General features: G+C 44.7%; 3 protein-coding genes and 1 pseudogene across 3 annotated transcripts; 1 reads left to right on the top strand and 3 right to left on the bottom strand.

The window, feature by feature from the left end:
• Positions 1–19,033: 19,033 nt before the first annotated feature.
• On the bottom strand, positions 19,034–21,247 carry LOC125511028 (non-specific lipid transfer protein GPI-anchored 14-like). Its single transcript, XM_048676311.1, has 3 exons — positions 20,753–21,247; positions 20,555–20,662; positions 19,034–19,538 (listed from the first exon to the last, which is right to left on the bottom strand). Exons 1-3 carry the CDS (start codon positions 21,087–21,089, stop codon positions 19,426–19,428), a joined length of 558 nt encoding a protein of 185 aa, XP_048532268.1. The 5' UTR covers positions 21,090–21,247; the 3' UTR covers positions 19,034–19,425.
• A 6,616-nt stretch (positions 21,248–27,863) lies between these two features.
• On the bottom strand, positions 27,864–29,798 carry LOC125511027 (non-specific lipid transfer protein GPI-anchored 14-like). The gene is made up of 3 exons (XM_048676310.1): positions 29,361–29,798; positions 29,124–29,243; positions 27,864–28,147 (listed from the first exon to the last, which is right to left on the bottom strand). The coding sequence occupies exons 1-3, from the start codon at positions 29,704–29,706 to the stop codon at positions 28,038–28,040; spliced, it is 576 nt and encodes a 191-aa protein (XP_048532267.1). The 5' UTR covers positions 29,707–29,798; the 3' UTR covers positions 27,864–28,037.
• Positions 29,799–48,112: 18,314 nt separating this feature from the next.
• On the bottom strand, positions 48,113–51,101 carry LOC125511026 (annotated as a pseudogene).
• A 126-nt stretch (positions 51,102–51,227) lies between these two features.
• LOC125511025 (60S ribosomal protein L7-2-like) lies at positions 51,228–53,587 on the top strand. The gene is made up of 7 exons (XM_048676308.1): positions 51,228–51,386; positions 51,474–51,653; positions 52,257–52,354; positions 52,452–52,509; positions 52,623–52,702; positions 52,978–53,080; positions 53,185–53,587. The coding sequence occupies exons 2-7, from the start codon at positions 51,474–51,476 to the stop codon at positions 53,398–53,400; spliced, it is 735 nt and encodes a 244-aa protein (XP_048532265.1). The 5' UTR covers positions 51,228–51,386; the 3' UTR covers positions 53,401–53,587.
• The last annotated feature ends 18,502 nt before the right edge of the window (positions 53,588–72,089 follow it).

Genomic DNA, 72,089 nt, shown 5'->3' with positions numbered 1-72,089 from the left:
AGTAATTTCAAAGAATTTCCTACCCACACGCAAGATCATGTGATGCATAGCAATGAGACGGGAGAGTGTTGTCTATGTACCCAACGCAGACCGACTGCGGAAGCGCTGACACGACGTAGAGGAAGTAGTCGTACGTCTTCACGATCCAACCGATCAAGCACCGAAACTACGGCACCTCTGAGTTCGAGCACACGTTCAGCTCGATGACGATCCCCGGACTCCGATCCAGCAAAGTGTCGGGGAAGAGTTCCGTCAGCACGACGGCGTGGTGACGATCTTGATGCACTACAGCAGCAGGGCTTCGCCTAAACTCCGCTACAGTATTATCGAGGAATATGGTGACTGGGGGCACCACACACGGCTAAGGAATAGATCACGTGGATCAACTTGTGTGTCTAGAGGTGCCCCCTGCCCCCGTATATAAAGGATCCAAGGGGGAGGGCTGGCCGGCCAAGGAGGAGGGCGCAGGAGGAGTCCTACTCCTCCCGGGAGTAGGACTCCCCCCCCAATCCTATTCTAACTAGGATTCCCCGAGGGGGAAAGAGGGAGAGGGGGGCCGGCCACCTTCTCCTAGTCCTAATAGGACTAGGGGAGGGGGAAGGTGCGCAGCCACCTTGGGCTGCCCCTTTCTCCTTTCCACTAAAGCCCATTAAGGCCCATATGGCTCCCGGGGGGTTCCAGTAACCTCCCGATACTCCGGTAAAATCCCGATTTCACCCGGAACACTTCCGATGTCCAAACATAGGCTTCCAATATATCAATCTTTACGTCTCGACCATTTCGAGACTCCTCATTATGTCCGTGATCACATCCGGGACTCCGAACAACCTTCGGTACACCAAAATGCATAAACTCATGGTATAACTGTCATCGTAACCTTAAGCGTGCGGACCCTACGGGTTCGAGAACAATGTAGACATGACCGAGACACGTCTCTGGTCAATAATCAATAGCGGGACCTGGATGCCCATATTGGCTCCTACATATTCTACGAAGATCTTTATCGGTCAGACCGCATAACAACATACGTTGTTCCCTTTGTCATCGGTATGTTACTTGCCCGAGATTCGATCGTCGGTATCCAATACCTAGTTCAATCTCGTTACCGGCATGTCTCTTTACTCGTTCCGTAATACATCATCTCACAACTAACATATTAGTTGTAATGCTTGCAAGGCTTATGTGATGTGCATTACCGAGAGGGCCCAGAGATACCTCTCCGACAATCGGAGTGACAAATCCTAATCTCGAAATACGCCAACCCAACATCTCCCTTTGGAGACACCTGTAATGCTCCTTTATAATCACCCAGTTATGCTGTGACGTTTGGTAGCACCCAAAGTGTTCCTTCGGCAAACGGGAGTTGCATAATCTCATAGTCATAGGAACATGTATAAGTCATGAAGAAAGCAATAGCAACATACTAAACGATCGGGTGCTAAGCTAATGGAATGGGTCATGTCAATCAGATCATTCAACTAATGATGTGACCTCGTTAATCAAATAACAACACTTTGTTCATGGTTAGGAAACATAACCATCTTTGATTTACGAGCTAGTCAAGTAGAGGCATACTAGTGACACTCTGGTTTGTCTATGTATTCACACAAGTATTATGTTTCCGGTTAATACAATTCTAGCATGAATAATAAACATTTATCATGATATAAGGAAATAAATAATAACTTTATTATTGCCTCTAGGGCATATTTCCTTCACTACTTTCCAATAAGGGAGCAGGTACAGTTACCTCATTAAGTTCTACTTTCCTCCCACTCACTTCTTTCAAGAGAAACTCCTTCTCTGGAAAGGATCCATCCTCAGCAATGAATATCTTGCCTTCGGATCTGTGATAGAAGGTGTACCCAACATTTTCTTTTGGGTATCCTATGAAGACGCACTTCTCCGATTTGGGTTTGAGCTTATCTGGATGAAACTTTTTCATATAAGCATCGCAACCCCAAACTTTAAGAAACGACAACTTTGGTTTCTTGCCAAACCACAGTTCATACGGTGTCATCTCAACGGATTTAGATGGTGCCCTTTTTTAACGTGAATGCAGTTGTCTCTAATGCATAACCCCATAACTTTAGTGGTAAATCGGTAAGAAACATCATAGATTGCACTATATCCAATAAAGTACGTTTATGACGTTCGGACACACCATTATGCTGTGGTGTTCCAGGTGGCATGAATTTGTGAAACTATTCTACATTGTTTTAATTGAAGACCAAACTCGTAACTCAAATATTCATCTCCGCGATCAGATCGTGGAAACCTTATCTTCTTGTCATGGTGATTTTCCACTTCACTCTGAAATTCTTTGAACTGTTCAAATGTTTCAGACTTATGTTTCATCAAGTAGATATACCCATATCTACTTAAATCATCTGTGAAGGTCAGAAAATAACGATACCCGCCCCGAGCTTCAACATTCTTCGGACCACATACATCTGTATGTATGATTTCCAACAAATCTGTTGCTCTCTCCATAGTACCGGAGAACGGTGTTTTTAGTCATCTTGCCCATAAGACATGGTTCGCAAGCACCAAGTGATTCATAATCAAGTGATTCCAAAATCCCATCAGCATGGAGTTTCTTCATGCGCTTTACACCAATATGACCTAAACGGCAGTGCCACAAATAAGTTGCACTATCATTATTAACTTTGCATCTTTTGGTTTCAATATTATGAATATGTGTATCACTACGATCGAGATCCAATGAACCATTTTCATTGGGTGTGTAACCATATAAGGTTTTATTCATGTAAACAAAACAACAATTTATTCTCTTACTTAAATGAATAACTGTATTACAATAAACATGATCAAATCATATTCATGCTCAACGCAAACACCAAATAACACTTATTTAGGTTCAACACTAATCCCGAAAGCAATGTTCAAGAAATCGTTAACTGGTAGCTGCTCGGTCAGTTTAGGAGTAGCGATTAATCGGTGAATCGGCCTATTAACTGGATTAATCGGTCGACCATTATTCGGTAGATTGAATAGAAACTTGCCAACATATATCTAGATTTTTTTAATGTATTATACCATACTCTCATACTCCCAGCTATGTAGTATACCAAAAAATGCTGCCATACACATATGAAAAGCATAGAGAGGAGGTAAAATTATTAATCCTATCTATTAAGGAGCAGCATGGTGCCGGAAGGGGCTATGGGCCAAAATTTTGGGCTTTGTTTGCCCAGCCGTTAACGGGCCAACAGGGATTAATCGGCATGACAACTGATTAATCGGTCTAACTGGCCAATTAATCGGCCTGACAAGTTAACACGACGAATAGGTGTTATTCGATTCGGCCATGCTTTGAGTAGCGATTAACTGGCCCGTTAACTGATTAATCGGGTGAATTCTTGAACAGTGCCCGAAAGTATAGGGAGTGTGCGATGATGATCATATAAATCTTGGAACCACTTCCAACACACATCGTCACTTCACCCTTAACTAGTCTCTGTTTATTCTGCAACTCCCGTTTCGAGTTACTAATCTTAGCAACTGAACTAGTATCAAATACTGAGGGGTTGCTATAAACACTAGTAAAGTATACATCAATAACATGTATATCAAATATACTTATGTTCACTTTGCCATCCTTCTTATCCGCCAATCACTTGGGGTAGTTCCGCTTCCAATGACCAGTCCCTTTGCAGTAGAACCACTTAGTCTCAGGCTTAGGACCAGACTTGGGCTTCTTCACTTGAGCAGCAACTTGCTTGCTGTTCTTCTTGAAGTTCCCCTTTTTTTTCCTTTGCCCTTTTTCTTGAAACTAGTGGTCTTGTCTATCATCAACACTTGATGTTTTTCTCGATTTCTACCTTCGTCAATTTCATCATTACAAAGAGCTTGGGAATCGTTTCCGTTATCCCTTGCATATCATAGTTCATCACGAAGTTCTACTAACTTGGTGATGGTGACTGGAGAATTCTGTCAATCACTATCTTATCTGGAAGATTAACTCCCACTTGATTCAAGCGATTGTAGTACTCAGACAATCTGACCACATGCTCACTAGTTGAGCGATTCTCCTCCATCTTTTAGCTATAGAACTTGTTGGAGACTTCATATCTCTCAACTCGGGTATTTGCTTGAAATATTAACTTCAACTCCTGGAACATCTCATATGGTCCATGACGTTCAAAACGTCTTTGAAGTCCCGATTCTAAGCCGTTAAGCATGGTGCACTAAACTATCAAGTAGTCATCATATGGAGCTAGCCAAACGTTCATAATGTCTGCATCTGCTCCTGCAATAGGTCCGTCACCTAGCGGTGCATCAAGGACATAATTCTTCTGTGCAGCAATGAGGATAAACCTCAGATCACGGATCCAATCCGCATCATTGCTACTAACATCTTTCAACACAATTTTCTCTAGGAACATATCAAAATAAACATATGAAAGCAACAACGCGAGCTATTGATCTACAACATAGATATGCTAATACTACCAGGACTAAGTTCATGATAAATTAAAGTTAAATTAATCATATTACTTAAGAATCCCACTTAGATAGACACCCCTCTAATCATGTAAGTGATCACGTGATCCAAATCAACTAAACCATGTCCGATCATCACGTGAGATGGAGTAGTTTCATTGGTGAACATCACTATGTTGATCATATCTACTATATGATTCACGCTCGACCTTTCGGTCTCCGTGTTCTGACGCCATATCTGTATATGCTTGGCTCGTCAAGTATAACCTGAGTATTCTGCGTGTGCAACTGTTTTACACCCGTTGTATTTGAACGTAGAGCCTATCACACCCGATCATCATGTGGTGTCTCAGCACGAAGAACTTTCACAACGGTGCATACTCAGGGAGAACACTTCTTGATAATTAGTGAGAGATCATCTTAAAATGCTACCGTCAATCAAAGCAAGATAAGATGCATAAAAGATAAACATCACATGCAATCAATATAAGTGATATGATATGGCCATCATCATCTTGTGCTTGTGATCTTCATCTTCAAAGCACCGTCATGATCACCATTGTCACCGGCGCGACACCTTGATCACCATCGTAGCATCGTTGTCGTCTCGCCAATCTTATGCTTCCACGACTATCGCTACCGCTTAGTGATAAAGTAAAGCATTACAGCGCAATTGCATTGCATACAATAAAACGACAACCATATGGCTCCTGCCAGTTTCCGATAACTCGGTTACAAAACATGATCATCTCATACAATAAAATTTAGCATCATGTCTTGACCATATCACATCACAACATGCCCTGCAAAAACAAGTTAGACGTCCTCTACTTTGTTGTTGCAAGTTTTACGTGGCTGCTACGGGCTTAAGCAAGAACCAATCTTACCTACGCATCAAAACCACAACGATAGTTTGTCAAGTTGGTGTTGTTTTAACCTTCGCAAGGACCGGGCGTAGCCACACTCGGTTCAACTAAAGTTGGAGAAACTGACACCTGCCAGCCACCTATGTGCAAAGCACGTCGGTAGAACCAGTCTCGCGTAAGCGTACGCGTAATGTCGGTCCGGGCCGCTTCATCCAACAATACCGCCGAACCAAAGTATGACATGTTGGTAAGCAGTATGACTTATATCGCCCACAACTCACTTATGTTCTACTCATGCATATAACATCAACACATAAAACCAGGCTCTGATACCACTGTTGGGGAACGTAGTAATTTCAAAAATTTCCTACGCACACGCAAGATCATGGTGATGCATAGCAACGAGAGGGGAGGGTGTTGTCTACGTACCCTCGTAGACCGACAGCGGAAGCGTTATGACAACGCGGTTGATGTAGTCGTATGTCTTCACGGCCCGACCGATCAAGCACCGAAACTACGGCACCTCCGAGTTCTAGCACACGTTCAGCTCGATGACGATCCCCGAACTCCGATCCAGCAAAGTGTCGGGGAAGAGTTCCATCAGCACGACGGTGTGGTGACGATCTTGATGTTCTACTGTCGCAGGGCTTCGCCTAAGCACCACTACAATATTATCGAGGACTATGGTGGAAGGGGGCACCGCACACGGCTAAGAAAACGATCACGAGGATCAACTTGTGTGTCTATGGGTGCCCCCTGCCCCCGTATATAAAGGAGTGGAGGAGGGGAGGGCCGGCCCTCTCTATGGCGCGCCCTAGGGGAGTCCTACTCCCACCGGGAGTAGGATTCCCCCTTTCCTAGTCCAACTAGGAGTCCTTCCATGTAGTAGGAGTAGGAGACAAGGAAGGGGAAGAGGGAAGAGAAGGAAGGAGGGGGCGCCGCCCCTCCCCCTAGTCCAATTCGGACTAGTCAATGGGGGGCGCGCGGCCTACCTCTCCCTCTCCCCTAAAGCCCAATAAGGCCCATATACTTCTTCCCCCGTATTCCCGTAACTCCCGGGTACTCCGAAAAATACCCGAACCACTCGGAACCTTTCCGATGTCCGAATATAGTCGTCCAATATATCGATCTTTACGTCTCGACCATTTCGAGACTCCTCATCATGTCCCCGATCTCATCCGGGACTCCGAACTCCTTCGGTACATCAAAACTCATAAACTCATAATATAACTGTCATCGAAACCTTAAGCGTGCGGACCCTACGGGTTCGAGAACAATGTAGACATGACCAAGACACGTCTCCGGTCAATAACCAATTGCAGAACCTGGATGCTCATATTGGCTCCTACATATTCTATGAAGATCTTTATCGGTCAGACCGCATAACAACATACGTTGTTCCCTTTGTCATCGGTATGTTACTTGCCTGAGATTCGATCGTCGGTATCTCAATACCTAGTTCAATCTCGTTACCGGCAAGTCTCTTTACTCGTTCCGTAATACATCATCTCGCAACTAACTCATTAGATGCAATGCTTGCAAGGCTTATGTGATGTGCATTACCGAGAGGGCCCAGAGATACCTCTCCGACAATCGGAGTGACAAATCCTAATCTCAAAATACGCCAACCCAACATGTACCTTTGGAGACACCTGTAGAGCTCCTTTATAATCACCCAGTTACGTTGTGACGTTTGGTAGCACACAAAGTGTTCCTCCGGTAAACGGGAGTTGCATAATCTCATAGTCATAGGAACATGTATAAGTCATGAAGAAAGCAATAGCAACATACTAAACGATCGAGTGCTAAGCTAACGGAATGGGTCAAGTCAATCACATCATTCTCCTAATGATGTGATCCCGTTAATCAAACAACAACTCTTTGTCTATGGTTAGGAAACATAACCATCTTTGATTAACGAGCTAGTCAAGTAGAGGCATACTAGTGACACTCTGTTTGTCTATGTATTCACACATGTATTATGTTTCCGGTTAATACAATTCTAGCATGAATAATAAACATTTATCATGAAATAAGGAAATAAATAATAACTTTATTATTGCCTCTAGGGCATATTTCCTTCAACTGAAGCATCACAAGGTACCAATTCACACTTCTGTATGTGAGGCTACCCAGTTTAAATGCATGGGTATCCTATGAAATGCAACGTAAAACATTTTGTATATGTGCATACGAGATGGAGTGTTGAAAATATTTGTATGTGATGTTCTATTGTGTTTTGTATTGTTGTGAAGTTGGGGTTGCACTGCTACTAGCAGTACAGCCCATAGCTTGCAGCCAGATTTATGCATCACTGACCGACTGATGACCCACAAGTATAGGGGTCAATCTTAGCCCTTTCGATAAGTAAGAGTTCTGAAACCAACAAGGAACAAAAGGAATTGACAAGCGGTCGATACGTCTTTGATATATCTATATTTTTTTATTGTTTCATGCTATTATATTATCAATCTTACATACTTTAGCCATCATTTTGCATCATATTATATTATTTTTCTAGACTAACATATTAATCCATTGCCCAATGCTACTTGTTGTTTTCTACTTGTTTTTGGTTTTACAGAAAATCGATACCTACAAAGGTCCAAACATGATGAAATTTTGATGATAATAAACCCTAGAAGCTTCAGGAGGAGACTAGAAGATGGACCAGGTGCCCACAAGCCCAAGGGACACTACCTGGGGGTAGGTCATACCCTGCAGGCTTGTGGGGCCTCAGCTTCTCTGTTTGCCCTAATTCCTAGCCTATAAATTCACATATGTTCCAAAACCCTCAGAGTGAGACCAGCAACATTTTTATCACTGCCGCAAGCCTCTATTCTAAAGTGATCTCATCTAGAGCCTTGTTCTGGAGCTCTGCCGGAGGGGAAGCCGTTAGGGTGGCCATCTTCAACAACCTTGCTACCCCCATGATGATGTTTGAGTAGTTCCTTCAGGTCCTACAGGACTATAGTAGTAGTTAAATGGCTTTCTCTCTCTTTTTTGGATCTTCCATATCTTGTTCTCGATTGAAATCAATTTGATGTAGTTCATGTGGTGTGTTTGTTAGGATCCAATGAATTGAGGATTTATGATCACATTTTTCATTGATTTATACTAAATCCCTTGAAGTTTCTTTGCTGCATAATTAAATAGCTTTGTATTTCTCTACGGTCTATCCATCTACTTTGGCCAAGTATGATTGATTTATCTTTAGTGGCAGAGGTGCTTTGTAGTGGGATCAATGTGGCAGTAATTCCTGTATACCAGAGACAAAAAGGGATAAGACACGACTTTGTATTATTTCCACTAAGGATAAAATGATGGGGCTCAATATTATTAATAGATTTGATCTTGTCTACATTATGTCATCTTGCTTATTGCATTACTCTATTTCTTGTAAAATTAATACTTCGAGATGCATGATAGATAGCGTTCTTGGAATGGAGAAATAGTAGTAGACATCAGTAAGATGAATGGTCAACTTATCATGGACGTAATGCATATAGGACATTATGCCATCAATGATCATAGTTATAATTTGTGCTATTCAGTAAATTGCCCAACATTAGTTTATCTACCATGCCACTCCCTGCTTTCGAGAGAGATGCCACTAGTGAACCTATGGCTTCCAAGTCCATTCTCCATTAATACAAAGCCCTTGCAATTTACTCTTATTTTCCTTCTCCTTTTTGTTGTTCACCATTATCACTGTAAATTTGCTTTTAATCCTGTAACTGGCAAGACAAGGGGACTGACAACTGCTACCTCTTGAGCACTGCGTTGGTTTTCCCTTGAAGAGGAAAGGTGATGCAGTAAAGCAACGTAAGTATTTCCCTCAGTTTTTGAGAACCAAGGTATCAACCCAGTAGGAGACCACGCGCGAGTCACCTCGTACCTACACAAACAAATAAGAACCTTGCAACCAACGTGATAAAGGGGTTGTCAATATCTTCAAGGCCACTTGCAAGAGTGAGATCTGATAGAGATGATAATAATAAGATAAATATTTTTGGTATTTTTATGATATAGATTGAAAGTAAAGATTGCAAAATAAAATAGATTGGAAACTTGTATGATGGAGAATAGACCCAGGGGCCATAGGTTTCACTAGTGGCTTCTTTCAAGATAGCATAAGTATTACGGTGGGTGAACAAATTACTGTCGAGCAATTGATAGAAAAGTGAATAATTATGAGAATATCTAGGTATGATCATGTATATAGGCATCACGTCCGTGACAAGTAGACCGACTCCTGCCTGCATCTACTACTATTACTCCACACATCGACCGCTATCCAGCATGCATCTAGAGTATTAAGTTCATAAGAACAGAGTAACGCCTTAAGCAAGATGACATGATGTAGAGGGATAAACTCATGCAATATGATATAAACCCCATATTTTTATCCTCGATGGCAACAATACAATACGTGTCGTTTCCCTTTCTGTCACTGGGATCGAGCACCGCAAGATTGAACCCAAATCTAAGCACTTCTCCCATTGCAAGAAAGATCAATCTAGTAAGCCAAACCAAACTGATAATTCGAAGAGACTTGCAAAGATAAACCAATCATACATAAAAGAATTCAGAGAAGATTCAAATGTTGCTCATAGATAATCTGGATCATAAACCCACAATTCATCGGATCTCGACAAACACACCGCAAAAAGAGTTACATCGAATAGATCTCCAAGAAGATCGAGGAGAACTTTGTATTGAGATCCAAAGAGAGAGAGAAGAAGCCATCTAGCTACTAGCTATGGACCCGAAGGTCTGAGGTAAACTACTCACACATCACCGGAGAGGCCATGGAGTTGATGTAGAGGCCCTCTGTGATCGTTTCCCCCTCCGACGGAGCTCCGGAAAAGGCCCCAAGATGGGATCTCTTGGGTACAGAAGGTTGCGGCGGTGGAAATAGGGTTTCGTGGTGCTCCTGGATGTTTTCGGGGTATGTAGGTATATATATAGGAGGAAGAAGTAGGTCGGTGGAGCAACGAGGGGCCCACGAGGGTGGAGCGCGCGCCCAGGGGGGTAGGCGCGCCACCTGCCTCATGGCCTCCTCGATTGTTTCTTGACGTCCACTCCAAGTCCACTGGATCACGTTTGTTGAGAAAATCATGTTCCCGAAGGTTTCATTCCGTTTGGACTCCGTTTGATATTCTTTTTCTATGAAACATTGAAATAGGCAAAAAAATAGCAATTTGGGCTGGGCCTCCGGTTAATAGGTTAGTCCCAAAAATAATATAAAAGTGCATAAATAAGCCCAATAAACATCCAAAACAGATTATATAATAGCATGGAGCAATCAAAAATTATAGATACGTTGGAGACGTATCAAGCATCCCCAAGCTTAATTCCTGCTCGTCCTCGAGTAGGTAAATGATAAAAACAGAATTTTTGATGTGGAATGCTTCCTAACATATTTCTCAATGTAATTTTCTTTATTGTGGCATGAATGTTCAGATCCGAAAGATTCAAGATAAAAATTTAATATTGACATAAAAATAATAATACTTCAAGCATACTAACTAAGCAATCATGTCTTCTCAAAATAACATGGCTAAAGAAAGTTCATCCCTGCAAAATCGTATAGTTTGGCCATGCTCCATTTTCGTCACACAAGAATGCTCTCATCATGCACAACCCTGATGACAAGCCAAGGAGTTGTTTCATACTTTAGTAATCTCAAACTTTTTTCAACTTTCACGTAATACATGAGCGTGAGCCATGGATATAGCACTATGGGTGGAATAGAATATAATGAAGGGGGTTATGTGGAGAAGACAAAAAAGGAGAAAGTCTCACATCGACGCGGCTAATCAATGGGCTGGGGAGATGCCCATCAATTGATGTCAATGCAAGGAGTAGGGATTGACATGCAACAGATGCACTAGAGTTATAAATGTATGAAAGCTCAACAAAAGAAACTAAGTGGGTGTGCATCCAACTTGCTTGCTCACAAAGACCTAGGGCACTTGAGGAGGCCCATTGTTGCAATATACAAGCCAAGTTCTATAATGAAAAAATCCCACTAGTATATGGAAGTGACAAAACAAGAGACTCTCTATCATAAAGATCATGGTGCTACTTTGAAGCACAAGTGTGGAAAAAAGGATAGTAGCATTGCCCCTTTTTATTTTTATTTTTATTTTGGGCCTTCCTTTTTTTGGCCTTTCTCTTCTTTTTTTCCTTTTTTATGGGACAATGCTCTATTAATGATGATCATCACACTTCTATTTATTTACAACTCGATACTAGAACAAGATATGACTCTATATGAATGCCTCCGGCGGTATACCGGGATGTGCAATAACTCATGAGTGACATGTATGAAGGAATTATGAACAGTGGCTTTGCCACAAATACAATGTTAACTACATGATCATGCAAGGCAATATGACAATGATGATGTGTGTCATAATAAACGGAACGGTGGAAAGTTGCATGGCAATATATCTCGGAATGGCTATGGAAATGCCATAATAGGTAGGTATGGTGGCTGTTTTGAGGAAGATATAAGGAGGTTTATGCATGATAGAGCGTATCATATCACGGGGTTTGGATGCACCGGCGAAGTTTGCACCAACTCTCAATGTGAGAAAGGGCAATGCACGGTACCGAAGAGGCTAGCAATGATGGAAGGGTGAGAGTGCGTATAATCCATGGACTCAACATTAGTCATAAAGAACTCACATACTTATTGCAAAAATCTACAAGTCATCAAAAACCAAGTACTACGCGCATGCTCCTAGGGGGATAGATTGGTAGGAAAAGACCATCGCTCGTCCCCGACCGCCACTCATAAGGAAGACAATCAAATAACACCTCATGTTTCAAATTTGTTACACAACGTTCACCATACGTGCATGCTACGGGACTTGCAAACTTCAACACAAGTATTTCTAAAATTCACAACTACTCAACTAGCACAACTTTAATATCACTATCTCCATATCTCAAAACAATCATCAAGTATCAAACTTCTTTTAGTATTCAATGCACTTATATGAAAGTTTTTATTATTCCTAAAAGAAAATTTCCATGTTGTTCTAAAGGACTCTCAAAATAATATAAGTGAAGCATGAGAGATCAATTATTTCTATAAAATGAAACCACCACCGTGCTCTAAAAGATATAAGTGAAGCATTAGAGCAAAAACTATATAGCTCAAAAGATATAAGTGAAGCACATAGAGTATTCTAATAAATTCCAATTCATGTGTGTCTCTCCCAAAAGGTGTGTACAGCAAGGATTATTGTGGTAAACTAAAAGGCAAAGACTCAAATCATACAAGACGCTCCAAGCAAAACACATATCATGTGGTGAATAAAAATATAGATCCAAGTAAAGTTACCGATAGACGAAGACAAAAGAGGGGATACCTTCCGGGGCATCCCCAAGCTTAGGCTTTTTGGTGTCCTTGTATTTACCTTGGGGTGCCTTGGGCATCCCCAAGCTTAGTCTCTTGCCACTCCTTGTTCCATAATCCGTCAAATCTTTACCCCAAACTTGAAAACTTCACAACACAAAACTCAAATAGAAAATCTTGTGAGCTCCGTTAGCGAAAGAAAAGATTGTGAGCTCCGTTAGCGAAAGAAAAGAAAACACCACTTCAAGGTACTATATTGAACTCATTCGTTATATATATTGGTGTTAAACCTACTGTATTCCAACTTCTCTATGGTTTATAAACTCTATTACTAGCCATAGATTCATCAAAATAAGCAAACAACACACGAAAAACAGAACAGTCTGTAGTAATCTGTAACTAACGCAAACTTATAGAACCCCAAAAATTCTAAAATAAATTGCTGGATGTGAGGAATTTATCTATTAATAATCTTCAAAAAGAATTAACTAAATATCACTCTCTAATAAAAAATGGCAGCAATTCTCGTGAGCGCTAAAGTTTCTGTTTTTTACAGCAAGATCGCATGGACTTTCCCTAAGTCTTCCGAACGGTTCTACTTGGCACAAACACTAATTAAACACAAAAAACACAACCAAAACAAAGGCTAGATAAATTATTTATTACTAAACAGGAATAAAAATAAAATTGGGTTGCCTCCCAACAAGCGCTATCGTTTAACGCCCCTAGGCATAAAAGCGAGGATAGATCTAGGTATTGCCATCTTTGGTAGGCAATTCTTCAATAAGACACCTATAAATCCTAGGAGTTTCTTTATTTTTATTGATTATCAAACTCCTAGGCACGAAATTAAGAAAATCATTTGTAGCAAAAGGTTCCTTAAGGATAGTGACAAAGTTGGGGTGAACACTTACGGATTTGAGGTCCGCATTTCCCTTACTAGTACTTTCACCCTTATTTTTAGGAACATACATCAATTTGGCAATCTTAGCATTAGAAGGAGTGTTTTTCACAGAAGAAAAGGCAGACCCTAGGTTGGTAATAATATCCTCAATTTTATCAATTCTAGTGGAATCTTGATCTATCTTTTCATTAACCAAAGGTCCCTTTTCTTTAAAAAAATTAAGAGCAACTCCTACCTTAGATCCGTATTGGGTAATTTGGTTATGGATATTTTTATCCAAATTTTCAATTAACTCTATGGTGGCAACTTTATTTTCAATAATTTCAAGCCGTTTCATCACATGTTCCAAAGTTAAAATAGTTCCATTAACCAAAAGAGGTGGTGGGCCAAACAAATCTATCATAGCATTATAAGAATCAAAAGTATGGCTACCCAAGAAATTTCCTCTGGTAATGGTTTCAAGAATATATCTATTCCAAGGAGTGATGCCTACATAAAAATTGCGAAGAAGAACGGAAGTAGATTGCTTCCTAGTAGATTTATTTTGTGCATTGCAAATTCTGAACCAAGCATCTTTTAGATTTTCTCCCTCCCTTTGTTCAAAATTAAGGACCTCATTCTCGGGAGATAAAGGAATATATAAAGGACTAGCCATAACGACGAAGCAAGCGATCTAACACACAAGCAAACAAGCAAAGATAAAGCGAACGGAAAAGAGAGGGCGAATAAAATGGCAAGGGTGAAGTGGGGGAGAGGAAAACGAGAGGCAAATGGCAAATAATGTAATGCGGAGGATAAGAGTTGTGATGGGTACTTGGTATGTCTTGACTTGGCATAGATCTCCCCGGCAACGGCGCCAGAAATCCTTATTGCTACCTCTTGAGCACTGCGTTGGTTTTACCTTGAAGAGGAAAGGGTGATGCAGTAAAGCAACGTAAGTATATCCCTCAGTTTTTGAAAACCAAGGTATCAATCCAGTAGGAGACCATGCGCGAGTCACCTCGTACCTACACAAACAAATAAGAACCTCGCAACCAACGCAATAAAGGGGTTGTCAATCCATTCACGGGCACTTGCAAGAGTGAGATCTGATAGAGATGATAATAATAAGATAAATATTTTTGGTATTTTTATGATATAGATTGAAAGTAAAGATTGCAAAATAAAATAGATTGGAAACTTGTATGATGGAGAATAGACCCGGGGGCCATAGGTTTCACTAGTGGCTTCTCTCAAGATAGCATAAGTATTACGGTGGGTGAACAAATTACTGTCGAGCAATTGATAGAAAAGCAAATAATTATGAGAATATCTAGCTATGATCATGTATATAGGCATCACGTCCGTGACAAGTAGACCAACTCCTGCCTGCATCTACTACTATTACTCCACACATCGACCGCTATCTAGCATGCATCTAGAGTATTAAGTTCATAAGAACAGAGTAACGCCTTAAGCAAGATGAGATGATGTAGAGGGATAAACTCATGCAATATGATATAAACCCCATCTTTTTATCCTCGATGGCAACAATACAATACGTGCCTTGCTGCCCCTAATGTCACTGGGAAAGGACACCACAAGATTGAACCCAAAGCTAAGCACTTATCCCATTGCAAGAAAGATCAATCTAGTAGGCCAAACCAAACTGATAATTCGAAGAGACTTGCAAAGATAAACCAACCATACATAAAAGAATTCAGAGAAGATTCAAATATTGCTCATAGATAATCTGGATCATAAACCCACAATTCATCGGATCTCGACAAACACACCGCAAAAAGAGTTACACCGAATAGATCTCCAAGAAGATCGAGGAGAACTTTGTATTGAGATCCAAAGAGAGAAAATAAGCCATCTAGCTACTAGCTATGGACCCGAAGGTCTGAGGTAAACTACTCACACATCACCGGAGAGGCCATGGAGTTGATGTAGAGGCCCTCCGTGATCGTTTCCCCCTCCGACGGAGCTCCGGAAAAGGCCCCAAGATGGGATCTCTTGGGTACAGAAGGTTGCGGCGGTGGAAATAGGGTTTCATGGTGCTCCTGGATGTTTTCGGGGTATGTAGGTATATATATAGGAGGAAGAAGTAGGTCGGTGGAGCAACGAGGGGCCCACGAGGGTGGAGCGTGCGCCCAGGGGGTAGGCGCGCCACCTGCCTCATGGCCTCATCGATTGTTTCTTGACGTCCACTCCAAGTCCACTGGATCACGTTTGTTGAGAAAATCATGTTCCCGAAGGTTTCATTCCGTTTGGACTCCGTTTGATATTCTTTTTCTATGAAACATTGAAATAGGCAAAAAATAGCAATTTGGGCTGGGCCTCCGGTTAATAGGTTAGTCCCAAAAATAATATAAAAGTGCATAAATAAGCCCAATAAACATCCAAAACAGATTATATAATAGCATGGAGCAATCAAAAATTATAGATACGTTGGAGACGTATCAACAACCCACTTGCCAAGCTGGGTGCAATAATTTGTTTGTGTTTGTGTGCAGCTGTTGTTTACATTGTTAGCTTCGTGAATCCTACTGGTTCGATAAACATTGATTCTTAACTGAGAGAAATACTTTATGTTGTTGTGCTACGTCACCTTTCCTCTTCGAAGAATCCAACAACTCCTACGTGAGTAGCATAAGAATTTTTAGCGTCGTTGCCGGAGAGTCAACAACTGCCAAATCAGGTGCCTGCACACAAAATTCTTATTTGTTTGTTTTATTTCTTGCCTAGTTATATATGTTATCCTTCTCCACTAGTTGGACTTTTGAAATATCCTAATTATGGTAAACCAATTGCTAGTCATGAAAATTTTATTTCTATAAACTCTCTGAAAGAAAAAATGGAGGGAATAATTCTCAAAATAGTGTTGCATGATAGAAAAAAGAAGGGACATTTACATTTATGCCTCTAATTTGCACACACTCTCATATTTACTCCTAACTTTTTGATGTGCTCAAATTTTCCCCTAAAAAGCATTTTAGGTCATGAGGATGCCCATCCAGCTGGTCAAAGTTGTTTGACCGAAACTTTGAAAATTCATAACAAATTCATATGAACTCGGACGAATGCAAATAAGATATGAAAATGTTCATAAATATCACCTGTACGCATGTCATTTACGTTCATCACCTACACATACATTTATTTGAATTCTCCTAAATAGTTTTTAATGTTATGAACCCTAAAAAGCTTTAAAGAGTGCTTTTGGCATGAACGTAAATGACATGTGCATATAGGCGTTGTTTTTTATGAACATTTTGATATCTTATTTTGGATTATTCTGAGTTTATATAAATTTGTTATGAATTTACAAAGTTTTGGTCAACCAACTTTGACCAGATGGAAGGGCATTCTTGCGACCTAAAATGCTTTTTAGGGGAAATTTGAGCACATCAAAAATTTAGAGGTAAATTTGAGAAGTGGGCTCGAGTTAGGGGCACAATTGTGAATGTCCCAAAAAAGCATGAGGACAAAAGTATGGTATCGACTATATGTAAGTCACCTGAATTCTAATTCCATGTGAGTTGAATTTGTGACAAACGAGTGGAGCAGAACTAAAATCTACTTGCACCAAAATTTGTCTTATTAGATACTTTTACACATCCACTGAGCCCTTTGCAACCACAAAACAAAAGCCCACCAAATGCCTACATTGCTTGGTCTAGAACGTATCAAAAACTGACCTCGTAAGACTCACGTAAAAAAATAAAGAAAAAATTTTAAGCTTTGTAAAGAAGAATTAATTACTGAAATTGGTATTTCTCAGCATGAAGAAAGAAAATAAAACAAATAATGACAAATTTCCACACAGTTTACACATAAATTGTGTTTTTGTATAATATTAAATAATAAGCATATAATATTGGATTTTTTGCAAAAAACAATTCTCTAAGAAGGAATGAATTAATGATCCTTTAAAATGAGAGAAAAATAAATAAAACCAAAATAACAAAGTTTTCCAAGGAAAAATGAATTAGTGTCATTGGCATCACCTTTAAGCAAAAAGAAAATGGACAAAAAACACTTGCACCAACTTTGCAGTGAAATTGCACTTTTTCCAATATGCAAAGTATAATCATATAATAGTGCAATTTTCACACTAGTATAACTTACACATAATTTTTAAGTACTTCCATGTATACTTCGAGACACAAATATAAAAATATTATTTTCCAAAGAAACAATGAATTAATGGCATTGATATATGCTTTAAAAAGACAAAATAAAATCAAAAATATATTAAAAAATAAAGAAATAATTTGCACATAATTTGCACACAATTTAATTTTAAATTGTATATGCAAGAATAAACATATAATAGTGTACTTTTCGCCTAAAAGTTTAGTAAGGAAATAAAAGAATTAGTGGCATTAGTATTAGCCTTAAAGAAGGAAGGAAAACCAATAAAAGTAATTTAATATAAATAATCTAAGAAATAATTAATTAGTGGGATTGGTATTTACCCTTTTCGAAGATATATAAAAAATTGAACGCAACTTCGCGCTGAAATTTCACTCTTTGTAATATGCAAAGAATAAGTGTACAATAGTGCAATTATCGTGCTCTAGTATATTCTACACACATATTTTATATAGTACTAACGTGTATACATTTACACTCATCAAACATCCCAAAAATACCAATAAAGAAAATGAAAAAATAACTAACAACAAAAGAAAATACAGAAGAAATAATGCATAAAAATAGGCTATGGGTAACAGGCTTCAAGCCCAACAAGAAGATCAGCGGCAAGTGAAAAATTAAGCCCAAAATTTTACTAAAGAACACAAGGGGAAAGAGGATGCGAATCAACCTGTGATTGAGTTGGTTAGGTGGACAGTGATATCCCCAACCCACCAAGGTTCAAATCCTGGTGCTCGCATTATTCCTGGATTTATTTCAGGATTTCCGGCGATACGCTTTCATAGGGGTAGGGTGTGCGTGTGTGCGTTCATAGGGATGAGTGTATGCGTGTGTATATGAGCGCTTGTGTCTGTTCTGATGCTCAAGAAAAGAAGGGGAAAGAGGACAATACAAATCTTGCTAAATGAATCAACGGTCACAAAATTGACTTACACAAATTTAAAAAACGTGCAACTTACATACAATTACAGTGGAAAGTGTCCTCTAAACACGACGGGTAGGCAAATATGATTAGGTGTCGTCTAGTTACCTCCACCATAAGAATCTACGATCTTATTAATGTGTTAATAGTTTATTATGATGACATAATTTAGTCTTGATGGAACAATGGTTTGGACCCTACACGCACTCAATGATCATTCTCCAAACTTTGGTCATAGATCTACGACCTATTTGACTGCAGTCATTAACGGGCATTTCTTGTAATGAGAAATAAAAGAGTTGACATTCTTCCAGATTCGAGCATGTAACAGCACATCACTGTAAAATACACATATCATCTAAAAATATATGAAGTACTCATATTAATTACACACTCTTGCTCCAGAAAATGGAAGGGCAAGGGAGAGAAATTTCGGTAGGACAAATGTAAGCTTCCAACACCAACTGATCCGGCGGTCAACTCACTATTCGGAAAAATAAAAGAGACCAAGAAAGGGATTAAACAGGAACCGGGGAGGCAGGCAACTCACTCACTGCAATACACTTCTACTTGTCTTAGAATTCACTCACTCACTCACTCGCTACACGGCAATCAATGGGCCCTCTGCTTGACCAAACTTAAGGCCCAGGCTGAAAATTGGGCAGCCAGGCCCAATCATACAGACACCTCTGGGTGTCCCGACTTCTGATCTCCCTCCCTGCTGACTGTCTCGCCTCACTGCAGCCTGTCATCATGCGAGAACAAGGACGGAGGCGAGCAGCGCCGAGACGACGACGGCGAAGACCACCGCCGTGTGCCTCCCTGCGCCGGCCGCTGCGTCGGCGCTCTTCCCGCCGGAGGTACCTGCAACCAGCGAATGCCAAGGGCGTACGAGAAAGTTAGTTGTACAGTTCTGAACTGACATGCTAATTAACCATGCAGAAGGAAGATTTACGTACAGTTTAGAACTGGATACTACGGTCTAGTACTGAAAAGCACCACAGATTTAGGTACAGATTCCCTTTTTCTCAAACGGAGATTTAGGTACAGTTATGGTTAGTGGTTACCCACAAAGTTCAGTTAAGACCAGGCACCGAACACCGGCCGGAGGGTACACGACTGTCAGGACACGTACGGTGTTAGGCGGGCCATGCATACCATGCAGGGCATTGACTGATCCCGCCACCACTAACCTCCGGCTAGAAATGAATGCGCACTGTTGCCAGTATCTTTCTCAGCATAACTGCAGAGTTGCGTGGGCGCTCGCGGTCACATTCGTACACGTCGCGCTCGCGCAAGGAGGCTGCTGCTCATGCCCATGCCATGTGTGGTGCGTATAGTGTGTGCCGTGTAGTGTGCACGTTCTTCCGGCGTGTATAATTAACACGGTTTGCATGAAAATGTTCACTTCAGTCTGTCCATTTTGGCACGAGGAAGCACAGTCCTGAGTCAGAGATGGCCGCGTGTCGCCCGCGGAGCCGATCGAGGCAGAGATTGACACGTTTGGGTACGGCTGCAGGGTTAGAAGGATGGTCTAAGCGGCAGCTCGATCGGCGAAGGAGGCGACACGGCGGACAGGGAGGGGCGGCGGCGGCGGCAGCGTGGCAGATGGTTATTAGGCCAGCGTCGGAGGCGTGGGTAGATGTCGACGACAGCGGTGGCGAGATGAAGACAAGGGGGGAAGAATAGAATATGGCTGTTTCACAAGGGAGAGGAAGATTAGGCGCTCCTTAAAAAGTAACAGAGATGATTTTGCTCACCGTAAAAAAAAAAGATGATTTTGCTAGTATTTGATCCCAAGAAATGATGATTTGCTAGTATTCGATCCGAGAATATACTCATGTGCTAGTTAAGTGGCTAGAGGAGTATGTATAATATACCGGTGACGGCGGCGCTGCCGCCGGCGGTGGCGTTCTTGCCCTCGTGCTCGATCCCGTACTGCTTGAAGATCTCGGCCTCCTTGGAGTCCGGCGACATGTTGAGGATCTCTGCACCCAAAAGCAACTTGTTTAGTGTGCACGGCGGCGGCGCAGCAGCACCGGCCGATCGATGGGACATGCCACATGAGTAGTACGTACTGGGGCAGTCGGAGAAGGTGGCCGGGATGTTGCAGGCGGAGGGGAGGTTCATGGCGCGGGTGACGTTGAACTTGATCCCGAGGGTGGGCTCGTCGCGGTCCTTGACCAGCACGCACAGGCACTTCTTGCTGACGCCCAGCACCTGCCGGAACCCGGAGCAGCAGTCCGGCGTGGGCGAGCGCGCCGTCGCCGCCAGCTGCACGTACGTCAGGCACGTCGCCAGCCCCATGAGCTTGTCCGCGCACTCCGCCCGGTCCGCCGCGAAGTCCGCGCCCGCGAGCCCGACCAGCAGGGCCATCAACGCCGCCACCACCGCGCCACTACGCCGAGCCGCCATGGCTACCTGCTAACTAGCTAGCTTGCTGGTCGACCGATCGCGACCGCACTGCCACAGTTGGCTGGTGAATTTTGTGTGTTCCTCTTGAGTGCGTGCGTGCGTGCGACGCCCGACGCCTTCGACTCGAGCTAAGCGATGACTGACGTGGTGTGGTGTGGCTGGGTTCTTGGGTATATATAGAAGAAGATACGTACGCGCATGGAGAAGTAGCGTAGTACATGTGGTGACTGGTGAGGCGGTGAAATGTGTGTTGGATCATCATCAGTGGATCGATCGGACAAGTGAGAGTGGTGTGTGGTACTGCGAGGCTGTGGCGATGTGATTAGCAGAGCTAGCTAGGGTGATTGATTGGAGTAATGGAGTTAGTTGGGGAGGTGGCTTGGCTGGCGAGATTGCGTGCGTGCGCGTTTTCGCTTGCTAGCTCGTGGTCGTGGCCTCGTGGGGCACGTACCGTGGAACTGTGCTGTACATGCATGGGTGGTGGGCCGGTGCGTATCGATCTGCTTAACATGATACGTATGTGCGTCTGTATACTTACTATACTATAAACATCTCTGGCTTGTTTTTTTCATGATATACGTGTCTTATTTATATCGTAAAAATCAAAGTACAAATCACATAAGATCGACATGACAAAAACCGAAAAGACAACAAAAAGTTTCTGAGCCTGACACCAAAGTCCATCTTCTCTGGACGTTGGCTAGTACACATCTGGTTAAAACATGCAAGAATATGCATGATGTACGTATGTGTGCGTATACTGAGCAGGGTGCTGCTGTGGCGCTTCATATGCACGTGGACGTGGGTAAGCATGCATGGATAACCATAGTGCACACTCCCCCGCAACAACAACAAAAGTGCACGCAAAGCATGTACAGGTACGCATATGTATGGCTAGATATTAATTAAAACAGAGTAATGTGACAATTGTACACTATTCTTCTCAGAATGCCCTGTTTCTTTTTTCTTTTTCTTTCAAACGGAGCCCCGTTCAATTAACGTTTGGATCTGGGTCTGTCTAGGACACATCTATGTTTGTGGTCTGTTTTTTTATCCCAGCTTTTTTTTCGTTCCTTGTTGCTACGTTATTTATGGAAGATTAGATGTGACATACTTAGAAAACATCTAGATATGAATTAGACAAACTCTTTGGTTAAACTGTCCAAGTTAGCTACTTCCTCAGTTCCAAAATAGATGACCCAATTTAAAGTTAGTACAAAATTAAGTCTATCTATTTTGAAACAGATGGGGTACTAGCTAGCGTCATGCCCGCGGTGCGTACACGCCGGAGCTGGAATTGCAAGGTTGTTGAGCCTGCAGTAATGGGACAGTACAGCATAGGCCCGGCCAGCGGTTTCTGCACGAACTTAACTGTAAGCATGCTTACAAGACAAGCGATAAGCAGATATGTTGAAGAGCCCTCCATGCAGCATGCATGACTTTTAGTAAGTACTTCCTCTGTTTCTAAATATTTATCTTTCTAAACATTTTGAATAACTACTACATACGGATGTATGTAGACATGTTTTAGAGTGTAGATTCACTCATTTTGCTCTGTATGTAGTCACTTGTTTCTAGACAAGTATTTAGAAACGGAGGGAGTAGAATTCAGCACCACTTTTGTATATTAACGAACTGTACTCCTCCAAAACAAAAAACAAAACAAAACGAACTGTACGTGTCTGAAGTCTGAACGTAGTGCAAGAGTACAGCACTACAGCCGGCGATTCCTGTGTGTTATTCATGCCTAACCGAAGTACTATAACCAAAGGAAAAAAGAATAGTTGGCCATACAAAATAGGACCGCCCCTTAAATTACGCTATTAGCATATGTCATAGCGCTCACACCAATTTATTTAGCAAGATAATTTTTTACACGTTATAGCGTGTTATTAGCGCGCTATTTTTTTCAATGACTATAACCAACCCTTAGGGATGGCAACAGAGGGAGCGTCCAATCAACGAGCGCTCCCTCTTGATATTTTTTTATTTTTTCGCACGCGTTTTTCGTTTTTAGATAGTTTTTCTAGATATTTTTTTTGGCTTTTCTGTTTTCTCCCCCAAAAAATTAGGTTTTGGACAAAACAATCAAAAATATGATATGTGCAAAAAACGTGTTTCTTTTTTTCTCTCACAAGAGGCACGAATTTGCTTCCGCGAGAGGCATGGATTTGCTCCCGCGAGAGGCATAGTCGTGCCTCTCGGAAAGAAAAAAAATATATTTTCTTTTTTATTTTCCTTCCATGAGAGGCACAATCATGACTCTTGAAAACGAAAAAAACGTGTTTTCTTCTTTTTTTCTTCCACGGGAGGTACAGATTTGCTTCTCTTGTAGTCACAGATTTGCTTTCGTGAGAGCCTCTTGAAAACAGGAAAAATGTGTTTTATTTTTTTTCCTCCCGCGAGAAGCACAAACACGTTTCTTTTTTATTTTCCTTCTGTGTTAGGCATGAATTTGCTTCAACGAGAGTCGCAAATTTACTTCTCATGGATGCACGAATTTGCTTCTGCGAGAGGCACTGTCGTGCCTCGAAATTCGTCAAATTCTATCAACATGGGATCTAATTTTGAAGATCTTGACGTGAGGAATCCAACGGTGAAAACAGTTTAAGATTTGTACGGACGGTTAAGGAAATAAAACGTTTTGAATAAACAGATCGACAAAAAAAAACTCGCAGGTTACGACAAATGGCATACATGCAGTGCGCCACTTATCGCAGTCTCAAAAGATGGAAGTGATCTTTGTAAAGAGTACTTCCTAATTAGACATTTCTAACAACGGATGAGTTCAGATGCATAGAGTTCATTCAGATGCATACACATGTGACCTCAATGGTGTCCCCGGGATCTTGGAGCATGGTGGGAATACTTAATTTTCATACGAATTTTGGGCTAAGGTGGGCCAGTGGCGGCGCCAGGGGTCTTCGCTGGACTTTCATGGAATACCAAAGAAATGCTAATCCATTGGTATAATGATGCTACCTTGCTGTATATTTGTTGTTGTATTGACATAAAATTGCACAAATGAATACCAATGAATACCAAGGAAGAAATTCCTGGCGCCACCTGGTGGGCTCAACTCTCTTTTACCTTCTTTATTTATTAAACTTTTTTGTGTATACATAGTGTTTGGGAAAATCTAAGGGTGAGTCATGGCCAACACATCCACCCCTTAGGGATTTTTTAAGATAAAGATCATCACCCCCTAGATTCATCCATGTCGTTACCCATAGTGGCGTATCCAGTTTTGGGCATCTTCAAAGGAGACCCTCAAAACTTCAGTATATGTTTGATTAGACATTTTTGTTCATTTTTAAAATCCAACGCGGTCCTGCATCGGTCTGAAAAGTGGTTCGGACGTCCGTTTTCCAGCAAAATGAAGACAAACATGGAGGAATATACCGGAGTTCGGACGTCCACTTAACCAACCAAAAGCCTCCGCGTGGTCCTACTCTTTTTTCTCTCTCTTCACATGCATGCCCCCCCCCACCTATCTCTCCTCTTAAACGGACACACCACAAATAGCCCACCACATGCATGGTCCCTACCTAAATTTCTCCTTCCAACCGGATACTTTGTGATTAGAATTAGATGTCTCACTCCAGCATCATGTCTGCGGACCATGTCCGGACATAAAAACAGACAAATATCGGAGACTTTTGCGGGCCAGTGTTGGAGATGCCCTTAGTGCGCCATGGTGGTCCAGTATTAGAAATGTTTATATAATTTTATTTATATTCAAAGAAATATTTTTTACTACACTATTTACAAGCTATTGGAAAATTCCAGGGCGGTACATGGACCACCCTGTCCATCCCCTAGCTACGCCACTTGTCCACCCGCAAAGTATCCATGGGCCACATGTGTTGTCCATGCCTAAACCCAATGGATATCCAACTATCTACGGGCGTTGAGATCATGTGTTAGTGGCTGCTCAGTCACATGACTTAGGTAAAAGGTTATGTGTTCATCTATGGAGCAAACAAAGCAACAACCATAATGATGCGTACATGGCAAAAACAATTGTAACAACAAAATGTCGCATAACACAATAGGCAGTACAAGTATTCAGTTTTCCACGCATCATGAGAAATAAACACAACACAATATAGCCAATACTTAATGGTCAATACAAAATTGCAAGCTTGCGACATCAAATAAAAGGTCTCGCATAGTAACAAGTTTCTTATTGCAAATCATTAACAGATGCATGCAAGTAAGATAGTAATCTGGCATATCACTGCAGCATAGAAGATTTGTTGAGTTGAATGCTTGAGCTTGGAACAACCTTCTTAGTCTTCGGTGGTAATTGATTTGGTGGCATCCTACAATGGGGAAAACACAAATTACAATAACTTAAGCATGATTGAATATCACCATCAATCCTCTTCAAAAGATGAATGTTTAGCCAACAGTTAGTTTTTGTAGATTGATTTGGTGATATCATCTTCAATAGTTGAGTGTTCTGAGAAGCAAGTTGTCGAGCTTGGCCTTAAATGATAAGTGTGTTATTTTGAAGTGGAGTAGGATAAATTTAGCTCAAAATCAAGTCACTTTATCTACTACTAACCAGAAAGGACCTGATAGGTCATTCAGAAATACGTGGGGGAGTGAAAATATGCCTTCAAAATCTAATTTTGGCTCTTGGTTATATAACACAACATCGTTGCTACCAAAGTCAATATGAAGATGTGGAATTGGGAGGGTAATACCACCTATCGCTTTTGTGCAGAAGAAATGTTTTTTTGTCCAAAAAAGGGTTAGAAGAACATGTCCTCATATGGTCCTTTGGTTGAGGAGATCAAGACGCCGCTCCCTCCATTGAGGAGACCAAGGTAAAATGGGTTAAATGTTCTTCCAATGAGGCGACGTGTGGTCTAGCGAAGGAAGGTTGTTGACATGAACTTATTAAGACGTGGTTTACTTTACCTCTAGGTTGTATTTTTTATGCACTGGACTCGGATATTTCCGTGATCGTTGAATAAAGCGCAACAATTCCAACTAAAAAAATCATCTCTTTTTTAGATTTGTGGTGAATGGTGATACATCCTAAACGCATTTACTTTTTCCAACACTCTTGCTTAGGTTTTGCACTCTAAAATTACTAAGGTGAACAGAAACATTCAAGGCTAACATTTTTTCAGCCTAAATGCAAATATGTATTTGTGAGTGTGTAGGTACAAAAGTCCAGGAAAATCCAACAAAGATAATTCCACGCAAGATATCAGAGGAGAAGACAACTTGCTAGATGAGGGCACCTAGGGAGTCCCAAGGGGGGCACGCACACCTGCCATGGGGCTGGGGAGGATGCCACATTGGAGATCCACATGGGTGCCATAGGAACCCACCCCCCCACCCCCCGACCCATCCCGCACGCGTGCATGCTCCTATCCTTCCTCCGACTATAAGTGATTGTTGCCGTCTTGAACCATAGATGATTTCCCACATATTTTCCTGACCACCCTCGTCGATGCTATTCATTCAGGGGGGCTGTTTGGAGGTTGATTCTCCTCCTAAGAGTGGGATTCCTCGCCATTGACTCCATCAACTCATTCTTCACCCATCTCCATCATGTATTTCCCATCCATGTGTGAATAATTAAATGTAGGAACATGTGATGGATGGGGATTGGGTGATGCCAATCATGTAATAGTGCTAAAATCTTTAGGGTTTTGATCTATTGCATGATTATTGTTATTAAACTACTACTGCTATGATTTTGTTAAGCTTAATGCACATTATTAGGGTGTGAGTAGTATGATCTCATATTTGAACCATGTTTTTTTATAATACCTATGTGTTTGGGTTGTACTTGCAAGTTGTATGCATCTTTATTGTCTCAATTGGCGACCCTGAGAGTGACTGGTCATGGTATCATAGAGGAGGCTTTAATTTGAGAATTTCATGTATTCACACCCAAAAAATGTGTTGATGTATTTGCCTTGTGAAAAAGACATCATAACTACCTTTAGTTTCAATTGTGATGCCTCGTGACATGAAATGTTAGGGAAATGCACGCTGGGCAAGTTCTGAAAATAACTAAATAAGCATGTTCAACTATAGACGGACTACATGCTCTAGAGTAAGAGAATATGAGCTACGACTCATGTCCCTTGTTATTTGAATTATGCTATGATTCTGCCATCCGTGTAACGTCGCATTATCCATCCATGTTCTCCATAACGGTTAGCACCCTCTAATAGATGATACCCACCAACTGTTGGGTATTTTCTAGTTGTGTTTACTTTTTTGCAACCTACAACAACCAAATCACTCTGTTGTCATCACTAGTATTTTTTTTTGGCCGAAGTATTTGACACAGGTGTAGTTGAATTGACACATCGACCACCAAAGTCTTATCAATATTCTTTCGCTCCCATAGTCGTCATTGGCCCCCATCCGGGCGGGGCTAGCTCTGAGAATGAGAAAGGCACATGGAGCTCGATGGGGGTAGTTTTGTTTCGGCGATCTTTTCTCCCCACTTAATGAGAAGACACACAATTCTTGTGCTCGTTCTTCAAAGAACATCAAGGCATACCCTTATCATCTAAGAAATCAGTTACCCATATTGATTGCACACCCTCTTTCTCCATAAAAGAAAACAAAGGGGGAAACTCTTGATATCGTAATCAACCCGCGACATGAAATTTCGATAGGACAGTTGCAACTTGCAACTTCAACTAATTAATCAGGGAGGCAATGCAACTAACTATTTGCAACAAGGAGAGAAAGAGAGGGGGAGAGGGAGTGGTTGGGGAGGGGGAAGAGAAAGACTTGCAACTCACGCACTGCACAACAATTTATTTTTTCTGTGATGAGGATTCACTCGCTACACACAGCAAACTGAAAGCCGAACTGAAGGCCGAAGGCTGCAAACTACACAGCCCAGCCCAACACAATCATGAAAATGCCTTGGTCTCTTTCCTACAGCCGCAGCCAAGCCTATCATCACGCAAGAACAAAGGCGGAGGCGAGCACCGCCGAGACGACGACGGCGAAGACCACCGTGTGCCTCCCTGCACCGGACGTCGCGTCCACGCTCTTCCCGGTGGCGGTACCTGCAACCAGCCACGGCCAAGGCGTACAAGAAAGTTATACAGAAATTCTTGCACAGTTGTGGGCTGATATACTAATTTATTCTGCAGAAAAGAAAGATTTATGTACAGTTTTAAACTGTATATAGGCCTGATTCAATGCAAAGTGCTTAGGAAAAATGCTTAGTAAAATAAACCGAATTCTTCTCTAGCATCTGTGTTTATCTGTTTATACGGGGTACTTAATTAAGCGTCTAACTCACACAAAATAAACACCAATATTTAAAAAATTAATTCGTTTTTCTAAACACATTCTTTAAGCATCTTGCATTGTACAAGGCTTAAATTTCATTGCAAAACTAAAACATCGTAACTGATCAGGTGTCCAAGAAAGAGCAGGCGCTTTTCCGTGCGGAATGATGCATGATGCCGGTGCAGTTGCGTAAAGTCGTTACTGCCGGTGCAACGCAACAATCAGCAGCGTGCCAAGTTACTTACTCTCCCTCTTTCGCAAAAAAATAAAAGTTACTTACTCTCCCTCCATTTCCTAATCAACAATCAACGCAACAATGTATCTGAACACATTTTAGTATATGTAGGCGGAGTACTTAGAGAAACAGTTCAGTTAAGACGGTCCAAATACCGGCTGACGGGTACACGACACGTGCACAGTTGGGTGGGCCATACATGCATGCAATGCATGGCTTGTGAAATGAATGCGTACTGTTGCCCGTATCTTTCTGGGCATGATAAGTGTGGTCGCTCCCGGTCACGCTCGTCCACGTCGGCCCGTCACCCGTTCATGTCGCGCTCGTGCAAGCAAGCAGCGGGAACCCAGGAAGCCCATGCCCCCAACCCATGTGCGTTGCGTAGAGTGTACCATGCATGTCGTACGGCACGTTCTTCCAGTCTCATGTTAGTAGTAGTATGTTACGCCCGTGTATGATCCGAACAAAATGATGGTTAAGGAGTACTACTGGTTAACTGGCTAGAGGAGTACCGGTGGCGGTGGCGGCGGCGGCGGTGGGCGAAGTGGTGGCGGCGTTCTTGCCCTCGTGCTCACGCGCATACTGCTTAAAGATCTCCGTCTCCTTGGAGTCCGGCGACATGTTAAGGATCTCTGCGTCCAAAACCACTCAAATATTCAGCATGCATGCATGCACGCACGGTGGCGCAGCACCACCACCGGCAAACCGGCCGATCGGATGGGACTATGAGTTAGTAGTGCGTTACGTACTGGGGCAGTCGGAGAAGGTGGCGGCGATGTTGCAAACAGAGGGGAGGTTCATGGAGCGGGTGATGTTGACCTTGATGCCCAGCGCCGGCTCGTCGCGGTCCTTGACCAGGATGCACATGCACCGCTTGCTGGTGCCCAGCACCTGCCGGAACCCGGTGCAGCAGTCCGGCGTGGGCGCCCGCGCCGTCGCCGTCAGCTGCACGTACGTCAGGCACGTCGCCAGCCCCATCAGCTTGTCCGCACACTCCGCCTTGTCCGCCGCGAAGTCCGCGCCGGCCAGCCCCACAGCCGCCGCCACGACCAGCGTCATCAACAGTGCACCGCTACGGCGAGCCGCGAAAGCCATGGCTTGATCGCGAGCGAAGTGCACTCGTGTGGCGACTCTTTCGTTTCGGTCGTGTCGTCGTCGCGGTGGTTTGCGTGTGACGACGTGGTGTGGCTGGGCTTGGCTATATATAGATGTTACGCACGCAGAGGGCCAAGTGTACATGTGGTACCTGCTGATCAAGTGATCATTCACTGGTCAGGTGGTGAAATGTACGCCGGATCGATCGAGAAGGCCAGGGTGGTGCGTACGGCGGTCGTGGCAACGTGATGGATCGAGGGTGATTAATGTGAGTTAGTTGGGGAGGTGGCTGCCTAGATTGCGCGTGCGTCGGCGTTTGCTCGTGGGGCACGGACCGTGAACTGTGCACGTATGGGTCGACCTAGCTAGAGATCGAGGAGCTACGTGCGTCTAAGTGTCTAACTAAACTTAGAAAGTTAAGTTAGCAAGTTCCAAGCAGAGAAGCCATGCATGTCAAAAAAATATGCGAATTTGCTAATTGTATCTAAAACGTCTTACATTATACTTCCTCTGTCCCAAAATTCTTATCTTAGATTTGTCTACATACTGTATCAAATCACGTTTTAGTATTAGGTACATCTGTATCTAGACAAATTTAAGACAAGAATTTTCAGACGAATAGGATAGAATGGATGGAGTAGATGATAGTACCTCCGTCATGGTAGTAATTGACAAATCCTCATCCAACACCTAAACTACTTATTTAACCAAACAAAAAATATTAAAAACCTACAAATCTCAATATAAAATCCAACGGTATACTATACATTTAGATGAGACATAGTGACATATCCAAATATATGCCCCCCGTGTTCAAAAATATAGTAGTACTCGTCTACTCCAGAATGAGTAGGCATTGATTAATAAAAGCTACTACCTCCATTTCAAATTATAAGATGTACTTCACCATCCATTTTCTTCTCATCTAAGAGCATCTACAGTCAGGCGCCTCAAACTCTCCTTAAACGTCTGGAAGGATGGCCAAGTCACTAACCAGACAAATAAACTCAATCCAGGCGGGCGCTTCAAATCAGACTCAAACCCCCGAAATAACCGGCACCTCTAATATCCAGCCTAAATATGGGGCATATACGGGGTGACCCGGGCGTGGCCCATGCTGGCCCACTCAACGCACATATATTTGTCCCTATCAGCTCTCCGAACCAAACCCTAGCCACTTCACTCCACTCAGCTCCCCGACATGGCGGGCAGCGGATCTGACTACGATCACTCTGGATCTGTCAACTGGGGTGTCATCCCATGCAGTTGGAGGAGGCAATGGCCGTCCGCATTGCCCTCCGCCACTCCCAGGAGGGTTGCGTCCAACCACGACGGGATTTGTCTGACACAAATCCATTGGATCGGTGCAACAGGCGCTCGGATCCTCCAGGGCTAGATCATCGCGGTCTCTTAACTTTCCCATCTCGCAGGCGGGGGGAGGTGGGAGGGTGGGAGTATGAGAGCTATCGGGGCCGGTGTGCCCGTTGTGGGAAGGAGAGGATGAGAATGGCCGAGGCCCGCCTCACTGCCGACATGGCGGCGCGCGCTACCGCGCAGGAGGAAGCCATCCGCGCCCGCATTGTAAAGAAGCGACAACGGAGGAACACACACACCCTCACCCGAGAACAGAATCAGACAGTCTATGCCATGGTCGAACTGCCCTCCAAAGAGAAGGAGGACAACGACGGGCCGGACAACACCGCGAAGAGCAGATCCGGCTTGATCAATATTGTGTTTTTTGATCACTACTTCTGCGAGAAGGACGACAAGGACGTCTGGAACGGCAAATATGTAGGTAGAATATGGCAAATTTTGGTAGTCCAATGACATGTTCTGATGTAGTAGCCGAACGATGTGTGTTACATCGTTTACGCAACGTTGTATGGATTTGTATGAATTTGAGGTGCTAATTGAGATGTTCGGTTGTATGAAGAAAAATTTAAAATGTGTCCGATTAATGCCTGCGGACGCGCCGATGCACGTCCACGAGCATTTAGGGTGCAAATTAGCAAGTTATGGCTGTAGAGGCTCTAATTTCGACCCTAAGATGTACTCCATCCTAACATTTGATTCGGAAGAAAATACTCTCTCCGTTTTATAATATAAAAATGTTTTTGACACGACACCAATGTAAAAAACGTTTTTATATTATGGGACGGGAGGAGTAACTGAGAACCGGGCATTACCTGTACGGGCATTAATTTCGGTCTTCAGAATGCTCTGTTCTTTTGTCCTTTTCCAAATGGAGCCCTGCTCTCTCTCTCCCTTGCGGGTGCAAATGGAGCCCTTCACAATCATGATTTGTTTAAACCGTCCAAGCTTATCTAAGCCAGCGCTATGCCTGCGTTGCGTACACGCTGGAGCTGGCCTGTAACCGTAAGGCTGTCGAGTTTTGCAGTAACGGGACAGGACACGTATAGGCCCGGCCAGCGGGGTCATTGTACAGAGAGGTTTTGGCAGCATGACTTCTTTTCAAGAAACACATGCACCACTCCGATTATAGTACTGCTTCTGTATAGTACTTTCTCCGTAAACTAATATAAAAGCATTTAGATCACTATTTTAGTGATCTAAATGCTCTTACATTAGTTTACAGAGGGAGTAGCCATTAATTATATATGCAGGAACTATATCTGTTGAACTCTGTGATCCAATAGTACGCACGGCACTGCCAGCCGGTGATCCCTGTGCGGCATTCATGCACAACCGAGTGTACTATGCTTCCTCCCCCTCGATCACTCCACGAGTTGTAGGTTTGCTTGCCGTGCGTGGATGCATCCATGCATGCGAAATTGTGTGGGTTGGCTGCGAAATATTGTACTGTTGCATACCATCTTCGCCGCAACTATCAAGCACCCATAATTTTCGTCGTTGCGGGAGAAGAAGAGCACTAGAAGCTCCAGATCTTACCGCTGAAGAAACCCCTAGCCAGAGGCATCAACGAGCCGCGATGGATTCTCAAAAAGAAAAATTAACGAGCCACGATAGCCACCAACCCTGGAAGGCTGGATCTAGCCTGATAAGCAACATCGGCCTTAGGAGCCCTCCTAGCCTCTTCAACGCCGGATCCGGAACCAACACCAACCCGCGTTTCAACAAGCGGCCAGATCCTCCATCGCCTTCCACAAATCCACATTAGTCATCATTGCCACACTCCAAGAGCAGCTCTTCCCCGCCATCACGCCAAGATGCAACGTCAGATGGAAACCGCTCGAACAGCTTGGACTCCACAAGCCTCTCGCCGGCGCCAGCAACACCTTCGACGAGTGGAAGCACAGGCTGAAAGACCATTATGCCTAAGAGCACCATTGGCATCAGCCCCCACCATAATACCAACGGAGGAAACTCGAAAAAAAAAACAAAAAAAACCTAGGGCTGCTACATGCCCGAACGGAAACTGGGGCTTCCCTCCTCCTCGCGGCACCAAGATGATGGTCGAAGAGGGGGAGCAGCGGAGTACCCGGAGGGCGACCTGGATCTAAAGCCGCCGCTGCCTCCGCTTACTTGATTGAGACTTGGTTAAGTCGACGGCACACCTCTTTTTAAACAGAGGGCATACGCCACACGGTTTTGTCGTCGGATCCTACACAAGCCATTACAACGAGGTGGCACCATTATCACTGCTGCCAGTGCCACTGACCGCTCCGTCACTTCATCCTAACTACTCCGGCGAGGTCTCCTCCCCCCTCGCTTTCGTGTGGCGCGATCTCCTCCCACAGGGAAATAGTAGCTCCGCTACTAGTTTCCTTGCCTGTGGGTCCGACACGCGCCAGCAAGGTTAACACCAACGGCACACATTGTAGAGAGAAATCGGACGGTCGACTGCCCAATAGCAAAATCGTGGAGACAGACACTGCACTAGAACCAAAAGACAAGCCACACTCATGGACTCCATCCATACAGGCCGACGTGCAAACAGTGTCGCTTTGCTTAATCACGTACGGGTCGCTAGTGAATCTTCTAGCCAATACACGCGCTCCATCACCCGCCGTGGGTGAACAGTGCTGATTAGCGGCAGGCAGCAGCAGCTCAACAGAGTAGAGCGCACGACACTGACCGCATTAAGGGCTGATCAAGTGAGCTCTCTTAGCATCTCGGACGTTAATGGCGTCCGCCGCTCCGCTCCCGCACCCGTTTGGCCGGCCGGCCTTAATTGGCTCCGACGACGACGTTCCAGTTAGCAGTAGCAGCTTGGATAGGGTATGTTGCGCGCGTGCTCGGCATGCAACTCGTGGCGTGCAACTGGGAGTAGCTCTTACAGTAACTGCGGCTATGCTAGCTCAGGCCATAGCCACCTTTCCACGAACTTCAATTCGGTTTCAACCAGCAGGACCGCGCGCCGTTAAGCCGGCCAGCACGTACGAGATCCTTTTAGTCTGTTGCATTGACAACGATGCTGCAGCGAGAAACCTAGCCTTGAGCAGCTGAGCTCTTGTGACCGAGATAGCAGTAGCAGAGATTTGCCCGGTCGAAAACAGAGGGTGCTTCGAGAAGCTGCTTTTGGTGATGGACCGGACTGAATTGATCCGCGGCGTTCGCCGGTTCGTCTTAGGGAGTGAACGCCTCCTTGCCTATTTCCTTTTTCTTTTCTCCTCTTATATTTCGCGCTCAACCAGTTCCCTCTTGTTGTCGATACTGTCCCATTCTTTTGTTTGTCACCGTGTGCTCCACACCAACCCTATCTCTTTCGTTTACACCTCATTGCCTCAACTTATCGTCGCTATTCGCTAGACATACAAATGACTGCCACGATAATGGGTTTGGTGAGACTCGACAAAGGCCGACACTGGCACCCCCATCCAGCGACGCGGCTGAACCTCCTGCCCGATGGAAAAAAGCCAGTCAAAGAAACGGAAAACATGTCGCACAGGTGTGCTTCACGCTTTGTCGAGTGCCACATATCTGGCCCTCGACAAACACATGGACACGTGGCACCCTTTGTCCCGTCTCCATGATTCCGTGCCATATGTTGCTTTTTTTCCGAGCGACCAATTTTTACACTCGGCAAAGGTTTGTCAACTGCTTGATGGAAAAAGACTCGCAAAGAGTGCTCTGTTGCCCAACGCTGGGCAAAGCCTTTGCTGAGATGTGCCCCCTCTACCTTTGCTCGGTAAAGAGCTCGATTTCGGTAGTGCCGAGCTCTATTTAAATTAGGCAGCGAACGGTTGCACGTTAGATTTCTTCTAGTTCGCCAAAATAGCCATCTAGCTAAGCTAGACAACTGATGTTTGATGGACATATATATCCAGCTACGTACCAATCTAGCTGCGCGTAACAATGACCAATGATGATCGGCGTTGGAGACCGACCAGTTTGTTTGGGCAGGAACATCACGGGGTACGCGCGGTGTTCGTACGTACGTTTTGGAAGGGAAGAGCCTGATTAAACACCGGTGGTTGCATCGTTTAGGACAGGTGGTCACGGTACCACTACTAGTATTACTATCAATCATTACTTCAACAATCAACACATGTGACCCTAATAAACAACAAAAAACAATCAACACATGTGCATTTCTCTGAGGGCCCCAGTGATCTGTACGTACTAACTTATCCCGGCGCCGAACCGGCCTTAACAAAGCCACCAGTTCCAAATCACCGATCGCAACCGTTCATAGTTTATGGCCATATTGCGCGTCTCGAGCAGCTAGCGATGGAGAAACTCGAGTTGCAGATGGCAACGGTGCTCCGTTTTGTGAACCGATCGGACGGACATACTGGCACTGGTGGGTTGTAGCCCAATGCATCGACCTAATGCTACTCCGTCCGTCCCATAATATAAGAACATTTTTTAGACTTACGCACTTGTCGGGTGATCAAGGTGTTGGTTATGTGGGTCGATCAAAACGGACGACGACGGAGGCAGCTAGATAGAGGCGTCCCGGCCCGGTGTCTCAACCTCCTCCATCATTCCGCGTCTAACAGCAGCATGATCGATCGAGCACTGAATAGCAACGCGGGAGGGCACTGAAAGCGAGCGAGCGAGAGTTAACGCCGTTCTTGAATGTGCGCTGCCTGCTTGCTGCTTGATGCTAAGCTAGCTGTCGCTGTGACCCGCGCAGCACGTTGTGTTCTTTGCATCTCTACGGGTGAATGATACGCTTGTGGGCGGGAGCGGCTCCACGACGCATCGTCGTCGGCGCGCGTGGGAGATTACGGGCGAGTCGACGTTCGGCGGCGTCGGCATCACGGCGGTGGGATTGCGACCGGGGTTACTCGGCGTCGCTGTACGGGTGGTTGGTTCGTGGTTGGCGCGGCGCGGGGCCTCCATTACTGTTTACTGACGGAGAAGGACTTCGATACAACCCCCCAATAAACGTATAAGGGGTAGTATTGTCCATACTAAATTATGTATTAGTGTACCCGCCGTCCGTCGTAGGGCCGGCCGCCCGTGTACGTCGCGCCCCGTACTCCCGCGTCGTACGCGTGCGGTTCGATAGTGCGATCGGGAAAGGAAAAAAAAAGTACGCCCCACCCCGACACCCCATCTTCGCGTACGAAACCCTAGCGGCATCAACGCCGCCGTGGTCCACCGCCGTCACGACGTCGGGCGGCATCCATAGTCACCCACGCGCCGTGAAACCGACACCCCATCCCCGCCTAGGAAACCCTAGCGGCATCGCCGCCGTGGTCCACCGCCGTCACGACGTCGACCCCGACGTGCCCGTCTAGTCGCGAGCACCGACAGCGTCCGTAGTCACCCACACGCCGTGTCACCGGTGAAACGCCCAGCGCTCCCGTGAACGTTCTGTCCTGGTACGCGCCCTCCACGACATGGGTGACAGCAACGCATCGGCGTCGACCCCAGGCGAGGACCCCTCGACGGCGCATAGTAGGTTAGGATGGCTCTTTTTGTTCTTTTTTTGATTTGTCCATTGCATTTTTGTGCATTTTTTTAATGCAAAATGATTCCCTACTTAGGTAAATAAGAGAGGAGAGTAGTGACCTCTTAATGACCTCATAATGATTTTGTATGTTCAAATTTGTATGCATGCCACATAGTCATGTCACTGTTGACGAATTTACTGTATTCGCGATGATGTTTTGTGGAATGTTGGCATTGATCTCACACCTTATTTGTATGTGCATAGATGGAGCAAGTAACCGGATACGCCAGTGATGATTCCGATAGCGATAATGGATCCTCGTCATTGAATGCGAACCAACCTCTCGGAGACAACTATATGAGTCAGGATGAATCGTACAGTGGTAACGTAAGTGCCTTCAATGTTGACCAAAACATATTGAATACAAACTAGTTATCTGACACTAACATGTCCTTTTAAATTTGTACAGCTACATGGCAATGCTGACGATGAGGAATATGATATAGATGAACAATTTTATGCAGATAGTGTGAGCCAGGTATGTTGAAAAAATTGTAGAGAAATGATTGACATTAAAATTGTATGACCACTTATGTTACTTCGGTATGGCCGGAGGGGACCCTCGGTCGCACGTCTTCGCTTCGCATCCGCCAAACGGGCACGCACGCAAAAATTTGTCCCGTTTCGAGTCCGTATGGATTTTCTACGATTTTCCGGGCCGAAAACCCAGAAAATACTGCCCGGACGTGACGCAATGTGCGTTCGTTGTCGGATTTCGTTCATTTTGGCCGTGGGGTGCCCAGGGGGGCCCCACACGCGCTGGCAAAAGTTGGGTGCGATCCGTCAAACCGCTCAGGTACTTGCTGTGGAAGGGGGTGGTTTCGGTATGGCCGGAGGGGACCCTCGGTCGCACGTCTCCGCTTCGCATCCGCCAAACGTGCCCAATTTTTTTCCACGTGCTACTGTGCCCTAGCAGGGCACGCACGCAAAAAATTGTCCCGTTTCGAGTCCGTATGGAGTTTCTACGATTTTCCGGAAAATATTTAAAAAGTTGGGTTTACAAATATTTAAAAATATTCCAGAAAATTCATAAATGTTAATGAATTTAAAACTATTTCAGATAATGTTAATGAATTCAAAAATTCTCGGATTCATAAATATTAATGAATTATAAATATTCTCTGGTTCATAAATTTAAAGAATTTAAAAATATTTATGAATCTTTTTAATTTAACAAATTCTTGTATTCATATATAACAAATTCATATATGTTAACAAATTCTTGTATTCATATATGTTAATGAATTCTTGTATTTTATTTGTTATATCTCACCTTTTTAATTCTTGTATTTTATTCGTATATGTTAAAAAAATAAAAAATAAATTATTGTATTCATATATTTTAATTTTGTTATTCATATATAAAACAAAAAATATAACAAATTCTTGTATTCATATATGTTAATGAATTTAAAAATATTCTCTGATTCATAAATGTTAATGAATTTAATAATATTTCAGAAAATGTTAATGAATTAAAATATCTCACCTTTTTAATTTTTTTTGTTTTTTATTTGTTGTATTTTTTATTTCAAAATTTCAATTTTTTCATCCACCGGCTTTACTATATGGACATATTTAAACAAAATCTGAACATTTCTAAAACACTTTATAAACATTTAGATACACTTTTTATTTTTTATTTTATGTGTTTTCATGATTTTTTTTATTCTACAATTTTTCGATAATTGCATACCTTATTCTGTGCTATGTATATTTGATGCAATTTTTTTAAATATATTGTGAACATTTTTATGCATGGGTTGGAAAATTTTCAATTTTTCTCAAAATAAGCGTTCAATATTTAGCTAATTTTTTGAACAAACTTTGAAGACAAATTTAAACAAGACTCGAACAAACTAGATTGAACATAGAGATATTTTACATAGTCCATTCAACAATACCGAAACTAAATGAGTTTTTTCGAACCTAAACGATACATAGTTCATACTTAGAACATTTTAAAAAAAACTACTACTCCTCCTCGTCGCTAGCCAACACATCGATGACCTCCGCGCCGTCACCGCCGTCACCCCCGCCGTCGTCGTCATCGTCGTCGCTGACCTGGGCTAACCGCTCCCAGTCGATGACGTCGTCGTCCAACGACTCCGACACCTCCGCCTCCGCCTCCGCCTGCGGGACCACTGGCGGAATCGCCGCCGCCGCCTGGATCGCTGCCGCCTGCTCGGCGGCCTCCCTTGCAGCCGCCGCCGCCTCTGCAGCCGCCGCTGCAGCCGCCGACGCGCGCAGGGCGACGAGGTAACCCGGCGTATCGTCGGGATCGCCGTCCTCCCGAAGAACCAACTGCGCCGGCGACAGTTCCACCTCCGGCTGGGCGGGGGCATCGGCGGGCGCCGGCGCAGGTGGTGGAGGAGCCCGACGGCCGCGCGCTGCTGGACGGGGGCGCGGGACAAGAAGGCGGCGACGGTCGCCGATGAGGTCAGGCGTGACGCCGGACTCCGCCAGCCGGTACGCGCCGATGACGGCGGCGTAGTCTTTGCCGTCCCAGAACGCATGACGGCCGGCGATGTTGTTGCGGCCGCCGGTCCGCTTCTCCTCCGCGGTGGCGCCGGGCCCGCGCCTCGGGTAGCCGTCCTTGTCGAGTTTCCAGTCGTGCGGAAGACGGCAACCCGACGGCACGAGGATCCCGAACCGGTAAAGCTCCTCCGTCTCTGGCATGCTCAGGCTCGACGGCCACGCGTTGGGTCCGTCGTCGCCGCCGGTGCCGGAGCTGCTGCCGCCGTGGAACGACATGTCGCCGGCGGCCTTTTGGGAGGTGGAGACGGGAGAGGAGCGGTGTTTGCGGCGACGGGCGGGGAGGAGCGGTGTTTGCGGCGACGGGCGGACGGGGGTGAGATTTATAGGAAGACGGCGGGGCAGCGGGTGGACGGGTGGTTGGGCTATCAATTCGACGGCAGTCGAGGGCAGCGGCGCGGCAGACGGGGGACGGGGCGGCGGGGCGGCAGATGAGGGGACGGACGGGACGGGGCGGCGGGCCACAGTTCACGCGCCATGACGCGCTTTCACCGGGCGACGCGCGGTTTGACCACCGACGCGGTAAAAATAACGTACGTCACCACAGTAAAAAAAAGCGTACACGTACGTACGTCGACGGGCCGCGTGGGTACGTCGCGGGGGTGGGACTGGGGGAGGGGCAGGGGCAATGACCATCCTACCCTTTTTTAAGTTTTCAGATGAAGGGGTATAGAACGATCTGGACCGTTGATGTTTCCTGACGAAGAATGAAGGATATGGTGTCTGTGCACACGCAGCAGAATGAACCTTCAGAGGCGTCGGGACTGTTGAAAGGAAAGCTCACAAACGTCTATTTCCCAAAACATGCATGAAAATGGAGATTCGTATAGGATCCAAAGAGAGCGTCCAGTTTATTTTTGCCGCGCTCGTGAGCAAGACAAAAAAAAAATACATTATTACCAGCGTTCATTCACGTTCATGGCTGTGCTGTGCATGGGGCTTCTTCTCCCCGCCTGAGGCACGACACGGCGGCCGGTAGGGGTCCTTTTCGCCTTCATTTCGCGGCACCACACCACGAGCCATGAAGACGACGACGACGGATATACGGGAGATCACGCTCTTGTCTCTGCTTGGTCGTCCCGTCTCGTCGCTGGCTGCGACACCACACAAGAGTCGGCATCAGCATCTTAACTGAAAAAGGATCATTATTCATAGCCGATGCTAGTCAATTTCTTCAGTACTAGTAGTATCTTCTCTTCTCATCAGAGTGTGACAGCACAAGCTCAACTGCTTTGCGTTCTACTACTATCATCTTCTCGACGGGCCGAGCACCGATCGACCGCACAATCTTCTTTGTCGCTTTTGTTCCGGTTACATCGATCCTTAACTTTGATGGGGCAGTTAACTGAACATGGACGATGCATACTCCATTTGGTAATTTTGTTGCGTGCCCGTCAACCTCTGCCACAAGATGAGATGATACGGGACCCGTAACCAGTGCCCCGTTTCAATCACAAACAAGAGGAGAGGAATAAAATGGGCACGGCAAGGGTCAGCATCATCTGAAATTCATTCATGGGGAATCCGTGGTCCGTTCTCGCGCAACTTTTTTTTTTTTATAAAAGAAGGATGACTCCCAGCCTCTACATCTCGCGCAACTAGCAAAACATTAATAATTCAAGAAAACCATGGGAGTGTTTCAATTTCAATCCACTGATGAGGCGGGTACACGACCGAGCGGCATATCTAGCATTAAACACTGGGGCAGAGTCACCATCAGATGCTTGTACAGTTGCGTCCGGCACAAGGCGATGCATGTGCACTATGGAAAACTGAACTGAACTGAACTGAACTTTGTTGTTTGACAGCCAAAGCTGAAGACTAATACAGCGTGTTTTTGCGGTCGATCATGAGAGCTTGGCTGCATCGATGTCGCTCGATCGACTTTGCAGCCTCGTGGTTGAGTAGCTTGTGGATCGGGAGGAAATACCAAGCTAGCGACGATGCCAACATGATGCAGATTACTGCTGCAGTTCCAACCCACCAGGCAAAGTGAGGGACCCCCAGCAAAAGCTCAGCACACACTGCACAGCAAGGGAAATCAGAGAGAACAATTGGGATGAGAAACAATATTTAGTTTAGATGCTCAAATCAATATGCAGAAGGGCCATGCACTGATAACAGCTGACAATGTAAGGGAAAAAAACTAGATGCAGCTACTTTCATATAATCAAAAGTGTGAGCCAAACTATTTCAAAGGAAGCTCTGCACACTACCTGTTTCCATAAACTCCTTCATAATGGCAAAAAACATTTTTTTGTAATAAAAATTAAAAACTACTAAGAGATTATATGGATTAATTTTTTTTGTTTGCTCATTTAAGCTACTCCTAATTTACATGGCCTTGCAAAAATCAAGCTTACTTCTGTGTAAAAGTTCACTAGGAACCTACAACCTGTGTGCAGTACCACTGTGCAAGACCATGCTCCAGATATTTCAGATTGAGTACAGCTTCTTTACAAATATACAGCCACAGAAGCAAATTGGAACCAATGTGTAAATAAAAGCTTTAGAATCCAAGTACTAAAATAACAAGTAACTACAAAAGCATACTATAGTGACTCAGAAACCAGGGGTCAGAGGTGCAAGGCTGCTGCTGCAGGTAGGAGTAGCAGCTGATGCCTTCAGTAGAAGGAAAGGGTGGGCGCCAATGATCTTGCGGGTTGCTGGCTGAGGGCAAAAGCTGCCGAAGATGAATTGACGCTGCCCACTTTAAAAGCTCAGCTCCGAGGGTGCAGGTTTTTGGTTGCTGTAGTTGTCGTAGTGTGTTTCAGTTTTTGTATTGTCAGGTTATCTGATGGTTTGAGATACTTGGTCTGCAGATGCTAGAATTTTGGGTTCAGATACCCTGGAAGTAGTTGCTGTAGTTCTGTTCCTGTTTTAAATTTTGATCTGCAGCCGAAATGCTAATCAATTTATTCGGTAATTCTTCTCATGAGAGTGTGACAGCACAAGCCCAACTGCTTTTGGTTCTATCATCTTCTCGACCGATCGACCACACAATCTTCTTTGTCGCTTTTGTTCCAGTTACAGCCTTAATTTTGATAAGGCAGTTAACTGAACATGGATGATGCATATCCATTGAGTTATTTTGTTGCGTGCCCGTCAACCCACGCCGTGTTAATAAGAGTGAATTCTGGTTTTTACCCTCTATTTTGATGTTTTTGACACTAATTATTCTATTTAGCAGGATTTCATCCATTTTACCCCATTTAGCAAAAGTTTTGCCACAATTTACCCATTTTAAAATTTTGCGAGCATTCTGATGAGCAGGTCCCAATTGTTAGGTCCATCTAGCATGCCCTATCAACAGTTTTTACCTACCTATTTTTCTCCACGTTGAACCAGTCCTCGCAGCTTCGCTCGACTGGGCTGGCCTGATATGATCGCCAGAGCAGGTCGCTCGCGTCCAACGCACAAGGCGTAAGTTGGGCCGCACCACTCTGGCCTCCAATATTCATAGCACACATTGTTCGCCTTCCTTCGAATCACACACACGCTGCAAACAAAGAAAAAAAAGGATTTCAACAATATTCAAAATGGTGAAAAAACTTTAAATCAATGTACGTCAGTTATAGATGGGTGATATGTATACACGTGATCTTCTAATAAGCATTTTAATTCTGTCTGAATCAAACGCCTCACCGGCCAATGCATGAGTCAGGAAAACTTAATAATACACATATGATGGAGATGGTCAAAATCATGTGGAATGGGGTACGACGTGAGGGCTTGCTTGTTCACCAACCTCGCTGATTTGTTGGACGAGCGGCCCCCATAGATCTGCAACCGAGCACAACCTGATGGGGGCATGTACATGGACGCGCCCACGCCGACGTCGGCGAGCTTGATGGAGCCGGATTACATGGGGTCATTTCTTGCCTTGATGTCGCGCCCAGACGTCGGCGAGATTGACGGAGCCGGATTCCACGGGGTCATTTCTTGCCTTGATGTCACGACCATATATAACGCCGCTCGAGGAGGTATGAAATCACGCCACTGCCGTTGCCTGACAATCCCTAACCATAAGTTCGAGCGAGCCTGACGGGTACGTGTGGGCAGAAGTCTGGACGGGCGATGCAATCTATTAGGCGTGAGTAAGGAGCGTGGTCGACTCAGGCATTATGCGTTGGACGAGACGCAAGTGACCTCCATCGGGCCGGTCCGGTCGGGAGAAGCCGTGAGGACTGGTTCACGAGAGAGAAAAATAAGCAGGAAAAAACCATCGATGTGGCATGCCAGCTAGACTTCACAATTGGGACCTGTCTGCCAGAACACTGATGAAATTTTAAATAGGATAAATCGTGGTAGAACTTTTATTAAATGGGTAAAATGGATGAAATTTCGCTAAATGGGGTAAGTAGTGTCAAAAATGTCAAAATAGGGGGTAAAAACCGAAATTCACTCTAATGTTAACTAGTACTATACTACTGAGTCTGAGTGACCACTGCCAAAAGTTGGGATGATACTAGGGGACCTGTAATGACTGTCCTGTTTCAATCACAAACAACAGGAGAGGAATAAAATGGGCACGGGAAGAGTTGGCATCTGAAATTCATGGGGAAACCGTGGTCCGTTCTCGCGCAACTGCCAAAACATTCAATAAAACCGTAGTATTTCAACTTGAACTCTACTAGCATTCATGAGGCAACCGTACACGATCGACCGGCATATCTAGCATTGAACTCCAGCTAGCTGGGGCGCCGTCGCCATCAGACGCTTGCACAACTGCGTGTGATGCAAGGCAGGAAGGAAGGAGAGAAGAAACATCACGCTAGTTCATTTGTACACCAAGCCTGCTATGCAAAACTCAACTGAACTGAACTGAACTTTGTTGTTTGACAGCCGAAACTGAAGATTAATACAGCGTGTTCCTGTCGATCACGAGAGCTTGCTGCCTTGTAGTTGAGTAGCTTGTGGATCGGGAGGAAATGCGGTGCCAATGAGACTACTGCTGCAATTCCAACCCACCAGGCAAAGTGAGGGGTCGCCAACAAAAGTTCATCACACACTGCAGAGCATTGGAAATCAGAAAGGAGAATTTGGATGAGAAGCGCTATTCAGGTGCTCAAAGCAACACATAAAATAAAAGGGCCTGGTGATGGTTACCAGAGGCAAATGGAAGGGAAAACTAGATGCAACTAATTTCACATAATCAAAAGTGCCAATCGAACTATCGCAAAAGTCCTAATCGAACTATTGGTTTCCATGAATTCCTTCATAATGGCAATGACAACCACTTAATTTGTACTCCATATGCAACCATCGGTGCAGCAGACAGGGTTGCGCCTACTGATTGATGCTAACCAGATGGTCTTGGAGTAACTACTCTTCCCTTTACCGCTTTGCAGATATGATAGCTCGGTACTTAGTTATTGGTGCCTGTGTGTACATTGTGCTTGCTGATTTAAGCTTAATTCACATTTCCTTGGAAAAACCAAGCTTACTTGTGTGTAAAAGTTCACTAGGAACCTACAACTTTTTTTTTGAGGGCTACTAGGAACCTACAACTAATGTCCTACTTTGTGGAACGGTGGAACCGTATCCGACATGTGGTCCATAACTTTTGTGTTACCAGTTTCAGAAATGAAATTGGGGGAAACCCTGAATTCGAAAAAAAAAAAAACCACGGATCCGTACTAGGCCAACTTTCTCAAGATCACTTTTAATTTTTGATCTACAGCCCAAATGTTAATCAATTTATTTAGTATCTTCTCAGCACAAGCCCAACTGCTTTTGGTTCTATCATCTTCTCGACCGATCGACCACACAATCTTCTTGTCGCTTTTGTTCCAGTTACAGCCTTAATTTTTATGGGGCAGTTAACTGAACATGGATGATGCATATCCATTGAGTTATTTTGTTGCGTGCCCGTCAACCCATGCAGTGTTAATGTTAACTACTAATATATACTCCCTCCGTTCCAAATTACTCGTCGTGGTTTTAGTTCAACTAAAACCACGACGAGTAATTTGGAACGAAACCACGACGAGTAATTTGGAACGGAGGGAGTACTACTGAGTGACCACTGCCAAAAGGATACTATGGGACCTGTAATGAGTGTCCTGTTTCAATCACAAACAACAGGAGAGGAATAAAATGGGCACGGGAAGAGTCGGCATCTGAAATTCATTCATGGGGAATCTGTGGTCTGTTCTCGCGCAACTGGCAAAACATTCAATAAAACCATGGGAGCGTTTCGATTTCAATTCATTCATGAGGCGACCGTACACGATCGAGCACCGTCGCCATCAGACGCTTGCATCGATGTTGCTCGACTTTGTAGCTTCGTAGTTGCTTCTCGGGCGGGAGGAAATACGGCGAAGGCGATGCCAACACGATGCAGACTACTGCTGCAATTCCAACCCACCAGGCAAAGTGAGGGATCCCCAGCAAAAGTTCATCAGACACTGCAGTGCAAAGGGAAATCATAGAAAACAATATGGATGAGAACCACTATTTAGGTGCTCAAAGCAGTATACTGCATACAGAAGGGCTGGGCAGTGACAGCTATACTGTAAAAAAAGGACAGACCCAGTGCCAGAAAATCCCACACCAGGTTGGGTCCGTGAAAGGATTATACGAGGCAAGCCTAACCCCTGCACAATGCAATGCAGAAGGCCGCGTCGAACCCATAACCTCTTGGCACAAAGTGACAGCTAAAGTGTGAATCAAACTATTTCAAAGGAAGCTCTGCGCACTATCTGTTTTTATAAATTCCTTCATAATGGCAACGACAACCACTTAATTTGTACTCCCTTCGTTCCAAGTTAGTACAAAGTTGGATCATCTATTTTGGAACGGAGGTAGTAGTAACAAACAGCGACTAAGTGACCCTATATGCAACCATCGGCGTAGCAGACAGGGTTGCACCTACTTATCGATGCTAATCCGATGGTTTGGATTAGCTACGCTTCCCTTTACTGCTTTGCTGATATGATAGTTCACTGCTATAGTTATTGATGCCTGTGTACACTGTAGAGTAAAACCACCGTGCTTACTCATTTATGCTAATTAACATGTCCTCAGAAAAACCAAGCTTAGAGCAACTCTAGCAGACCCCGTATATCTCGCGAACCCGCAAAATTCCGCCAAGTATACGGGCTCGGCCCAATTTTCTGGCCAGAACAGAGCCCGTATACTTGTCCACCCCGTACAAAAAAATTACCGCAGCCCGCAAACCGCCCCCCCTCCCGAAGCAGTATATCTATGGGTTTGCGGGGCAGATACGGGTCGAAACCCTATCCCCCCGCCACCGCGTTTCGCCGCAATTCCCCACTCCCTCCCTCGCATTTCTCGCCGCCGGTGAGCCCGCTTCCGCCTCCAGTCGCCATGTGGGGCCGTATGTGGAGCTCCGGCCGCAGCTCCGGCGGGGGCGGTGACCCCGAGCGCGAGCGGTGTGTCCGCGCGAGGAAGCGCGCGGCCAAGAAGTGAACCAACCAAGGCCTTGAGCCGCCGGCGTCGCTCCTCCGCCGCGAGACGGAGGAGTAAGACCGCCGGCACGGGCTCCTTCGGTCGCTCTCCTCGGCCGCGGGCTCTTCCTCCGCCGCGAGGGGCCGTTTCGGCACGGCGCTTCTCCCCGTGAAGAGGGAGTGGTCGGAGGAGCCGGAGGAGATCGAGCTCGTCGCCGTCAAGCAGGAGCCGGAGGAGATCAAGCGTCGAGGCGTCGTCAGGCCCGAAGATTTTGTGGCTGATGTCGACGCGGTCGCGGCCGCCATTGCTGAACGGAGCTTGCGCGAGGAGGCGGAGCGCTGGCGCCACGACGAGGAGCTCGAAGACCTCATCCTCAAGCAGGCGGTCGCGGCCAACCTTGACGCGAAGGACAAGTACGACGAGTGGCGCCGCATCCGCGAGGAGCAGAGGTAGAAGTTCATCGACCTCGTCAGCTCCGACGAGGAGGACTGAGCTCCTCCACCGCGTCGTCCTCGACCGCGAGCTCGTCCATTTTGGTACATCGACCTCGGCCTCGCCGCCGTGAGATCCCCCACCCCCTCTAGTAGTAGAAGAAGAATGTAGATTGTATAATCTTGTAGTATATGATGAACTAGTGTATGATCATGTAGTATGTGAAGAACTAGTGTGGTTGCAATTTCTCCCGTGAAAGTTTTTTTTAAATTATACAGTTTCATATACGGGGTCTACTCTGCCGCGCACGATTTCGACCAGCAAAACAGTTTGACGTCGAACTGTGTCAAACTGTAAACGCCATATGCGGGTCGGCTTTTTACAGGGTCTGCCAGAGTTGCCCTTACTTGTATGTAAAAGTTCACCAGAAACCTACAAATAATGTCTGTGTATAGTACCACTGTCATTGTGCAAGAACATGCTTCAGATATTTTAGATTGAGTAGAGCTTCTTTACAAATACAGACACTAAAGCAAAATGGAACCAATGTGTAAAAAAAAGCATTAGTATCACAAGTGCTTAATAGTTCAGCTCTGAGGGTGCAAGTTTGCGGCTGCTGTAGTTTTTGTAGTGGGTTTCAGTTTCTGTATCATCAGGTTATCTGATGGTTGGGGATACAGAAACTGAAACACACTATTTCAGATGCTAGAATTTTGGGTTCAGATGCCCTACTAGGCCAACTCTCACTTTTAAATTTTGATCTACCGCTGATGCTAATCAATTTATTCAGTAACTTCTCAGGAGAATGTGACAGCACAAGCGCAACTGCTTTATGTCAAGCATCTTTTCGACGGGTAGAGAACTGATCGACCACACGATCTTCTTGTCGCTTTTGTTCCAGCTACAGCCTTAATTTTGATGTGGCAGTTAACTGAACATGGATGATGCAGATCCATTTGGTTATCTTGATGCGTGCCCATCAATCCGCACAGTGTGAACTACTACTGACCTCCGCCACAAGTTGAGGTGATACGAGACCCGTAACCAGTGCCGCGTTTCAATCACAACAGAATGAAATGGGCACAGGAAGAGTCAGCATCTGAAATTCATGGGGAACCTGTGGTCCATTTTCTGGAGTGGTGCAACCAGCAAAACATTCATTCAATAAAACCATAGTATTTCAATTAATTCATGAGGCAACCGTACAGGACTGAACGACGTATCTAGCATTAAACACTAGGGCAACAACCATCAGATGCTTGTACAACTGCGTCTGGTGCAGGGCAAAAAGGAAGGGAAGAAGAAAGAAGACAATACATGTGCACTAGCCTGCTACCTACTATGCAAAACTAAACTGAGCCGAACTTTCTAGTATGACAGACAAAGCTGAAGATTCATACAGCGTGTTCCGGGCGATCACGATAGCTTGGCTGCATCGGCGTCGGTCGACTTTGCAGTTTCGTAGTTAAGTAGCTTGTGGATCGGGAGGAAATACGGTGCTAGTGATGCCAACACAAGGCAAATCACTGCTGCAATTCCAACCCACCAGGCAAAGCAAGGGATCCCCAGCAAAAGTTCATCACACACTGCAGAACAACGGAAATTAAAAAGAGCAATTTGGATGAGAAACGCTATTTAGGTGACTCAAAGCAGTACATCAAAGGACCAGGCAATGACAACCAGAGCCAGTGAAAGGGAAAACTAGATGCAACTAATTCCACATAATCAAAATCGTGAATCAAACTATTTCAAAGCAAGCTCTGTGCGCTATCTATTTCTGTAAATTACTTCATATGGCGCTGGAAACCTATTAAAGTGTAACAAAAATTAACGACTAGGTGCCTATATCAACCATTGGTGCACCAGACAGGGTTGTGCCTACTAATTGTTGCCAATTACATGGTCTTGGAATAACCAAGCTTCACTTTCCTGCTTTGTGGATATGAAAGCTCACTACCTATAGTTATTGATGCCTGTGTGTACACTGTACAGTACTGCTGTGCCTACTCGTTTATGCTAATTCACATGGCCTTGGAAAAAACAAGCTTGTATGAAAAGGTTCACTAGGAACCAACAACTAATTAACATGCTTCAGATATTTTAGATGAGTATGACTTCTTTAGAAATACAGCCACAGAAGCAAAATGGAACCAACGTGTAAACAGCTTCAGATTCCAAGTACTAAACAGACAAGTAACTACAAAAATATCATAACTCAGAAAACCAAGGATCTCTAACAGGCCATCTTTTTCACCCCAACTTTTGAATTACGATCTACAGCCAATGAATATCATTCTCCAATTGAGCTGTCATCTTTCTTACAGCAAAAAGGGACAACATTAGCTATTGCCTAAATGAAGCAGATTTTTGTACAATTGTACTAATGCAATTCAGATGTAATAATATTCATCTAGTCAGGTAGTGCCAATGGGAACAAAATTTCTTATATTTATGACAGGAGGACACAACAGAATGCTTTGCTCTTAAATGGGAACAGCAGACATTCATACTAAACTGAACTTACTAGAACAGCGCACAGTTCACAACAGAATGCTTTGCTCTTAAATAGGAACAGCAGACATTCATACTAAACTGAACTTACTAGAACCGCGCACAGTTCACAACAGAATGCTTTGCTATAAATGGGAACAGCAGACATTCATACTAAACTGAACTTACTAGAACAGCGCACAGTTCACAACAGAATTCTTCGCTCTTAAATGGGAACAACAGACATTCATACTAAACTGAACTTACCAGAACAGCGCACAGTTCACAACAGAATTCTTCGCTCTTAAATGGGAACAACAGACATTCATACTAAACTGAACTTACTAGAACAGCATGCAGTTCGTTGTCATGCAATGTGCATAATGACATATATATTGCATACAAAGAGAGAGTGAATAGTGAAAACAAAATTGAGGATCTGCTAGTATGTTTAGCCTGTTAGGTTAGTAAATAACGTTCTAGTTTTCCTTGAAATGTTTACTTTAGGTAGGTGGCTTATGTTGATATCGTCTAAAAGTTCTGGCCGCAGATCATCTCCATTTTAATACAATTTATCACACAAATCAGCATTTTAGGCTTACTTGTACATATTAGTGACTTATATTTCGTTGTATGGAAGAATGTTCTACAAATTTCAAGACCTTTACCTGTTAGATAAACGGGGAAATGATATCAAGCACTGATCAGTGAGCAACCAAGGTTTCAAATACTACATGATGATGCTCAAAGCAATGATTGATTTTATGGCATGGCACAAAATGAACAAACTACAAACAGACACTAGAAGCAGTCTATCGGCTATTGGCTAATCAAGGAAAATTGAAATGTAAAGAGACAGCAATTACGAGCTAGCATACCAATGTTGAACAGGGCAAGCTCTCTCTCCGATACATTTGGCTTCGCAACCACACCCTCAGGCTCCACCGTGACAAGAACATAAACCTATATTTCAATCACAAACAGCCATTATAAATCATCTCATCAAAGGGCACGCCACTCTGATTCTGCAGCCAAGCAACAATTCTAGCTAATAATTCACTGAACACCAACCGGCTTGGTGCTCTCAGCCTGGAAAATGATCTTCTCCGTGTTGAGCAGCCTCCTGTTCTTACTCCCCTGGTCCTCCACAGCATCAGGATCGCTCACGAGCCGAATCGAAAAGCTGGACGGTATCTGCAAACCACAAGCAGCGCCTTCAAGCACAAGAAGATGCAATGGGTTTACTGGCGAAACAAATGGTCTTTGTCTTTTGACAGCCAGGGTGAGAATGAGATCGTACGGAGGCCGGGTAGGAGATCTTGACTTCGTACCACGCGGGCGGCAGCAGCCCGGCGAGCCTGTAGACCCTCCGGCCGTGGCGGAGCGGCATCGTCTCGCCCACCAGCTCATCGCCGACGCTGAGGGCCCTCGCCGACTCCTTCGCCTCCAGGCTGCTGCGGGGGCAACGCACGGCGGAGCTGTTGGCGAACAGTACCAGAAAGAGGCGCGGACGGAGACAGAGAGAGAGGGGCGCACCTGCGCGCGGAGGAGAGCAGGAGGAGGACGATCAGGAGGACACGCGGCGGCGGCATGGCGAGGAGAGCGGATGCGGCGGCGATGGCATCCGCGCGGGCTCCCTCCGGCGACGGCGAAGCAGTTGCGAATGCCTCCGTGAGAGGTTACATGGGCCTACACGGTACGCATGGTGTGGGCCAATAGCGAGCCGGACGGCCCAACAGAATATGGGCCTTATGGGCCATTTTGCTGGCCGGGTTAGCCCATCCAGACGACCCCCTTCCGAAACCCTAGCCCCCAAACCCCAACTACATAAGCCACTCCCTCCGCCCGCCGCCGCCTCCTCTAGCCTCCAGCTCTCTCTCCCTCTCTCTCGCCTCCTCCCTCCCCCTGCAGGAAGCTCGTCGAGGTAAGCGCACGCCCTCCCATAGCGCCAGGGCATTTGCTCCCGCTCCTCTGCCGGATCTGACCCTGGGGTTTGGTTTTGCGGCCGCAGATGTCGTCCGAGGCGGCGAAGGTGGTGGTGCCGGAGTCGGTGCTCCTCAAGAGGAAGCGGGAGGAGCTCTGGGCCGCCGAGAAGAAGACCAAGGCCGTCGAGGAGAAGAAGAAATCCAGCGAGAACGTCAAGGTCATCTACGCCCGCGCCAAGCAGTACGCCGAGGAGTACGATGCCCAGGTCAGATCGCTGCTCCCGCCCGATCCCTCGCCCCTTAGCGGTCGCTTGCTCGTGCGTTCGTGGTTAGATTTAAGCGTTCGAGGATGCGTTACGTTGGATCTGTGACTGGGTCATTTGTATGCGGTGACTCCTGTTCGTACTCGATGCGATTTCTGCTAATAATAGGTAGGCATACACATGCATAGATGTAAATACTCGTTCACGGTGATGCCGCAGTGACCTAGAGATGCCCTTCGGTTCTTAGCTGTATTAATTCTTTGCATGTTGTTGTATGTCCATGTCCCATGCCATTGTGTGTGTGTGTATATATAATGACCTAGGCCAGATTTGCATGGTGTTGCAGCAAAATGAAATCAAACCTGAACCATTTAAGGTGATTTAGGTGCTGTATTTTAGTGTGTCGACTATAACTGTTCGGTGTAAATTGCTGCAATCTTTGTTCAAATTTGACGCCCAGCTTAGTGTCATTGAAATGTTTCCTTCTGCTTGATTTGACGCCCATCTGGTATCTTTGAAATGTTTCCTTCTTCTTGAAGGAACCATTAGCTCTGCTTCTAATAGCTTAACTTTGGGAAATATACTTAATGCTGGTTTTGTTTGCAGGACAAGGAGTTGGTTCAGCTTAAGCGTGAGGCCCGGATGAAGGGTGGGTTCTATGTCAGTCCTGAGGCTAAGCTGCTGTTTGTTGTCAGAATCAGAGGGTAACTCACACCACCTTGCCACTGTTTGTCTTGATGTGTATGTTGTGTTCATTTCTGGCTTAAGTTAATGCTAATTTTGTCAAATGTCTGGCTGCAGTATCAATGCCATGCACCCAAAGACCAAGAAGATCTTGCAGCTGTTGCGTTTGAGACAGGTGGGTTGGACAATTTGTTGGTTGTGTCAAGTTTGAACTTGATTCATGCGTCCATACCTTGTTTGAAATGATTTTTTACTTGTGTTTGTTGTGCCAATTCTTTGATTGTGCAGATATTCAATGGAGTGTTCCTGAAGGTTAACAAGGCCACCATCAACATGCTCCGCAGGGTCGAGCCATATGTTGCATATGGGTATGTTACAAGTGTGCATTTTTTATCTGTTGGTACATGATACATGCCTTCAACATTGAATGACTGAATTGCTGTTTGTTAGAACCTTGCTAGATTTGTTTTTTCCTATTGCGAGCCTGGAAGTTTCACACAGTTAGCAGAGTAGTCTCACACTAAATACTCTTTCTGAATCAACCCCTGCATTTAATTCTACAACCTGATGTCAACTAGTCAAAGACACAAGAGTCTTTGATGTTCGGTTTGTATCTAAATGGATCGAATCATTATACTTGTAGGTACCCGAACCTGAAGAGCGTGAGGGAGTTGATCTACAAAAGAGGTTATGGCAAGCTCAACAAGCAAAGGATTCCTTTGACCAACAACAAGGTCATCGAGGAGGTGAGCAGTCAGATTCCTCAACATATGGCCCTTAATTTATTTCCAAATGCATTTTGACCATTTTCCTCTGGGTTGATTCTGACCATTTTGTTGTCTACTATCAGGGTCTTGGAAAGCACAACATCATCTGCATTGAGGACCTTGTGCATGAGATCTTGACCGTCGGTCCTCACTTCAAGGAGGCCAACAACTTCCTGTGGCCCTTCAAGCTGAAGGCGCCGCTGGGAGGCCTCAAGAAGAAGAGGAACCACTACGTTGAGGGTGGCGATGCCGGCAACCGCGAGAACTACATCAACCAGCTCGTCAGGAGGATGAACTAGGTTGATCATCGATGATCTCTTGTATTCGGAAGATGTTTTGTTTGTTAAGCCTGCTTTACATTAGGAAGTGGATGGTGGATGCAGTTTTGATATTTCGGAACCATGATATGCATGTTTGGAAGAATCTGACTCTGTATGTGGAGGTTTTGAGACCGTGTTTAATGCCTCCTGCTATGTGCCTCGAATACGTTTCTCGTTGCTGTCTACCTAGTATGTGGGGCTTTGTAATTTTTACTTCGAACTTGCTGGTTCTGCGTAAATTTTTCTGTTGTTTAGAGCAACTCCAAAGGGGTGACACAGCGACCCATTTCTATTTAGTATCCAAATTTGAGCCACATTTAGGTCGTGGGCGGACACAAAACGGATGCTTTCTCTGGCTCTCTTGTCTGTGTGCGTCCTGGCCTGGCCTGCTTGTCATCCACCCATCCCCTCTACTTTTATTAGCTGGCCCACCCCACCGCTCGATGCGCCTCTGCTCCTTGTCTCGCCGCTCACCCTTGCTGCGTCGAGCCGTGTCGTGCCGCTCTCCCGGCGCTCGCCACTGGTCGGGCGCCCTGCCGACGCTGCTGGTCGTGCGCTCGGCCGCGGGCTGAATCTGGGCGGAGGTGAGCGTCACGTCCCTCCTCCACTGCTCGCCGCTCCCCGATCTGGCGCGAGGGTCCGGTGCTGAAGAAGCGAGCGAGGCGGCTCCGCGACTGCACAGAGTGGACGCCGGCCTTGTCTCCCACGCGTGCCCGGTCCGACCTCGTCCCCTGCACCGCTGCTGGTCGCCCCCATCTCCACCGTCCCCGCACCACCCTGCCTCTCCTGGTCGCGCGTCTCGCCACGCCTGACAGCGCCTGGCCTCGCCCCGCCGTGCCCTCGCGCTCGCCGCGCCATGCTCGTGGCGCTCGTCGTGCCACCCCCGCCGTGGGGTTCGAGCTCCCCCATCAGCACCTCCCCCTCCCCCGCGCTGCGAGCTCCCCTGCCCTGCCGTTGGACGCACACGCAGACCCAAATAAAAAAGCGAACATGGACGCGCGGACAGGCGACCCATACGAATAAAAAATGGACAAAATCGGTGTCTGTTTGGATCACCTTATTAGAGTTGCTCTTATGCTAACATATATTTCGGGTTCGGCTTGCATTCGGCTGGAAATTCCGACTAAACAAACATTGCAGCCGGACTTCAGAAAGGAAAATGAGAGAGCAGCACATTCCCACACATTAACGATGACTGACCAACCATACGCTGAATGCATTTGGAATAGCCAAGGAGAAATTGATGAAGCATGTTCTGCCCTGGCAACAGTACATGTAAAGGTTATGGAGAACATATATTATGCACCGTCGAGCGGACTCCTCATCCCCACTCAAATCCTCTTAAGAGCGAGTATGGTTCGTCCTCTAGTTGTAATCCACTCAAATCCTCTTATCGAAAAAGGCTTTCATCCCGTTTTATATATAAAGCATAGACCAACAGTGTCGAGTACAACCGCACGTACCCACCACAAACGCACACACACCCAAGACTAAACCTGGCAATGGTTATATAACTGAACTAAACCTAAACCATAACCAATCAATGTGGAGTGTGAACCAGAACTAAACCACACCTCAAATCGTCGCGCAGAACCAAAACCAAACCAAACCTTATGCTCTGTCCACCTCAACCAAAACCAAACCACTCTTTGATCTATGGGCTTAACCCGGTTCTTAGTTTTGGGTTGAAACCAAATCAGTCAGCTGTATCGGCAAAGCTAACCGGCAAGCAAGCTAGCTAGCAACGTAATTGATCTACAATAGCAGCTCAGTACGACGTGTGCCCAGCCGCGTCGCCTCGCATAGCGTATGTACGTCTTTGTCCAGCTGCGGCGCGTCGCGTGCGTAACTCTAGTCCGAGAACCGGTTCTGAACCACGATTCGCAGCTGTCAGCGACCAAACCATTTAGGCCCACACCCAGCCATACCCAACTGGTTTTGATGCAAACCCAAACCAAACCAAACTTGTAACAGTCTGGGCCCATCACAACCTGAACCAATCAAGCCCAGGGCAAAAAACCAAACCATTGGCCCCGGTTAAACAATAACTATTCTCAGATTTACCCAAGACAGGATATATAGGCGCTGAGCGCAGCAACACACTCCCTAGCACTACACGAGCCGCCGGGAGTTTCAACCGTGTACACCGCGAAGAAGTGAAGCCGCATATGACGAACCGTGGGCTCCAAGACGGCGCCTTCAGGAAGGATACGACACCAGAGCGCCGCCATCGCCTGATCCGAGGATCAGAGTTTCCCCTGGAGCAACACGATGGGCAGTGATAGCCGCGACGATGCCTTCAAGAAGGAAGCGATCTTCGCCGTCGCCAGTCCGTCCGAAGATAGAGAGGTTTTCACCCCGGCCAACACACACTGCCACCTAACGCCACATCCCGGCTACCATGGCGCCTACACGGCCATGGCAGCCAGGCAACACCGAGGCACGAGCTCTGTCCATGAGCACCGCGCCACCACCACCAGGGCCGCTGCCCCGAAATCCAAGACCTTGACACCAAGTCCTCCGAGCCCCACAGATACCCCAACCACAGAGACGGGCGAAAAGGCTCCGGCTTTCGCACCCTTGGCCGGTCCCAGCGCCGAGACCCAATAGGCCGGCGACAAGCCTCCATCGAGCCGTCCTGCGACACCGGGCGCGAGACGAGCGCAGTCCTGTCGCCAGGCGCGAGACGGGCCAGTCCTGTTGCCGGGCGAGAGACGAGCGCAGTCCTGCTGCCGGGCGCGAGACCGGCCGGTCCTGCTGCCGGGCGCGAAACCAGCTCAGTCCTACGGCACCGGGTGCGAGACGGTCGATGGACAACAGCCCGGAGAAGGCCAGCCCACCGGCGAGAGAAGCGAACGGACGCCGAGGAGAGGAGTCGAAGGCCGATACAGGCAGCCTACAGACGAGCCGCCGCCAGAACAATCTGGCCGCCGCCGCAATCAACCTGCCACCACCACGGCAGCCGCCGGGCACGCACCCGCGCAACCACCGCCACTGCGCCGCCACCCCGACCAGCCGAGGGGGCCTCGGTCAGGGCCGCCACCCGCAGCCCTAGCCGCCGTGGCCCACGTCACCGAAAGGCCAGATCCGAAAGAGCCGCCGCGGCCGCCGTCTCCAACCTCCGGCCCGCACCACCACCACCAACTGCCGCGGTGCCACCATCACCTGCCGCGGTCACGGCAGAGGTGGCCACCGACAGCCCGTGCCGCCATGAGCCAGATCTGGCCGCGCTGGAGTCGCCGCTGTCTCGGGCACATGCGCCATCCGCCTAGCCGCCCGCCGTGGGGGGAGGCAGGGACGGCAGGGCGCCACCCCAGCCCGCCGCGCCGCCATGGAGCCCAGCTGCAGCTCCACGACGCGGCCCGGGACGCCGGCCCGCGCCAGCACCGCCCGAGTAGGGAGACAAAGGGGCCCCGCCGCCGCCGGCAACAGCAGGGCTTCGCGCGGCTGCGCCCCTGGGCGGCGGCGAGGAAGGAGGAGTGGGGAGGAGGGAGCGGCGGCGAGGGTTGGGGTTGGCCTCCGGGCCGCCTCGCGGGAGACGACGCGGAGGGAGGGGACCAACTCTATACCTTATGAGTTGCAAACATCTGGCATCTGTACCAGGAAGTCTTGGGAGTTACTCGGCCCTTCAGACTAGGATGGTTCGTCCTCGTCCTCTAGTATTAGAACAACTACGGCAACTAGCCGATGAGCAGAATTGGATTAGGAGGTATGACGAAACACATCTAACCTTGGTTTTACGAGGTGCCAACTAGGTCACCTTCTGCATCATGCAGGGATGGCATCAACTTGCTCGTGCCGAAGGTGGTCTGATCAATATGGCCTTGTTCAGCCGTTGTGTCTCTAACCCGTGTGCCATGACAAGATCATTGTTGATGTCGGCTCCTAGATTGACTCCTAGTTGTACCGGCTTTTGCAACTGCCCAGTGGCAACTTTGAAATAGTATAGAGGTTTGGTTGTCAATGAAATGTCAATGGGCTAAGAAAACTGAATTTTGGCACTGAATCGCTACTATGCAATTTATTTTATGTAAAAAATATTCTAAATAACTTAGACATACAATGAAGCCTGAATTACTAACATGAATAATAACTTCCTTCATACTAATCTATATATTTATTTCCTCCATTTTTTTTAAAAAATATAGCTCTTGCGTGTAAGTCTTCAATGATCTATGGTTTTGTGATTTCGTAGAGATCTATATCCGGGTTGTTTGCAAGAGCAACAGACTAATGACCATACATTTTGTTTATCTGCAGTGGAGATTATTGCGTAGAACACTAGCCAATTGATAGCTACTCCCTCTGTACAATAATATTTGTAGTTTTAGCAGCTCAGTTTGAGTTGCTAAAACTACAAATATTATGGTACAGAGGGAGTATATTATACTCCCTCCGTTCCGATATACTTGTTGAAGAAATACACAAAAATGGATATCGAAAACTAAAATGCGTCTAGATACATCTATTTCTCCGACAAATATTTTTGAACGGAGGGAGTAGTAGTCAGCAAATTGAAGTTTTGACCTTAAGCCAAGCACGACACATCGAAAGAAGGCAAAAAGTCCTAGTATGAAATTTTCTAGCATGTTCTGGCTTGGAAACTGCCATGGACATCAGTTCCGTAGAATGACGAGAGATAGGTTTGCTGAGAGCACCACGCACCATTAATGACAAAGTAGATCGTTTCATTTGCTTAAACAACAGTGACCCAAGCTCAAGTGTACAAGTGCGAGGAGTTTATGAGCTTGATGAGGAAGCATATCCCACTATCCCCAGGCGACTACAATTCGAGGACTGCAATGTATATCCATGGCAACGCTTTTCCCATAAAGGTAGTTTTTATGACACAAAACACACACCAGGGTAATACAAGTGAAATAAGTTCACAATTGGCCTCAATATTGCTCGACTGCACACATAGAAAAGAATTCTTTAACTGGCGTAGTCTACAACAAGAAGGAAAATACCGCATCCAAATCAATGTGAAGGAAGTCCGATCTAAAGACAAATCCATGTTTGGTAAATATCTCTTCAGACATGCACTCCATATGGATACATTTTACATAGGCAACTGTCAGTGCTCCGGTCGGTGTAGAATACACTGATAACAGAGTATGCAAAGACAATCTACATTGGGGAATAATATTTTTTTTCTCAAAAAGAAGATAATTAGTCAGAGACTTCTAAATTAATTGTGACACGTGTTTTAAGGTTCAAGGCTTCTAAATTAATTGGGGCATCATAGTGGAGGAAAATTCAGTATACAGAACTGACTAAGAACTTCCGGTTCTTGTGACACTAGGACTCATCAGAACTATGTCACTGTTGAACGCAGCCTAGGCTGGAGTAAGTCATAGCCTCATAGGAGGTGAGGTACTTAAGATTTGTTCAATTGTGTTTTGTTTTCTACGCACACTGTGGTGCATTGCCCAACCATCGATACATTACTTAAGACATTAATTTTTTTATATGAGTAATACGCTATACGGTCACACCCTTTTTGAAGAGGCACACACAAGGTTTATTTAGCAAGGATTCGATCTCCTTAAGGCTTTGTTCGGTTGCAAGAGTTTTGAAGAGGATTGGAGTGGATTGGGGAGGATTAAATCCCCTATAAGTCAAAATCCACCTCAATCCCCTCCAAACCTCTCCATTCCTCTCCAAGAGGAGTTTAACCGAACATAGCCTAAGTAAGGGTCGAGTTGGCATATTGGTCAGTCGTAAATAATTCACGATTTGGTGCATACATGGATCCCTCCTCGCTTCTCGGTTAAACCTATAATCTGACTCTGTATGTGGATGTTATGAGACGTATTTAATCTTCTGCTACGTGCTGAGAATACGTTTCTCGTTGTTGTCAGCCTAGTATGCAGGCTTTGCAAGGTCTCGGTTTTTGTTATTCACGGTGAACATAGTGTATTTCGGCTGATTCAGCTCAATCCCCATCACAGGCCTTGACACACAAACAAACTGATTTACGAAGTACTCCCTCCATTCCTAAATATAAGTTTTTTTTAGAGATTATGATATAGACTACATACGGAGCAAAATGAGTGAATCTACACTCTAAAATATGTCTATATATCCGTACCTCTGTTTCCATACGATCGGAGTGGTAAGAGGAAAATGATTCATGCTTCCACCAAACATAAGTGTACCTAAGGGGAGATTGATGAAGCACGTGGACGTTCACTGGCAACAGTACATGTATAGAGTACTGAGACTATATATGATGCACCGTCGAGCACTTGGACTCCTCATCCCCACTTAAATCCTCCAAAAACGAGGATGATTTGTTGGCTAGTATTAGAACAACCAGAGGTCACACAACAACCGGCCGATGAGCATAATCGGATTAGGAGGTATGGGAAAATACATTCGTGCCGTGTGATGCCAACAAGAGCAGTTTCTCCTACTCACAACAAGCTTGCACTATCAATGTCTTCGACGGAGATGCGGCTACACATACTGTCAGTCCAAACAGTTTTCAGCAATCCATCAAGATCGCTTTCTCCAGCGGGTGATCTATGTTCCTAGATCACGAGGTCATTGTTGACGCGTGGTCCTAAAACTCCAGTTTGTACTGGCTTTTGCAGCTGTCCACCCGCACCTTTGAAAATGCACAAAGGTTGTCAACCAAACATCACTGCGCTAAAAAACTGAATTTCGGCAATGAATTATTGTTATGTGATTTATTTTATTTTAAAAATGTTCTAACTAACTTAAACATCTAATGAAGCCTGATTACTAATCTGAATAATATTTTCCTACGTACTAATCTGAATATTTATTCCCTCTAGAATTTTTAAAAATTAGCTCTTGCGCATAAAAGTCTTGAATGATCTAACTTTGTAGAGATTTATATCCATGTTGTTTGCAAGGAAAACAAACTAACGACCAAATGTTTCAAGAGTCTATTTGATGCACCATCTGTAGTTAACTGGGTAAAACAATTATCTTTGTAGGTAATGAAACCTGAAGAGTATCACTGAGGTTATCTAGAAGAGAGGTTATGGAATGATGTATCCTGTAATTAGGTCGATGACCCCCCTGATTTTCTTGTAAGCACCCTAGTGAATGACGAAAAGATATTGCTCAATCAATAAAGTAAGTCATGATGGCCATTCCCTAAAAAAAACAAAGGAGAGTGAAAATTTCCTCCTCCCATCCAAGTCGGATGAGCCAACGTAGAGTGATGGGAGAGGACATGCCGGGGGAGGACATAGAAAGAAACAAGGGAAAATGAGAGCCCCCGCATTCATGTGACCTATAAATGTTTACATATACATCAACATTTGGAATCCTCATGCCCACTCAAATCTTCTAAGGATGAGGATGGTTCGCCAGCTAGTATTAGAACAACTAGAGGTCACGAAACAACCTGCCGATGAGAAAAATTGGACTAGGAGGTGTGAGGAAATACATTCAATCTTTGTGTTGCGTGATGCCAACGAGGCCACCTGCTCATACACACAACGAGTTTGCAGGATCAGTGTCTTCGATCGGCGGAGATGCTACTACACATATTGCCAGTCCAAACATTTCTGACAATCATATCGCAGCATGACGGGGTGGAATCAACTTGCTTACCCTGACCGAAGGTGGCCGGATCAGGATCTCTTCAGCAAGTGATGATTGTTTTGTCTGTAACCCTTGCACCATCTCAATTAGGACGATATCATTCTTGGTGTGGATTCCTAGATCTACTCCCAGCAGTACTAACTTTTGCAAATGTCCGCCTGCAACCGTGAAACTGTACAAAGACTTGGTTGTCAAGTAAATCACATTGGGCTTAGAATATAAATTTTGTTAATGAATGGTTGCTACGCAATTCCTTCAATTTTCGATATGTAGCTGAGTAGATTTGAAGCAAATTATATTCGAGGATTTATACATCCTAAGTGCAACTAGTCAAAGATATTGGATATTGCACGAGTCTGTGTCACGCTCCATCTGTACTTAATTGGATAAAATAATTTTGTTTGTAGGTATCCAAACCCGAAGAGCATCAAGGATGTTATGTACACATGAGAGGTTATGGAAAGCTCAACACGCAAATGATTCCTCTGATCAACAACAAAGTCAGTGAGGAGGTTATTAGAAGTTGATTGTTGCCCACATATGGCTCTTACCTTATTTCAGCTAAAGACGCAACTCTGGGATGATTACGACCATTTTTTCTTGCCTTACCAGGGTCTTGGAAAGCACAACATCATTCGCATTGAGGACTTTGTCCTCGAGATCTTTACTGCCGATCCACACATCAAGGAGACCAACAACTTGCCATTCAAACTGAAGGCGCCGGTGGGAGGCCTCAAGAAGAAAAGGAACCACTACGTTGAGGGTGGTGACACCGATAACCATGAGAACTACATCAATCAACTTGTCAGGAGGATGAACTAGGTTGATCGATGACCCCTTGTGCTCGAATGATTGTTATCTTCTTTGTCGAGCCTGCTTTATATTAATAATTAATAAAATGGCTGCATGCATCGCCCAGATGCAGAGGCCGGGGGTATATCCTCCTTGTCCAAAAAAAAAACGATGGTGATCGCAGGGAGAGTTCCCATATTTGTGCTTTGTTAAGTGTGCCCCCCTCCAGAATATCCGTAATGGGATCGTTCTGCCGGCGGGGCGTCCTAAGCAAGCGGGGTCCAGAATCAACTCCGTCTAGTCTCAACTTCATAATCAAAATCAACTTCCAAACAGCGGTGACACATATGATTTGGTTCCAAATTTCAAACAGCAACCATGAAAGGAAGCACAAACAAACGGATTACGAAGTGAAGTAGAGTGCAAAGCCTCACCCCCATACGTCCCCGGCCAGATGAGCAGCCGTAGAGGGATAGGAGGAAAGGTCTGGGGGAGAACGAGATAAGATAGAGTGATAGACCGAGAAGAGATAAAAAGAGACATGGAATGGAGAGAATTCATTATTCATGTGAGCTGGATGCATGCTTACGAAACATAACTGTCCACACATAATGATGACTGATCAATCATCTGCCAAATGCATTTGGAATAGTTAAGAGAGGACTGATGAAGCATGTGCATGTCCACTTACGCATAAACATGTATAGGTTGCCACAAAAAATAAATATCGTCGAGCACTCACTGAGACTCGTCATTCCCCATCAATCCTCTAAGAACAAGGATGGTTCATCAGCTAGTATTAGAACAAATAGAGGTCACACGGCATCGGCCGTTGAGCAGAATTGGATTAGAAGGTATGAGGAAATAAATTCAGCCTTTTTGCTGCGTGGTGCCAAGTGCCACACGCAACGGTTTTGCACGAGCAACACCTTTTGACGTAGATACCACACACTCCATTGGTCTAAGCAGGACTAAACATCGACATATTCCTTTCTTCAGTGAGTGATGACTGTGTCGATGTTTGTAACTCCCGTGCCATCTTGATTAGGACGAGATCGATGATCTTGTAATAAAATACTCCCTCCGTCCCATAATATAAGAACGTTTTTAATACTAATATAGTATAAAAACGCTCTTATATTATGAGACAGAGGAAGTAGCTTGGTTGACTTGTTCTTAACCCCATGGCTGCTACTGTAGTAGATTATTCCTATGCTTTAAACCTGTAGTATCTGGTTCAGCAACTTTGGCTTGTTCCGGAGCGCTGGAAACAGTTTAGGCGTGGTCTGGTTGGCTTGTATTAATAAAAATGGGGCAGGGAAACCCTTTTCATCAAAAAAATTTATATATAATTAGGACGAGATCTTTTTTTTATGTCTGTTCCTAGTTGTACTGCCTTTTTGCAACTTTCCAATTGAAACCATGAAATTGTACAAGTGGTTTGGCTCACAACATAAAAAACATTGTTAGGCTTAAAAACATAATTACGACAATGCAATTCCTTTTATTTTCTAATAAATTCCAAAAAAACTAAAAAATACTCCCTCCGTTCCTTGATATAAGGTGTATAGATTTTTGAGAAAAAGTTCAAAATATAAGGTGTATTGCCTTGCACCACTCATTTGGATAACTTTTTAAGGGATTTGATTACATTTCCTTACATAGGGCAAACTCCTCTATTTTCTCATGTCAATTAGTCAGTTGTAGTCTTGCCCAAAACTTATGAAATTTTCCCTTTATGTGCATTCTTTAATTTCCGTGTCAAAAACTACGCACCCTATATTTAGGAATGGAGGGAGTATAATGAAGCTCCATTATTAATCTGAATACCTATTTCCTGCCTACTAATCGGAATATTTATTTTCTCTGCTAGAATTTTAAAACATTAGAGCAGATCTTGCACGCAAAAGTCTTCAATCATCTTCGGTTTTTGGATTTCATAGAGATTTGTTGATGTGAACTGGGGACCCGATCTTTCGATGAGAGAGGATAACTACGATTTTGGGTGGGACTTGACCCTCATGATCCGGCTACCAACCGTACAGGGAGAACCGTACACGACTGATATCCACGGCAATCGCTGAACCAACTCCACGACGTTATCGACCGAGCCAACGGCGCGATCGACCTATCCAAGAAGGATTTTTCCTGCAAGCAAATCGAAGAACATGCAAGAAAATAATAGCCAAGCAATCTCAAAATTGCGAATATGCTAGATGGGATTAATCTCACAAGATGGGGTTCCGATAAGATGTCTTGACGGTCGCACTAGCCGCTACGAGCGAAGACAAATAAAAGTAGCAGTATAGCTGAACTTCTCTAAACAAAACCCGAGTCTAAACCCTAACCTAGATTGACTATTTATTAAAGGTGGACGTACGGCGAGTCTGTCCGTCGTTTCATAGGATGTTGGGCCGTACGATGACCTGATGTTGTACGGCGGTTGCGGTTGCTTCGGTTGGCCCATCCTGGTGCAAGTCTTTGGCCTCATCACATTACTTCTCTTGTTAATTTAGACAAAACAAAATTGTCTGACTCTTGTGACGTTGGGCCTTTGCTCCTCATGCATGATGGATGGAATGGATGGTTCGGTGGTTGAGTCCATGCATGCAAGGACAGTAAAGCGCATGCATGCAAAGAGTGCTGCTCTTCTTTAATTGTTTTTCTGATTCCTTTATTCCTGAATATAAATAAATCAAAATATAAGTGTACTATCTTATTCTCGTCAGTTAAATCATATATGTACAAAGAAACGATTGTACCTGGCCATTTATTTGTCTCGCACGCGTAGATATATATATGATATCTATGTCCACATCATCCCCCCTTCTTTGAAAACAAAGTCGTCCTCGACTTTTATCTACCTGAAACTTATCATACGATAGGGCAAAAATAGGTGCAACAGGTATATACGCTGCCACGGGCAAAGCCATTTTATCCCACAAAGAGTTTGTATATAAATTATGGGGACGCAAATGAACTATTTGAGCATGTGATATGTATAGATCAGATGTTGAGACACTCAACGGAAATTTTTCAGAATTGAAAGCAAGCATACTATGCATTGTACGATCTGTTGATTTAGCTTTCTCATCATTTATTATTTCAGTAGGTGTCATAGGAAACAAGTTAATAGTTTTTCCTTGAAACACGAGAGTATATGAATTTGTTCTACCATGATGGGTAACACTATTATCATATTGCCACGGTCGACCTAACAATAAAGAACAAGCTTGCATAGGTACAACATCACAGTCAACATAATCATGATATGAACCAAGTGTAAAATGTACTCTCACATGACGCGTTACCTTTAACTTACCACAATCGTTGAACCATTGGATGTAATATGGATGGGGGTGTCTTGTAGTGGTGAGGCAAAGCTTCTCTACCATCTCAATACTCGCCAAATTGTTGCAGCTTCCACCATCAATGATCACACGAACAGAATGCCCTTTGACAACAAACTTAGTTTGAAAAAGATTATGACGTTGAGGCATCTCAGTATGCCCCACCTGGGCACTAAGTACTCGCATGGTTATAAGGCTTGGGTATTGATCTGCCATCTCAGCATTAATATGTATCTCCTCTGTGTCATGCTCCTTGGTGTCACCTGCATTATTAGTGGCAAGCATAGCACGTGTATCTTCATCCAAATCACTAGCAGAGGAGTACTCACCATCTTCCCGCACAATGAATGTTCGTTTATTTGGACAATCCTTCATCAAGTGCCCGCCACCTTTGCATATATGACACTTCATGTCTCTTGTGCGTCCAGACGAGGTGGTGGGTGCTAGAGATATTGCTTTCGAAGCCGCAGAGGATTGTGGAGCTGATTTTGAACTTGTTGGGAATGCACCATTGTTCGAGTTATGTGGTGTTGCCTCGGTAGTGGGTGGGATAGTTAGAGAGTGTGTCCATGATGAGTGACGACCTGCAGAAAAGTTACCTCATCCCTTGTTGTGTTGTCCCTATACTTCCCTTTCAGCTTTACAAGCAAAATGAAACAAACGAGTAATAGAATTGTACTCCTTATAGTCCAATATATCCTAAATATCACGATTCAAACCACCTAAAAATCTAGCCATCATAGCATCGTCGGTTTCAACTAATCCACATCGCACTAAGACAGTTTGCAATTCTTGATAATAATCCTCTACAGAGCTTCTACCTTGTTTTAAACGTTGCAATTCATTTAGTTTATCACGAGCATAATATGAAGGAACATTACGCTGTCGCATAGCTCGTTTTAAAACATCCCAAGTAGTAGGTATATTATTTGCATTAATACGACAATATTCACTCCACCACATGGAAGCAAAGTTTGTAAATTCACTAGTGGCTGCCCTAACTCTTTGGTTCTCAGGAATATCATGACATGCAAATTTTTGTTCAACAGAAAGTTCCCAGTCAAGATAAACATCTGGATTATATTTACCATTGAAAGCAGGCATAGTAAATTTGATTTTGGCACTAGAGTGTTCATAATCTCTAACATCATACCTGGGTTGACCTCGTGCCATACCATGACGGTTGAAACGTAGTTGTCGATGAGCACGGTCATTGTGGTGGTTGACCATTTGGTCGTCTTCGGTGTCACCAGAATAATCCTCGTAGTTGTCCCCATGTTGCTCGACGCGGGGAGGAATTTGTTGGTGCTGGTTTATGGTGGCGGCATCAGTGGCAGTAGCTGGGTGTTGTGGATGACCCATGGGCACACGCCGAGCTCGCGAAATAGCGCCGCCACCCGTGGAGTTGCGAGGATCAGCATTGTTGTTGATGGGGGGTGCAGTCCGCAACTCGTAAGACGCGACAAGATGTCCTTTAGCTATGTGTTTGCAACACCCTGTGCATCCTCTATGGCCTTGAGCCTTTCTTCGGTCGCAATCTGAGCACTCTCAAGTTGGGCAAGACGCTCGCTAGTGACTTTCACATCCGCGGTGAGACCCTCAAGTGTGGGCTGATCCTGTGCCATTGTTAGCGAAAGAGAAAAAAACAATGTATAATCCCTATCAACTAACAGGATGTGGTGGACAAAATTCGCTCACACTCAAACTTAGTATCAAATTCTTACTTGTTCTTACCAATGCAACAGGTGGTGATCGACGCGTTGGTGTTGGTTTCAAACGACCGATGAAGATTGGATGGAGCGATAACCAGGAATCAGTAGTGTCGGGACCTGTACTTATTGGTAAGAAAAAGTGTAGCTTGGCAAAGGTTTCTCAACTCACAATATCAGTGGCATAATTTAGCCAAAAAGCAATGCAAGTTGAATAATTGCTCAAACTTCTAACTAGTGCTGGCAGTCGACTAGCAAGAGATAAAACAATCTAAGCCCAGATACTGAATCAAATGAGTGGAAGCTGATGAAAATATGAATGCTCTAAATAGCTAGATATAAGTGAGGTATAAATGGCAGTATATGGAGACCTAAAACAGAAAAAAAAATGTCCAGCGGATATCACGTAGATGAACAAAGTAAATGTTCTGGACAGTAAGAGATATTCCAAAAGATGCTAACTGGCCTTCTCTGTTTTTTTTCTTACTTTTCCTTCTCTGTTTTTTTTCCCACTGTTTTTTCTTTTTTTTCACTATCTTTTTTTTCTTGCTTTTCTCTTTCTTTTTCCTTTGACCAAGCTGGTTACCAACGTGTATACACACGTATGAAGAGAACAGGAGAAAAGAAAACGTACAAACTCAAGTGCTACCAAAAGCTACAAGTCGTGTACTACTTGAGATCAGATATTGATGGAACGATGTGGCCAGATAACTCCAAACAGTGATCGAGTAGCAGCGCACTATGACAGACACAATGGCGTGGTCTAGCAGAATCGAGTAGCAGCGCACTATGACAGACACAATGGCGTGGTCTAGCAAACACAGGTGGGCTGGTGTCTGATGTCAAGCGTAGATGCAAGACGGCGTCCGCGGCAGACAGGTGCAAGACGCGTACGGCCGGCAAAGAAAGAAAAACTTGTACGTGAGGGAAACGGCGGACGAGAAGGATGCGAACTCAGACTGCACGTAAGAATCGGCAAAACAGTAATAATCCGGTGCAATCTTGTTGTGTTTTTTCTGCTGAGTGGAAGGGATTTCTTTAGGGTGGACAAAAACCAGATCGATCTAGTAGATAATTTTCTCTCGGACTAATCTAGACCAGCACTAGTATTAGATGAATGCAACCAAAAATTCAACTACACAAATACTAGATGCAAAAATTGCTAAAGGCTAAAAAAATAGGTGCAGCGGATGAACTAATCTAATTTTTTTTGGCTTTTTGTGGGTTGTAGGACTAAAATCAATCTAATCTAATAAAACTGTAAATCTCTCACCGATGAACCTGAAAACTGATACCACTTGATGTGAACTGGGGACCCGATCTTTCGATGAGAGAGGATAACTACGATTTTGGGTGGGACTTGACCCTCATGATCCGGCTACCAACCGTACAGGGAGAACCGTACACGACTGATATCCACGGCAATCGCTGAACCAACTCCACGACGTTATCGACCGAGCCAACGGCGCGATCGACCTATCCACGAAGGATTTTTCCTGCAAGCAAATCGAAGAACATGCAAGAAAATAATAGCCAAGCAATCTCAAAATTGCGAATATGCTAGATGGGATTAATCTCACAAGATGGGGTTCCGATAAGATGTCTTGACGGTCGCACTAGCCGCTACGAGCGAAGACAAATAAAAGTAGCAGTATAGCTGAACTTCTCTAAACAAAACCCGAGTCTAAACCCTAACCTAGATTGACTATTTATTAAAGGTGGATGTACGGCGAGTCTGTCCGTCGTTCCATAGGATGTTGGGCCGTACGATGACCTGACGCTATACGGCGGCTGTGGTTGCTTCGGTTGGTCCATCCTGGTGCAAGTCTTTGGCCTCATCACGTTACTTCTCTTGTTAATTTAGACAAAACAAAATTGTCTGACTCTTGTGACGTTGGCCCTTTGCTCCTCATGCATGATGGATGGAATGGATGGTTCGGTGGTGGAGTCCATGCATGCAAGGACAGTAAAGCGCATGCATGCAAAGAGTGCTGCTCTTTTTTAATTGTTTTTCTGATTCCTTTATTCTTGAATATAAATAAATCAAAATATAAGTGTACTATCTTATTCTCGTCAGTTAAATCATATGTACAAAGAAATGATTGTACCTGGCCATTTATTTGTCTCGCACGCGTAGATGTATATATGATATCTATGTCACATCATTTGTATCATCCGGTTGTTTGCAAGAACACAAAAGCAATGACCCAATAGTTTATCTATGGTGGATACTAATTGTAGAACCACAGAGTTAGGAACACAAGATGGCGATTGTCATCCGTGTAGAACTAGATCAATGTGCGGAATTAGTCAAGCTTATTGTGTCAGCATGTCTGCAAATATACCTATGCAAAGCCAGGGTGGTATATAATGTTAGATCGGTACATTTATACATGGAACAAGAGTTCGATTGGACCGTATGCTAGTTGCTCGATTGTTGATTGTTCTAGTTGCTCGATTGTTCTACGAATCAACACTTAGAGGGTGTAGCATGTATGCGTGTGATATCAAGTTAGTACAAGGTTGGATGCACAATGTCTTCGACAATACTTGTAAAGAGAAGAAGCCACTGACCACCCTATGCATAGAAGCTACCAAGGTAGTTGGCGATACGCAGCCTTGGGCGCTCAAGGTGGAAAAAGGGCCGCCTGAGAACACATTACAGGTTCACAGGGTGGACGAAGCCATTAGATGACGAGGGAGCTGACGTTCCATACAACCGTGGAAAATGTGAAGGATTAATTAACTAATAATCAATGCTTAGGTTGGTTGTGTAGTTTAGCAATCACCGCTTACCACCATTGTAATTGCCACCTTTTTACAGAGGATATAAATACCCAAATCTTCAATCCATGAAATCAGCAGCTCATTCTCAAATCATAAACATGATGCTCCTAATTTACTTTCTTTGGAATTGTTTGGATTGCTTACCACATGTTTCATGTGGTCTAATTTACTTACTCTCATTAATTATATAAAGTTAGAAGATGATTTGCAAATAAAATATTGTGAAAAGCTAACATATTTTTCATAATGTTATTACCAACTCCTATGTTTCATAATCATGCCAATGAAATTGGCCCTAGACAATTCTAAAATTTGCAAAGTTCGGGGAGAGTAAATTCCCAAATTTTAACCTGTCAATAATCATCAGATCATATATATTATAGTCTTTTGCCCTTCATGAGTTTTTCCTAAAGTTGTCTCAACAAAGGGTTTTAACGAGACAACATAAATATAAGTGTTCACATATGCCATATCGTTTTGTCCTTACATTTTACCCAACGGATTTTAAAGAAGTTTTCAATGGCACCTCATATTATACTCTTTTCCATTTATGAGTTCAGTCTCAAGATTCACATAAAAGCTTTAATGAGACAATATCTTCTCACCATCATATGTCATACTTCCTATTTTTCCCACGGGGGAGGGTGGTAAGGAAGTACACAAGAGATATTTATTGTTATCTAAACTCACCAGTGAGTTTCTCCTCCTTCAAAGGTTTATCTTATATGAGCCATTGAGAGACAATAATAATTATATATTTATCATTTGCTCCTTATTTTTTCCTGGGTTTAAAGGAGTTTTACCAAGATATCAAATACTACTCTCCTCATATTTTTTTCCAACAATGATTTTGGAGGAGATTCTCAAGATTATACAAATAATTTCTGAAGATAAAGACAATGAACATTCTCCAGGACAAGAATACACTAGCAGGAGTCTATCAAGATGATGCATACTACTGATAGTCGAGCATAGATTAGAGGGAGTGTAAAGGATGAATTAAATCCTAAAATTAATGCTAGGACACTTGTGTATAATTTTATAATAGAACACTTTTTTTTGTGGGAATACAATACTGTAGGAATTTCCCCTATGGTATTCTCGTTAAGAAAACCTAAAGATAGGCATGGACCTGCGCAGAGCAGAACAACCACTGAGATTATTCGACATGCAGCATGGGAGTCAAACCTGGAGAAGCAGAACACCGGTGTGGGTGTTGGCAACTGTAGGGATAGTTTCCAAACGATGACATCACCTCTTATTTGGCTCGAAATCCCTATCACCAGCCATGAAGGACACATGAAAAAAGAGACCAACTAACTAGAGGAGAGTGCAAAGCCCCTCTCCCTGCATCCCTAATCAGACGAGCCGACGTAGAGGGTCGAGAGAGATGTTAGGGAAGGAGGAGAGAAAGAGAAGATAGAGTGACAGAGGAGATAGAAAAGAGAGAAGGGAAAATGAGAGCCCTGCACCCATGTGAACCTTTTTTGAAGGGAAAATGTGAACTTTTTTTTTTGTGAAAATGTGAACTTGACTCATCCTTCCACCAAACAAAACTGTCCACACATTTACTATGACAACAAGCTCCATCAAATGTATTTGGAGTAACTAGAGGAGGTTGATGCATGTGCATGCCTACTATGGCAACTAGATGATACCCCGCACGTTGTTGTGGGAATATTTGCAATACATTTTGATGATATGTGATTTCTATGGAACGTAAATAGTGATACTACGAAAACTAAAATTGCAAATCCATATGCTTTATTGTGTTTGATTAATGTATTGTAAAATATCTAATATATGTTTGCATGTTGAGGTGGACATTTTCATGTGCATGAATGCATGTTGTGAATTGTGATTTTTTTTAGAAAAGGAGGATGACCCCCGGCCTCTGCATCTGGGCGATGCATACAGCCACTTTATTAATTATTATCATAAAACCTTACAAAGCCATACAACAGCAAGACTAAAGCCACCGTCTAAGCAACAACTGTCGCTACACCTATCCAATTGATGAAAGGGCGCAGATAGTCTGGGCCTAATACCAAACAGACATCGCAGCCAAACCTAAACATCTAAGACCTGAGGTCCCAACCAGAACGCCTGCCAGGTATGGGGCACCTACCAGTCCGGCGCACTCCTCAACCAGGACGCCTGCCGGGTATGAGGCCGCCGCAGCCACCTGCCACAAATCCATCTTCAGAGCTATACTGTTGCATGTACCATGTCAGGTCTCTCTGCCATCGACGCCACCACGACGCCCGACAGCGTCGTCCTCCTGCGCGAGTCCATCCTCCCACAGCGAACTCCGAATCTGCACTGCGCCACGCCATCAAGATCCGTCACCATCAGTGTTGTGAATTGTGATGGGTCTTTTGCCATGCATGTTGCTTGATGATGTGGCATGCTTGCATGTTGAGAGAAATATGTTAGTGAGGGCTAG

The sequence above is a fragment of the Triticum urartu genome, chromosome 5 (assembly GCF_003073215.2).
Source record: "Triticum urartu cultivar G1812 chromosome 5, Tu2.1, whole genome shotgun sequence".
NCBI classification, from domain to species: domain Eukaryota; kingdom Viridiplantae; phylum Streptophyta; class Magnoliopsida; order Poales; family Poaceae; genus Triticum; species Triticum urartu.
This window is presented reverse-complemented; position numbering and strand designations above follow the sequence as displayed.

What these genes read in the sequence shown, in the direction of transcription:
- LOC125511025 (XM_048676308.1), top strand. Translation starts at nt 51,474, where the DNA reads ATGTCGTCCGAGGCGGCGAAGGTGGTGGTGCCGGAGTCGGTGCTCCTC. An exon ending in GAGCCATATGTTGCATATGG is followed by an intron (nt 52,703 to 52,977) that starts GTATGTTACAAG and finishes TTATACTTGTAG; the next exon opens with GTACCCGAACCTGAAGAGCG. An exon ending in ACAACAAGGTCATCGAGGAG is followed by an intron (nt 53,081 to 53,184) that starts GTGAGCAGTCAG and finishes GTCTACTATCAG; the next exon opens with GGTCTTGGAAAGCACAACAT.
- LOC125511027 (XM_048676310.1), bottom strand. Translation starts at nt 29,706, where the DNA reads ATGGCTTTCGCGGCTCGCCGTAGCGGTGCACTGTTGATGACGCTGGTC. An exon ending in CACCTTCTCCGACTGCCCCA is followed by an intron (nt 29,244 to 29,360) that starts GTACGTAACGCA and finishes TTTTGGACGCAG; the next exon opens with AGATCCTTAACATGTCGCCG. An exon ending in CGCCGCCGCCACCGCCACCG is followed by an intron (nt 28,148 to 29,123) that starts GTACTCCTCTAG and finishes GGCTGGTTGCAG; the next exon opens with GTACCGCCACCGGGAAGAGC.
- LOC125511028 (XM_048676311.1), bottom strand. Translation starts at nt 21,089, where the DNA reads ATGGCGGCTCGGCGTAGTGGCGCGGTGGTGGCGGCGTTGATGGCCCTG. An exon ending in CACCTTCTCCGACTGCCCCA is followed by an intron (nt 20,663 to 20,752) that starts GTACGTACTACT and finishes TTTTGGGTGCAG; the next exon opens with AGATCCTCAACATGTCGCCG. An exon ending in CGGCAGCGCCGCCGTCACCG is followed by an intron (nt 19,539 to 20,554) that starts GTATATTATACA and finishes CGCTGGTTGCAG; the next exon opens with GTACCTCCGGCGGGAAGAGC.